This window comes from Manis pentadactyla, chromosome 1 (genome assembly GCF_030020395.1).
Source record: "Manis pentadactyla isolate mManPen7 chromosome 1, mManPen7.hap1, whole genome shotgun sequence".
Lineage (NCBI taxonomy): Eukaryota > Metazoa > Chordata > Mammalia > Pholidota > Manidae > Manis > Manis pentadactyla.
The window spans coordinates 168,949,125-169,021,213 of record NC_080019.1 but is presented as its reverse complement, the minus strand read 5'-3'; the positions used below and the strand labels follow the sequence as shown (position 1 = coordinate 169,021,213).

At 39.1% G+C, this 72,089-nt stretch overlaps 2 protein-coding genes across 6 annotated transcripts; one reads left to right on the top strand and one right to left on the bottom strand.

The window, feature by feature from the left end:
• Positions 1-20,546: 20,546 nt before the first annotated feature.
• Positions 20,547-65,395, bottom strand: GTPBP8 (GTP binding protein 8 (putative)). Of its 3 annotated transcripts, none has more exons than XM_036929563.2 (6): positions 65,022-65,395; positions 63,513-63,611; positions 61,739-61,869; positions 60,644-60,743; positions 58,677-58,795; positions 20,547-21,029 (listed from the first exon to the last, which is right to left on the bottom strand). In XM_036929563.2, exons 1-6 carry the CDS (start codon positions 65,355-65,357, stop codon positions 20,918-20,920), a joined length of 897 nt encoding a protein of 298 aa, XP_036785458.1. In that variant the 5' UTR covers positions 65,358-65,395; the 3' UTR covers positions 20,547-20,917. The 3 variants fall into 3 exon arrangements, with proteins under 3 accessions (XP_036785458.1, XP_036785459.1, XP_057358609.1); XM_036929564.2 differs by lacking the exon at positions 20,547-21,029 and adding an exon at positions 53,684-54,219 and having other exon boundaries at positions 65,022-65,391; XM_057502626.1 differs by lacking the exon at positions 20,547-21,029 and adding an exon at positions 54,235-55,025 and having other exon boundaries at positions 65,022-65,393.
• On the top strand, positions 37,985-58,670 carry NEPRO (nucleolus and neural progenitor protein). 3 transcript variants are annotated; one of them, XM_057502613.1, is made up of 10 exons: positions 37,985-38,186; positions 39,644-39,798; positions 40,835-40,911; positions 41,290-41,421; positions 41,831-41,908; positions 42,805-43,166; positions 43,466-43,527; positions 47,470-47,726; positions 58,052-58,155; positions 58,428-58,670. In XM_057502613.1, the coding sequence occupies exons 1-10, from the start codon at positions 38,084-38,086 to the stop codon at positions 58,436-58,438; spliced, it is 1,341 nt and encodes a 446-aa protein (XP_057358596.1). In that variant the 5' UTR covers positions 37,985-38,083; the 3' UTR covers positions 58,439-58,670. The 3 variants fall into 3 exon arrangements, with proteins under 3 accessions (XP_057358596.1, XP_036785457.2, XP_057358598.1); XM_036929562.2 differs by lacking the exons at positions 58,052-58,155; positions 58,428-58,670 and adding an exon at positions 49,899-51,079 and having other exon boundaries at positions 37,991-38,186; XM_057502615.1 differs by lacking the exons at positions 37,985-38,186; positions 40,835-40,911; positions 58,052-58,155; positions 58,428-58,670 and adding an exon at positions 49,899-51,079 and having other exon boundaries at positions 39,660-39,798.
• Positions 65,396-72,089: the final 6,694 nt, after the last annotated feature.

Here is a 72,089-nt window from a genome sequence, read left to right as displayed (position 1 = left end):
CCTGGACCTAAAGAATTCTGGGGACATTTAGCTCATTCCAGTGCTTAGCTATGGGATTATTCTTTGAGACAGACCCTCACTCTTGACTATTTGTAGACATATCCAGTCACTACAGGAACTGGATTAGTATAATAAACCATATTTGATATTTATAATCTGATGTTCAGAACATAGAGTTATGTGTGATAGACTCTGATTAAGATGGTGTTAGGCAGGAAAATAGATCTGAGCAGGGTGGAAAGAGAATAAAGCCAGGAAAGCCCATTAAAAAGACCCAGAGTTAATGAGTTAATCAGTTAAAGCTCAAGAAGCCAGGATTAACTTGGTCTGGAAAGTTTGAATATCCCCCAGATAAAGGAGGGTACTTCCATATAGCCCATGTCTTTATTGTGTTAATCATGCAGGCCCCACTTATTTTTTAACTTTACCTATATGCTGTTTTTTTTCCTCCTTCAGCCCTAATCAAGTAATTTGCAATATGGGCAGCTAATTTAGCATTCAGGCCCAGCCATAAACAACATAGTAAAAGGCAGGAAGGATTCCATCTCAAAGATAAAATTGCATTTTAAAAAATGCAAGAAGTTAAGAAGTAAGATTCTTAACACAATCTTTAGCAAACAGACAATAACTCAGCCCACCTTGGAGGAAGGGCAGGCAGTCTTGATTGATATTCTCCCAGACCAGGAAGCTGCTATCCTGGGAGGGAACCAGAGCAGTAAATTTCTTGGGTTAAGCTTATTTTACAGAATTACCTGGAGGACTGAGACCACTTAACAAGTCCACACCCCTAGCCCTTTGTCACATTCCTGAAAAATCCTTAAAAGGGGGCACCCCCAACCTTTCAGTGTGCTCCTGTCTCTGAGGTTGCTGCTCTTTCTAAGTGTGTAAACCTTTTAATCTTAAACTTCCTCTCGCCAACCTTTCAGGGTGCCTCTCCTCACTGAGGTGGCCTGTACTTTTTCTCTCTTAAAGTAACTTTAAATAAAACTTTTACTTTCCTTCACTACTGTGTCTTTGCCCTTCAATTCTTTGTCGTAGTGGGGATGAGAACTGAGGAAAATACACAACACTCCCCCAACAAAGGCAGTGGAGATACATAACATTTTCATTTGCTACATAAAAATACATTTCCTTTAACATATTTATTAAATATATATAATGAATTAAATACATAATGAATTAAACATGTAATTGTAATTATACATTTATATACACCCCATGAAAATATGAAACATATATGAAAATTAATATATCTATTATCTGTAGTTTCAAAATGGTTTGGTGAAATAGTTGATCCCTAAAGGGATACATCCTCAGCTACATAGAAAACTCACAGAAGACTTGTACTGAGGGCCTCAGTGGGTGGGGGCTGAGTAAAATTTCAGTTTACTGTCATTACATAAGTTGAGGCTGATAAAGGCATGATGTGGATGGTCTGGATACCTTGCCTGCATCTTCTCAATCCCCAATACAGAAGACTCCTTCTCATCTGGGACAGACCTGCCACTGACAGCTAACAGACAAAGACATTGAGGGCAGAGGTAAGTTGAAAGAGAAGACTGAGAAAATGAAGCAGAGAGATGTGGGGGAGAGGAAGCAGAGACAGTGTGAGGTTTGCTCATGGAGACAGGGTCAGCCCAGTTAGAGTCTTGCGGACCCTGGGCCCACACTGTGGGATCCAGCATTTGTAGGGCTTTGTGTTCCCTTTCTTGGCCTGAGTGGGGCCTTGCAGCACTAGGCAATAAGCTAGACTGGAATGATTAGGATGGAAAAACAATGGCTAATTAGGACAGTTTCAAGCCCTGGAGAGTTGGGGATTAAGCCTCAGCAGGAAGGGGAGTCGAGTAATATGATTTACAATATACATTTTTGACTTTGTAAAGAGGATTTCCTCAAGAAGACTCAGCCGCCTCTTCACTGAAGGGACTTCTGGGTCTGGGAGCTGGCTCAAGTCTAGCAACTGACTGAAGGGTCATGAGTCTCTGTTGTGGTAATTCAGTCTAGAGTTATCCTGAGTGAATTCGGAGCTCTTCTGATTTACGAACCAAGTAAGATTTTAGCAGACCTTCCATCTATTCAGTTCTAGGGACACCAAGATTGACTAGCCAGCTAATACCAGTGACCTCTGAGGTTCAAACCATTCTGCTTATTGTTCTGACTCCGTTGTCCATGATGGCAACCATATCCACTTTGTTTTTTTGTGGTTATCTGCCACTTAGACCCTTTCATTCCTGGATTCCATCATCCCTATTCAACTCAGGGGGACCAGTTAGATGGTAGCACAGAGCAGATCAGGAATCGTAGAGTTCCCTTCATAAACAAATTTTTACAGACTGGGAAAAATGAGTGCCCTCTGGACTCTCTTGGAGGACATAGTGGATGGGGCAAATCTTACAAGATAAATCCACTCTAGTATTCATATCTCAATATGCTGTTGGATACCTTCCTCTTTGGTGGTCTATCTCAAACTTTTGGGTCTCAGACTCCCTGCCATTCTTACAAATTACTGAGAGCTCTGTAGAGTTTTTATTTATTTGAGTTATATCTGTTGTTGCTTACCATATTAGAAATTAAAACTCAGCAGTTTAAAAAATATTCCTTTGATTACCACACCAAGACTTGACAAGTGGTACTACCTTAAAGATTAATGATAGTATGAAATTTGTATCAATGAAAATGTTTTTATTCTGTAAAATCTACTATTCTGTATTAAACCTTGAATGGATCCTTTGAAAAATATTGGTTCACTGAGTTATTCAGCTCTTCCTAATGTTGACCCATTTTATTCTACAATATTAAAAAGAACACGTGTAACTGGCAGAAATTAAAAAGCTGTTGTGCATGTAGTGGCAGATACAAGTTTTCCATAACTCTCATTTTCACTGGAAAGTTCAAATGATTAATCATCAACAAATGCTGCCAGTTGTTTTCATTGAAGGGACATGGAAATGTCAAGACAATGTCTACAGTTTGTCAGTCAGTCATTTTTTCCAAGTAAAATAAGGTATTACACACACACACACACACACACACACAAATTGGCTAGTTCAGCTCACAAGTCAACTAGCCCTACAAGTGCTTTTTCTCAGGACAACCATCATATTTCAGTCTGCAGCAGAAGAGCTTCATATGTGCTTCCCATTTCATCACACAGAATATTAAACAGAGGGGTGTTCAATTTAATACAATTAATATTTTTACTTCTTCATCAAGGATACTACTCTTAAGTACAACTGACATTTTCCTTCTTATTGTGAGTGCATGGCAGTGAATGAAGACTACAGTGACCAATACAGTGTGCAGATCATGCTTTGTCCTTGCTAACACACTAGCAGCCTCACCCCTTATTGCTTTTGCACCATCAGTGGAACTATCAATACAGTGAAAAAAATGGAAAATAACATCTTAGTATTTAGAATTATTACAAAGATAGTTTCAATCTTATGAACCTTGTGGAAGGGTGCTGGGAACTCCCAGAGCCCGGTGGACTGCATCTTAAGAGCTGCTGCTCTACAGTGTATCAAAAAAGTTCTGGCATTTTATTTAGGATAGGCTGCCTCTGCATCCAGCATTCAATTAACCAACTCATGACAGAGCCATTCTCAGCTGCTTTTGGCTGCTCGAGCTAGAACTTTGAATCCAGAATCTCTGTTTAGTGCACCCATATCAATGAGTTAGGCCATGTCCCACATTGTATTCCCTCCACTCTGATCCATCACCCTTAGGATCCATTCCCATACATTTCCCCAGGATTCTGTCAGTGAAAATGGGCAAAATTGTGCAATTTGTTTTGTATTTATCACATCTTCTTGTGGATCATCAACTCTGTACATTACCATTTGAGCCTGTTAGGACTTGAGTCTGGCTGTAGGTCTAGAGACAATGAGCACAAGTGTGGCCAAGTCTGGGATAAGATCAGCAGCTTCCTAGAAGAAACTACCTCAGGATTAGCCATTTCAGGCTCTTCAGGTGAGGGCAGACTAACCGCCCCCAGACAGGAAAGGAAGGAATGCTCCTTCTAGCAAAGGAGACTCCCCAGAATTTAGAGGTTTATGGTCAGGATTTGCCCATATGTCCCCATTAAAATGTGAGCTGGGAATTTAAAGCCCTAAACCCACCATTTTCTTTTTGTCAAGTTCTTCAGCATACTAAGAAGCAGCCAACTAGCTCCATTATTATTTTTCTAAAATGTTCTATGACAACAACTGCTTTGTGATAAAGAAGTCTTGGGTTCTGTGGCAACTGGTTACTTGTGTGCAGGTAATGGGTGATAATATAAATACATTTCATCTCAGCATGCCATAGGCTACCAGTGTACCCATTACCACTGGAAATAGGTAATTAATGCCTTTAAATCTAATCAGACCAAAGCAACAATTCCAGAAAACCCCAAGCCAATTTGGAGAACCCATCCTTGAGGCTCTGCTTCTTTGATACCACTTCCAGTACTAATTTCTGTATCAGTTGGGATTCGATCAGAGGAGCAGGGCCATGAGTGACACAGAGTAAGGGACATTTTAATAGGCATTAGGTACTGCACAGCCATGGAAGCTGGTTAAGAAGTTTATTTAAGGCTGTGCTTTTATATCTGATGTTGGACCTGAGGTCACCAGGGCCAAGGTTCAGCAAAGCAAATTAGACATAAACTGGGGAGAGCTCATACTCTCCATAAGTGCCCACTGTTACGTATTCTCAGCTCTCCTGGGCCCCACAGCGATGTCTTTTGTCAACCTGGTCACTGTTGGCTGTGCTGGCATTCGGGCTAATGTCAATGGCTTGCATAAGGCTTACTTACACCCTTTTGGCTCCCTTGGAGATAGTAACCATCCCTGGGAGGCTTGTTTCCCTCTGTGGACCCCTCTGGAACTGAGCTAAGACCTATATTTGACCTTGGTCTAGGTAGTCTCCCAAGGCTGAGTATTAATCACCCCATCCCAGGTTGATAGGCCCCCTTTGGCAAGTTCTCCAGATGAGTCCCAGCCAAATTTGAGTTCTACATGCCATGGGTCACTGATGGTGGCTTATAAAATCTAAATTTATATTCCTTTCTCTGTTCAACTAGACTGTATGCCTTGGTTTGCATTAAAGTAATGCATCCCCAGTAATCAAGAGTAGCATAGGAAGTGATCTTCCAGAGCCCCAAGTGAGGAGCCAGAATAGAATCCTCTCTTCAGAACTCACTTGACTTATCTGGGTGCTCCTGAAGTATCCCTGCCATTTCACTTCATGGTCTGTGTACGTATGAGCAAATGAGCAAGTGAGAGAATGAATGAATGAATGACTGAAAGGGTTCTCTGGAGCCAGCAGTATGCTGATTATCTGGATCCATGAGGAATAGAAAAAGGCTCTGGTTTGTAGTGTTTATTGATTTCTTTGGTATAAATACTACCACCATGATTAATTTCAAGCTATGAATGATTTAACAACCTGTTCTGAACATTTGTAAATATTTTTAAAGTGACCTTGCTAGCAGATTCGCAGAACCCAAGAATGGACTAGCAGTTACCAAAGGGAAAGGGACTGGGGAGAGTGGGTGGGAAGGGAGGGATAAGGGGATTAAGGGGCATTATGATTAGCACACATAATATAGGGGAGTCACGAGGAAGGCAGTATAGCATAGAGAAGACAAGTAATGACTCTATAGCATCTTACTATGCTGATGGACAGTGACTGTAATGGGGTATGTAGTGGGGACTTGTTAATAGGGCGGAATGTAGTAACCACAATGTTGCTCATGCGAAACCTTCCTAAAATTGTATATCAATGATACCTTAATAAAAAAAAAAGTGACCTTGCTAGACAGCATAAGCTGACTCCAGCTTCAGCTGCCTGGAGCCTTCCTTTAACTACCTTTGTTTCCTTCCCATTTGTCTCTTGTCTCTTCTCACAACTGCTAATCCAGAAAGAGTAGGCTTTCTTTTCTTTGCAATATATTACACCCTGCTTCTGTTGTGGAGGGGTAAGCCTCTTGGCTAAGAGAACCATACAATTTATCATCTGAACCAGGACTTTTCTGAGAGTGAAAGGAAGCATCCTTAATTATTCATCAGGACAAAAGGAGTAAAGCAGAACGGTCCCTGAAAGCTGGAATGTGTAGTTCCCCTACTCATGACCTATTCTTCATAATCAGAGATCGTATCTTCCATAGAATATGGGAGATACTCCATGATTTGAATTCTCCCTGCTTCTATCCCAAAGAAATTTAGAAAATCATCCTTCTCATCCAAGTCCAGTTTTAAGCCTGATATCTTGTTAAATAGGCCTCCACTGTGGACTGTAATGGGGTATGTGGAGGGCTATAAGGAAACATACATCTGTTTAATATTTTCATACCTTTCTCTGTCAATAAATATAAATCTCCTTAGAGGCCTTTGAAGAGAAATTCTTGTCTTTAAAGTTAGACTTTACAATTTTCAGGATACAAATTCCAGGTTCTGCCATCAAGCAGTTTGTGATCTTGAGCAAGTTTCTTAATTTCTTGGAGTATCAATTTCATAAGTCAGTGAAATGGGGGACAGGCTGAACTGGAGTTTAATGGTATTGCCAGCACTTCCTGGTTCACCTGAGGCTATTTTAAAACTAAAATTCTGTATCCCAGGAACCCTCTCAGTCCTGGGCAAACTGGAATAGTTGGTCATTGAACCACCCAGCAGAACTGTTACGACGCTCACAGATCATGTAATAGTGTGTCTCATCTAGACGGAGCTGCTGTCCTTAGCGTAGGGAGAGTGAGTGATCAGATCACAACTACCTAGTAAATGTTTTCAGTTTTGCTTTACTCTTGTCTCCATGGTTCCTTTTTATTCCCAGCTATGGAGTTGTCACCATCTGTTTGGTGGGCTTATCTGTGGATAATGAGTTGGTCTTTTAAGTCATCTCAGTAACACGATTAAGAATTTTGAAGATAATCTAATATAATCCTTCTTCTCCCAGTCTAGCCCCTCAAATGACTCCTTAAAAAAAAAAATCTCTGTAATTCTCTTGCCAAGCGAAGTCCACATAGCAAAGATGGACTTGATTCTCCTGCTATTTCTGTTGCAAGGAGCACTGCAATCAGAGATGCAAAGGATCGGTCAAGCTGTGCATTCCATCCACCTCCTGGGGGCCAGCGTGGAATTGTTCTCTCACAAAGGCTCTGTTTAGACGGCTTAATAAGAGCCCATCTTTTTAAAATATAATGTGAGTTTAATGCTGATGATGGAGGTTGGAAGGCCAGTGCAGAACCCAGTCTTCTATCCCCTGAGAGGGTCTGGCTGCTGTAGCTGCAGCACAGGCTTCTCTCCCCAAGTTTGAGAGGTGCAACCCCAACAGGTGGAAAACCGCTCTAGAGGGGCCTGTTTGGGCTCAGGGACTCATTTCAGCTCCAGCACATCTGCCTCAGCTGCCCCACTAGGCCGGGCAGAATAAATGACTCTTGCAGAGCCAAGGCTCAGGATGACATCCATCTTTTCCATCTGGAAAGAATTAAAATCATCAGCTCATTTTTTGGTAGTTTCCTAGGGAATAAAGGTTGTGATTTAAGAAATTATGACTTGGAACTCAATTTAGGACAAAAGACACTTTTTTCCAACCACACCAGATGGCACATACACAGCACCTTCATTATCAGCAATTCAAGCACACATCTCTTTCCTAAGTTGGCAGACCTTTCATAAACCTAATTCTTCTTGAAACAGTACAGGTCCCATGTGCTGGCTGGGAGGCAAGGATTAATGAGCTTCAGTTCTTCCTTTAATTCTATCCTGCCTCCCCCTGCTTGTAAGTCATACTGGAGGTAACAGTATGAAAGAGCAAGGATCAGGGGTGATCACAGTACTTGGCACACAGTAGGGATAATGGATAAGACCTAGTTTTGGGCCCTGGCTATGTTAACTAGTTATATGACTTAGGTATCATTTTACCACTTGGCCTCTATCTCCACTGTTGTAGGTGAGGGGTTAGGCTGGGCAATCTTCAGGAATCCTTCCATCTCTAAAAGCCAATGAATTGTATGCTTTAGTGACTTTTCTGTTTTCTCCTTCTTTTCTTTATGCTCCTCTCTGTCTCTCCTAGAAACTAAGGAGGCCAATGGGATGGCTCTGGTTGGGGATGAGGTGGGGATGGTAATTAAGATGGGCTAGGAAAAAACACTGTGTTTCTTTCCCCCCCAACACTCGACTCCTGCTTTCAATAGGAGACTCTCCTCAACATCAGATTGCCCTCTTCTGGAAACTGGCTTTCCAGGAGTCACCTAATCCTTTCTCATATCAACCCTCATATTCCTTCTAACTCTAAATCAATCATCTCCAACTTGGGAAAGTGTCCCTGTATGGTTACTGGCAGTGGTGTTGGTGGTAAACTGGGTCTCTGAAAACAAAGTCCTAATTTGTAGCATTTGTCCATATTCAAGGTGTAAAGATTACTTTTGTGGGCTATTTCAGGTTAACAATGGTTTAACAATCCACTGGAGAATTTCCTAAATGTTTAACACTGTTTCCATGAGCCACTATGAGCCCATGCCAGTACACCACTGGTCTGGTGTGCAGTGTAAATTGGAACCAGATTTCTACTTCTTTCATCAGTCCATGGTGACAACAAAATGCAGTGCACATAGTAGGAACACAATGTGTTCCTACTATGCAGCCCTTGACTGACTGAGCCTCTTAATGCCTTAATTAATACAATCTTCCTCACCACCTGCTACAGATTGGAGATTTGTATCCTCTCAAAACTTGCATGTTAAAACTAATGCCCACTATTATGGTATTAGGAGGTGGGGCCTTTGGGAGGTGATGAGGCCATAAGTATGGAGCCCTCATGACTGGGATTAGTGCCCCTTATAAAAGAGACTCCAGAGTGCTTCCTCACCTTTTTCCACCATGTGAAGACACAGTGAGAAGATGACCATCTGTGAACCAGGAAGGGGACCCTCACCACACATCAAATCCACTAGTGCTTTGATCTGGGACTTCCCAACCTCTGGAATTGTGAGCAATACATTTCTGTTGCTGTAGAGAAAATGAAAGTTCCTATGGCCAGGATTATTACCGAACCTTGCTCGGCTTGCTCACTACACACGTGCGGGCAACACATTATTCATAAAGAGCTCTGCCCAGTGTTCTGGGCTGCATGGCTGCAGGAGAGCAGAGAAAGGCCTGGTGGCAGTGCCAAGGACAGAGACTGGGATGGCTGTGGGGGCAGAGAGGCCCAGAGGCAGGAACCTGCTTGCTGCGTGCAGACTTGCTCTGCAGTGGACCGGATTCTAGTGATTGACCTGCCACCGTGGGAATAAAGTTGGGTATAAACCCTTTCACTCCAAGAACATTCCATTGTCATTTTTCAGTCTCACTGAATCCATAGTGAACTTGCCTGGGGCTGAAACCCATTGGCAAGACAGTTGTTTATAAGCCATCTACTCTATGGTGTTCTGTTAGAGCAGCTTGAACAAACTAAGACACCTTTACAATCTTTCTTATGGGAAGTCACTTTTTTATATTTTCCTGTACTGGCCCTAATTCATTCTGCTTATGGTGGTGCTCTTTCCAGGTTACACATTTGTCTGGTTTGTGTTTATTTCTATTCCTTTCCTTTTCTGGTACTTTGATTTTTAATGCACACATACACATCTGAGAAAACAAAATCACCTGTAAGCTTCCCTGTTTGTATCTTAGAAGAGAGAAGTTTCCCCTAGAGCTAAACTTTAGGCAGCATGAACTCCACCTCACACTGGAGTTTCCTTGTGGTCCTATCAGTCCATGGCTCATGCAAGGGTTCCTTCTCGAAATGCCTTTCATGACAATCTCTGGGAATTGACCCTCAGGTCAGAGGATACCAATTTATTACTAACAAATCAGATACTGACCACACAAAGCTTTAATAAGCTAAAGAACCTCCTCTATTGGGCTCTTTCCCCTTTAAATTCTTCTCTTGTTTAACTTTTGTCCTAACTTTGCTGTGCAAGCTTGCTCTTCAAGGCTGTGTCAGTTGTGGCTCTAGGACAAAGTGTTCTTTTTCCAGGCAGCCTTTACTTTTCTTTCAGTCATAATGTAAGTGTGAAAATATGAAAATGAACAGCACAAATAAGGTTTTATGGCTTTCTCCAGCAACATAGGAAGCCAGGAAAGGCAGTAACAGAATTCAGTCATTCATGCTCCTTTCCTATTAACTTGATTTCATTTCTCTTCCAGAATAAATATTTGACAAATTTCTTCATTAGTGCGGAGCTGGAGAAAGTGCAATAACTTTGGCTCAGGTAGGTTAATATTGCTCTCCCCTGGCAGAATGGGCTTGTCAATTTCGGTGCTGGATTTACAATTCCTAGCAGGCTATACAGAAAATACTAAATAAAGAAGGTGATGAGGTTGCTGAATAGGGGTCCAAGGTTGGACTGGCCAAGAACAGACATCATAGGTCAAGACTGAGATGTCTTGGCAGAGATGTGCTCACGACACTGGCTATATGCATTCCCAGGAGTACAATCCATTACCCAAAGTGGAAAAATACAAGAAGACCACTAGAAATAGCGAAGCCTTCAATAAATTAGAAGCAGTCACATTCTTCAGAGACTTCAGGAGTCAAAGTATTAGAGGTCAATTTTGAGTTAGATTGGAAAGTATGACATATATGCACATTCCAAAGGAGGTACACAGTTTTGAGAGGGTACTGTCAGGTCAAGCCTGAAGCAAAATTAAGTGATTTCTCTTGGCATCCTCTACTTTTGCCCTCTTACCATCTTATCTTGCTTCTAAAGTCTTAAGACTTCCTACCCTTTCCAGGGGCTTTCCAACTCTACCCATTCAGTGAGACTCTGAATTCTTGCTAATGAAAGGGATGCTTCCAAAAGAATGTCATATAGTGAGTTTGATAACTGAGGACTGAAGTTTACATGTAAATATTGCCTTTCTATTTTCCTCTTGTCCAATGCTGCACAAACCTGCATGCACACTTAGGATCACTTGGGAAGCCTTTAGAAATGTCAATCCATTCCTTTCCCTTCTCATCTTCATCCAAAGGAAGAAGGGCAGTGAGGGGCAGGGGGTGCTATGATGATGTGGTGGTGAGAGGCAGCCTGATAGCTGAGGAATAAAAAGGAGAAGATGCAGAGGTGACAGGTAGAGGAGGCAGCTGGAGGGTTGGGGGATTGGTTACCTTCCGGAAATAAATTAGTTGACTGAGCAAATAGGTAAATATATTGAGGATAGTCAGAGCCACATTTCTCACCATCTGAGACAAGACTTTCAAACATAGAAATCAGGAAAGCTAGAAAGATCCTGAGATGTTGGATTGAAGTTGGAAGTTTTGGTATGAGCCCATATATTTAAAAATATTTACACATAGATACAGAGATAGTTATAGATATATGTAGCAATGGGCATACCAAGTCCCTCAACCCTGGCTTCTAAATACCTCCTCCTTTAAAAGGGGCCAGTGCTCTTTAGAGAAATGACTGATTTCAAGGCTAGGGGAAGGAAAGAACAAGATGAGCCTGAAAGTAAAAATGTGCTCAAAGAATGTCAATAGCACATACAAGTCAGCTGGAAGGAGTCCTCACTGGCCAAATCTAGGACAACTAAAACATTAAAGTAAATAATGAAAATATTGGATCACAACTCAATGAATAAAATAAGAATCTATAAGTTCACACGGATAAAAATAAATGAGTGTATAAAGGAACAAATGGAGGAGAAGAGTACTTCTTAACAGTAGAATTCCAACTATTAAATGTGGAGGTTTGATGAACAGTATATTGGTATAATTTTGGAATATCTCCCCATAAAATATAATCAAATACAAAGGAAAAATGGAGACATTACAGTGGAAACCTTGGAAGACTGAAATTTGTCCAGATGATCAAGGTTAATTAGCATCACCAGTAGTGGGACAGGTTGGTATGGTGTAACATTCTAATGTGACACATTGAGAAAAGTACAGCATTATTTCTCCAATTCTTCTGCCAGGACTACACAGCTTGACTCTGAGAAATATGTTACTGATCCAAGTTGAGGGTCATCCTAGTGAATAAAAAGTCTGCGCTCTTTAAGACTGTCAAGGACACAGAGGCGGGAAGGAAGGAGACACCACTCCAGACCGAAGAACAATGAGATGGGCAGTGTTCCTGGGGAGGGACGAAGCAAAGAGACGGGGGGACAGTTGGAGAGATTTGAGCGGGGTCAGTGGATTGGAAGTTGCTATTGTGTGGATACTGATTTTCAGGTGATGGTGCCACAGGAGAGTGATCTTTTGTGGAAGTAGACACTGAGCATTTAGGAGTCAGGGGCCATGCTTCTCTCTCCCTCTCCCTCTCTCTTTCTCTCTTCTACATATTTACACACACACACGTATATAAATATATATACATATAAGCAAATGAAAAAATATTTCTCTATAAATCTACTTATAAACATACTTAAATGTGCATAAAAATACACACATATTTATATATATGTGTGTATACATGTATGTGCGCTAGAGTTACTAAACTTGGCCTAAATACATAGGGCCCTAGGGGGATAATGAGAAACGAAAGGGTAACCTTTATTATTTTTCCCACTTATACTTGTCGTCACTTAGATCAAACCCACACAAGACATCAGGGACCCCCAGTTGTTGCCATCTCCCTAAACTGGGACCGCACCACAGAGGTGCGAGACATTCTGTGTTCATTCTGACTGAAAATAGCAACTGTTCTTTCTAAGCTGAGAGGCAAACTTTCCACAACACTTGGAAAAGTACAGAAGCTCTTTCATGACATAACCAAGTGTCTCTGGTGATCTGCCTGGGCCACACCTCTACTCAGTCAGGCTGCCACCCATGTGATCTTCCAAACAGGTAAATACCTCTCAGCACCAGCTCTCCACTAAGCTGAGCACATGCTCTGGCGTGTCTGAGGCAGGCATGGTTTCTGGGCTGGAAATCAGAACACATCATCATTATTATAACTTCCAAAAATGTGGGCATGGAAGAGGTGAGCACAAGCCCTTACGAAAGCTGGGCTGCCTCTGTTTTACCGGAGGGTGCCTCTGACAGGCCCAGCTCACAGGGCTTCATGTGCCGCCAGCTGAGAAGCAGAACATATGTGCCTTGGGCCCAGGAGGGAGGCTGGCATTGCCAGAATGCGCCCTCTTCTCTGGGCCAGCTGTGGTAGGAGCTCTGGCCTTCCCATGGCTGCCCTGGCAATGACCCTGCCCTGACCTGGTTGAGCCAGCCCCACTCTGTGTAAGAAAAGCATTTCTAGAGCTGAGAGCTCGAGAAAGGGAGGCTGGCGCAGGGGTGAGTGGTGTCAGGTGAGAGACTCAGCTCAAGGTTTCTTTTACCACAGTGTAGACATTGTGGTTTTGTAGGAATCACATTCAAGTTTATGTGCATTTGGTTTTATGCAAAACCCAAAGCCCTTTGCCCAGGAGTGAAGTGAGTTGACCCAGTTCAGCCACAAATGGTATTTTGGCTGGAGATAAGCTTCTGCAGGGAAAGGGAGAAACCTCCCTTCTCTGACTTTAAAGGTTCTCATGGGGACAGTGTGGCGAGAGAGGAAGAGCGCTGGAGACCCGGGCCCCACTGCCTCCAGTTAGCTGCCGCTGAAGGCAGGCGGGTTCGCCTCTCTGTGCTGCAGCTTCCTCATCTCTGAATGGGTGGGGTGGGACTGGTGACCTCGCAAAGCCCCTCCAGCCTGAACATTCCATGATTCTACGCAGGACTGTCTGCATATTTTGCAAGGCCCAGTACCCCTTCTTTAAAAAGTATTAAGAATTTCAAGACAGTAACAGAACACTAAACCAAACAGAGGGCCCTTCTCATCATGGGACGCTGTGCCTTTACCAAGCAGCATGCCCTGGAAGCTGGCCTTGGACGTCCCTTCACTGCCCTTTACTGGTTTCATTTGATGGAGCATCTGCTTAATACAGTGGGAGGAGTATAGGCTTGGTAGTCTAGTGTATGATCTTGGTCACTTACCTAATTGCTTGGTACTAGTGTATGATCTTGGTCACTTACCTAATTGCTTCTTGCCTCAGTTTCCTTTGTGTAAAATAGACAATCACACCCACCTAGCAGGACAGTTGTGAGGGATAAAGACAGACATACAGGGTACGCGGTGGAATTCAGTAAACAGCACCACCAGGGGTGCAAGTTTACGTGGATTCACATTAAACTGAATTCCATCTGACCGAGGGTTTCATGGCACTGTTACTTTTTTTTTTTTAAGGTATCATTGATATACATTCTTATGAACGTTTCACAAGAAAAACAATGTGGTTACTACATTCACCCTTATTATCAAGTCCCCCCCATACCCCATTGCAGTCACTGTCCATTAGTGTAGTAAGATGCCACAGAGTTGCTATTTGTCTTCTCTGAGCTACACTGTCTTTCCTGTGACCCCACACACACTATGTGCACCAATCATGATACCCCATGTGCAGTTACTTTTTAAGGCAAGGTTATGTGCTACTAGAGAGATAGATTCAAAACAGACTTCTTTTGCCAAAAAAGTCACCCATGGTTTTTTTTTACAGTAACTGCATCTGCTGCACTCTGCTTTCTGGACCACACACTCTGCAGTTTAGGAAGTCCCTCCTTTCCCAACTGCAATTCTTTCCTGGGCCTGTTACTTCTTTGACTCAGTTCCCCATCCTCCCACTCTTTTCCCTGCTGTTCAGGACTGCGTATGGCTTTTGAGAAAACCTTTTCAGTTTCACATTTACTTCATGGCTCTTACTGTTCTCATTTGCTTTTACTTCACATGTACCACATGTGCAGTTTTTCCCTACTCTCGTGTAGCCAGAGAAGAGGACCAGACTCTCCCCCGGAGGCTCTCAGCTCTAGTGAGCACACTGAGCAGTGGTCCACTGTCACGAGAGGAAAGGCTGTGCCTTCATTCACTCACTCATCATTTTTTGAGCGCTTACTATTTGCTGGCCATGTTGACAGACATTGGGAATATGGACATGAATTATGACCTTTGAGAAGCTCCAGAGCTAATGGGAGAGACCCATGAGTGAACATGAAACTTGAAATACAAGGAGGTAAATACTTTTATAAAGATTGCAGAGGTTGAATCTCCATGAGTTCAGTTTCCACCTGTATGCATCAGAAGAGGGAACATTTGAGCTGAGTCTTGGATGGCAAGTAGGAGTTTTCCTGGAAAAGATCTGCCCATCTCAAAGGAACCCTGGGCCCCACTGCTCCTTTTGCCACCCTTTTAATAGTCTCTTGTCATTTCCCTCAAACATGTGTCTTCTCAGGATCATCCTGGTGTGACTCCAGCTTCCCAAACTGGGCAGGTCTTCCCTTGATCTGCCCTCTCGCTCTAGCAGATGAAGTGTCTGGGAGGGGAGGCCCCTGCACCCTTCTCTTTCATTAGCTATGCGGTTCTCACTCCTCCCCCTTTGTGCCCTTCTCTCTGAGAGGCAGGGGTCCCTACTCCTTCCAAAGCCAGCCCTTCTTCAGCGAGTCCAGTTCCATCCTACCTCCTGCAAGACTGCTCATTATGGTTTCTCTCAGAGCTTCACAGTCTCCCACTTACCACTTCCTTTCCTTCTGTCAACAAACAAGTTCCAGTCCCCTGCGACCTAAAAACAAACAACCCCTTTGAACTCTGCTGTCCCTTCAGCTACTGCAGCGCTGAGGCCTTCCTTTTGCTCACACACCCGTTGGGAAATCACCTTCTTCTGTCTCAGCCGTGACAGTCTCAGCGGTCCCTCACTCCTTACCTGCTAGCAGCCTGCTTCCAGCCCCCTGACCCACAGGAGCTCATCTCTCAAAAGCAGCAGATCCCCAGACCAATGAGTCCACTGGCCTGCCTGCAGCCCCCGTTCTCACCCAGCTCTGTGTCCCTCAGACCCCTGGAATATTCCTCCCTCTTGGCCTCCACAGCACTGTGGTCCCTGCCTCCCCTCCTCCCCTGCCTGCCTCCATACCCGCCCCTCTCCTCTCCCGTCACAGATCCCACCCGTGTGGCCCCTGGCCTCAGTGACACGACTGGCCCCGAACCCTGCCGCTGGGTTCCCATCCTCTCCAAGCTTCCCTCTCACCTCTCCAGCTGTCTCTGTGATATCTTTGGGGGTGGCTCACTGACACCTCAACTGCTGAGCTCCTTATCTTCTCTCCTTCAGACCTCAATGTGCTGGTGAGTGATTCTGTCATCGTCCCAGTACCCAGAATCAGGATCTGAACAATACTGGTTATCCCTGCTCCTCCCTCCCCCTTGCCCCAATTCCATTGGAGCACCAAATCCCTACCTTGTCATTTTGAAGGGCTCCTGCGTCCTTGCTATTGACAGCAGCTGGTTTTACCTCGCCCTGGGGCTTCTGTGGTTGCCTGACAAGCCGCCCTCATTTCTTTCTGACCCAGAAGAATTAATCTTTCTAGAGGTTCACTCTGATGGTGTCCCCATCCCTTTTCTTGGTCAATTTACTCACATTTGTCTCTGGATGGTAACTGAGTGTTTTTAAAACAACCAATGATTTTTCTATTCAGTTCAACAGATTCTTGTTCAGTGCCTCGTATGTGCAAGTCACTCATGAGGAGCAGCAGAAGTAAAAGGAGGAAGACGGACTGACTGTTTGCCAACTCCAGAAGAGGACCATTGGGGAGAAGACAGAGCTGAGGGGAGCTAGAAACAGGCAATGCTGTTTTCAAAGGACGAGTGTGTGTGCATGCATGTGCACACACCTGTGTGTGTCTAGGGATGTGAAAAGGAGAGGTGGTGTTTGCAGAGAATTTTGACAGGGAGAAATGAGAACAGAGTGTCCCAGGTGAAGAAAACAGTTTTAACCACTGTGTAACCATGGGAAAGTGCTAACATGTTTGGAAAATAACAAGTAATGCAGATTCGCTGAGGCATAAAAGTCTAGTGGAGTCTGGTTTAGTTTGATCTACTTGATGAGTATGAAAAACTACATATTCCTTTAGGAAATATATAGTAGATGGTGTAACTTGGGACTTTGGTTTATGCTTTAACAGAAACACTTTGAGAGAGCTGTGGATATTTGCTGGGACACACGCATGCACACATGCACAGACAAGACCAGGCTGGGAAGTGTGGATACACAGACTTTGCTCTTGCGGAACTCTCAAGTCTCTTGGGAGGAGAGATAATTGTAGCTCCATATGTTAAATGCTGTTAGTACTAGTAAAGATGTGTGCAGTGCCTCTGACAGCCAGAAGACGGAAAGGAAATTAAGTTGGCATGGACTGTAAGGAAAAGTGTATAGGTAGTTGGCATTTGATTTAGGCCTTCAAGAATAAGTATGACAGTGAGCAAAACCAAAAGTTTCTGTGATGACTGCCCTTGTACTGTTCACCAGGTAACTTATTCACTATGTAAGAATTTGTTCTCCATGTAAGAACTTGTTCGTTATGCTTCAGAAGATTGGATACTGACGAAAATTAGGCTTGGGGTGGATTAATGACTGTGCATTGAGCATTGACTCCCCTATACAGAATTTTATTGTTGTTAACAACCATTTGATCAATAAATATGAGAGATGCCCTCAACAACAACAACAAAAAAAAGTACACACTTCCAATTGTAAAATAAATAAGTAACCGGGATGTAATGTATAGCATAAGGAATATCGTCAAAATATTGTAACAACCTGGTATGGTGATAGCTGGTACCTAGAATGATCATGTATATAAATGTTGAATCACTGTGTTGTACACCTGAAACTAATGTAATGTAATACTGTGTGTCAACTACCCTTCAATAAAAAATAATTATCTAAAAAAAAAAAAAAAGAATAAGTATGACAGCCTGCCAATGAAAAGGGGATAGTAGGGTGTTGTGGGTAAAGAGGACAAGGAGGAAGGTGTGTGTGGGGGTGGTGGGTGGGAGGGTGTGTAAAATGTGCTCCTGGGAGGGTAAGTGGTCTCATGTGCTAGATCAGTGGTTCTCAATGCTGGGGACAGGGGTGGGAGGTGCTATCCTCCAGTGGTTCTTAAATGGGGTGATTTTGTCTTTAAGAGGACATTTGGCAATGTCTCTGGACATTTTTTTATTATCATGACCTGGGGGATAGAGGTGCTACTGGCATCTAGTGGGAAGAAGCCAGGGGTGATGCTCAATGTTCCACAGTGCACAGGATAGCCCCTTACAAACGTCCATAGTGCTGTGGTTCAGAAACCCTGGGGTAGAGTGTGGCAGTCCTAGAAAGAAGTAGCAGGAGATGAGGTTGGAAAGATAGACTGGTATTAACTTATGAAAGTTCTTAAATGCTATATAGTATAATGGAAGTTTCTAGAAAGGTAAGAGCTTTATTTTTATTCATCTAATTGGTCTCATTTTACTCAACAGTACCCATTTGTAGTATAGTTCAGTAGGAAGTGATAATACTTACAAGTGACAAAAGTGCCTTTTCTTTACAAAATTCTCTAACTCAAGCTTTGAGGTTGTTTGAGCAAACATCTTCCTATGGAAGTGTCCATTCACATCCTCTCCCTGGTTACTAGCTAGATTCCTCTGCCTCCTTCCACTCCTCCCACGCCCACCCCACCTCCTCCTAAGGTGTCCAGGGTCATCCACTGAGACTACTGGTTAAGCTGACCCATGAAGTACAAGGGCTGAGCTCAGGGTAGAGGTGGGCCCACTCCCTTTGAGACTAGGTGAACTTATCACTTGGTTAGAATTATAGCTAGGTATGGGTTCTCAGCAACCCCAGGCTCTGGTCCAGGACTAATATGGGATGTTGGTGAACAGAAGCCTGGGAGTAGTATTTACATTGGAAAAGCTGAGTTCATATTATCATTACTTAATTCAGTACTTTTCCCCCACACTCTCTTGCATTATGAATTCCTATCCCACCCCCAGAATTGAGTGTTAGATCCATTCCATAATTAGCAAGTTGACAATTGGCTGGAAATTACTTAAGAAACACAGGACCTCCTAAGCCTAGTTTTAATCTTCTAAAAAGAGCTATCTGCCCAGAAAGTACTTCCCAAAGTATGGGGCATGAAAAAGGTTATGGGGCAGACCCTTCATGCAGGTCAAAGACTGGTTACTAAAAGATATATACATACTAGTGGTTCTGAAAACTTTGAATTCAGAGAATATTTTCAAATACTGGAATTTTTGATGGCACACTTATATTATCATCATACTACAATGGCATTCATACATTGACGTTAGAAGGATACACCTGTGAGCCCAGAGAGAAAGAAAGATCATAATTTAAAAAGTTGGACAATTCTCCCACCTTTCTGCTCAGAAAATATAACCCCAGAGTAGGGTTGCCAGATAAAATACAGAAGGCCCAGTTAATTTTGAATTTTGGATAAACAATGAATATTATTATAGCATAAATATGTGCCATGCTAAATTCATCTATCTGAAATTCAAATTGAACTGAGCACCCTGTATTTTTATTTGCTAAATCTGGCAATCCTTACCCAGAGAGAGTGTAAGACAGGAATCCCCCATTCCTTCAGTCAGTACGTGTGCCCACATGCTTCTCTGGGCTGAGCCCCTTGCCTCTCTGGATGTGGTGGTTGTTAAAGATGCAGACCGCACGGCCCCTTGAAGCAAGGCAACCACTTAATGCTAGTGTCCGACTGAAGAAACCACAATCTGCTTTAATGCTGGGGGGTGGCGGTGAAGATGGTCTGAAATGGACTTTCTGATGTGGTACATTTCTGAAGTGTGTTATTCCTTTGACAAATATTAATTGAACATACTCAGGAGAGATACTTAGAAGGAACTAACTCATTTATCATTAGAACAAGGGACTAAATATTCCTTTTCTCATGACACATACCTGCTTGTGGGAGGATATTTTCAGTGCTCATTTTAATATCCTTAATTTTTATATTAAAGTTGACCTGAGTTAGATGTGACTCTGTGTGTTGACTTTATCATACTTAAGTACCTTGTCACTATTTGAATTCTGCTTATTTGGAAGCCCTGCTCACGGGATACACACTTTTATGTTCTCCTGAGGCAAAATTCTTGCTATGTCCGCATCTCCCATAGTAGATTTTAGAGAATAGATAGCAATGAATACTGGGCAAAAGAGAGAGCTTATAGGAGCATGACTGTCTAATTGAGAGCTTTGTTTCCTGGCATGTGTGCAGGTATGTATGTGTGTTTTTGTGGGTCTGTCTGGGTGCATAGATGAAGGGTGTCTTGGAAATGTTGGGAGGTAGAAAGGCTATCTTCTTTTCAAGTGAGCCCATTTTAAAAAACATTTTCTTGACCAGTTTAGTTGCAAAGACAAACACTTGACAGACTCCAGTAACAACTTCTTGGGCAGAAAAGATGGCCCTTGCTTGGGGCTTGGTTGAGCAGCAGACACTGAAATGTGGCTTGGTTCCATCCCCTGGCATAGAACTGGGGTGTACTGTTCCACTGGAGGCCCTGGTACCTTTTTAGACACTCGCCAAATCAGGCACAGACGTGCTGGCAGCGGAGGAGGGATCTTACTGATCCATGCCCAGCTCTCAGGAGGTAACTGGCAAGAGAGAAGAAAGCAAAACAAGCAGCTGAATCCTCGTACACCTTAGAAAGCTGACTTGGAAATTTTGCCTCAGGGCTGTCAAAGAGTAGAAATAATGATTTCATTTTCTGCAAGGCCAGTTCTTGGGCATTTAGTCTTTAATGTAGGAAAAAAACACAGCCAATTATCTGATTATCAACTTTCTGTTTTTTTTAAATCTAGCCATTCCCAGGGTCAGGAGATTCTGCTCCTTGAAAATAAAACTGGTATGCCATTCCTGGCCAAAGTCAGGTCTTTAGGTCATGTGACTTTCCACTTCATGGGCCACGCCTTGAAATCCTGTGTATCTGCTTTGCCTGTGAAACGTTTCTTTGATTATCTGGATCTCCTCTGCCAGAGATAACTCGGTGTGTCTCCATTCTGTCTGAGCTTATGAAGCTAGGATTCCATTGGTGGGAGGTAATGTAGATTAGGTTTCCTCTGGCTTCTTAACTGCCGCCAGAAAGAGCAATTTAGAATGAGTAATCCGGTACAGCCTCTTGCTGCCCTCTGGTGGAAAACGCGGGTGTTGAACGAGCCATAATAGAGGACTGATGTCCTGAGCAAATATTTGGTAAGGTGCCCCTGCAAAGGTCCACAGGGAATAATTACACTTAAAGCTATTAAGTTAGACAAAAATATGAATCTAAGTATCATGACAGAAAGATATATTAAATGAAAGGAATTTGAAAGATTGCTCCAAAAGTCTGATTTCTCAGGAATGTTTTAATTCCACACCGCCTTTGTTTCTGAGAACTCATTTCTCGTTTTTGTCTCTAAACTTTCCTTCTTTTTCAACCATCATTTAGTGTTTCTTGAGATAATTAAAAGATTTTTATATGGGGTTATCTTTAAACCTGCATTTATTTGACTCAGGAAAATTATAATACAGTCCGGATTTTAAACTGCAATTTATACCTATACATTTAGATCAAAATCCAAACCAAAATTCACTTCAGGAATTCAAATGAAATATGTTAGTCTTATACTTTCGCAGAGTCCCTCAATGAAAGTAAGAAGCTGTCTCTTGAAGACTTTTGAATGAAAATTACACTTTGAAAGAAAATATATTTTTATTTTTAAAGCCCTAAAAATGCCAAAATTCTAAAAAATATATAGTCACGTAGATGTATGTATTTTTTTTAAATGGCTTTTATTTCTCTTTTTGCTTTGGCTAGAACTTCTGTACTGTGCTGAGTAGCAGTGGTAAAAATGGGCATCCTTGTCTTGTGATTTCTCTTAGTGGAAAAGCTTTCAGTCTTTCATCATTGAGTATATGTTAGCTGTGGGTTTTTCATATGTGGTTTTTATTATGTTGAAGTAGTTTCCTTCTATTCATAGTTTGTTGAGTGTTTTTTATTATTAGAGGGTGTTGAATATGTCAAATGTTTTTTTCTGCATCAATTAAAATCATCATATATTTTCTGCCTTTATTTCTGTTAATGTGATGTATTGTATTAATTGATTTTTGTATGTTAAATCAAGAAGTATGCATTTAAATTCAAATCTATGACAGGATATGTCTTAGAATCAAGGAAAATTTTTAGAGGCTTAATGTATAGGATATTAACACATTACTCATGTAAGCGTATAGCTGACCTGGCAAATGTGTTCCAGTAACTTCTAGAGTTATCAAAGTTTTTGAATTAAGAAACTCTTAATGTGAGGTTAGTACTTGGTTCTTATTGGAAGGTGTTTTTATTCACTATAAATTCATTCAGTAGTTATCCAACACGAATTTCTAAGCACCTGTGTGCCAGCAGGATGAAGGATATAAATCTCCTGCATGAAGGTGTTCACAGCACTGAGCATAGATGTCAAGGACAAGGCAGACTGTAACCAGTATCATAAGAGAGGTATAGATAAAGTGAGACAGAGATCAGAGACAGAAGAGATGAGTTTTAGCTTTTGGGGTAGGTGAAATGAGTCTAAGAATTAAAGGACAAATAGGATTTGGACATAAAATGATTCTACATGTCAGAAATTTAGAAATTCTTCTAAAGGAACAACTTTTTCCTAAGGAAAATAAATTATAGACAGAAAATAAATTATAAACAAAATAAATTATAAATGCATGGAAATGACTTTCACCCATTCAAGTGACTTTTGAAATGTGAGAATTAATTAACAATTCAAATAATGTCAATTATTGACTTCTGTCCTTTATATATGAGATTTCTGCTTTCCTCCTAAAATACTCTTTTCTCTCCTGAGCAAAAGCAATAAAACAAGAAGGAATAACCATTTAATCCTTTTCTATGTCCATTTCTTTTCCTTAAGTCACCAATGCTACTCATTTGATATTTATTGTGCACTTATTATATGCCAGATACTCTGCCAGGTACAAGAAAGCAATGGTTAATAAGCACACATGATCCTTTATTCTGAAAAAGATTTACTGAATAGAGATACCCAATTAAGCAATAGAATAAAACTCTTAATATGCAATAAGACAAGCTGTATACCACAGAGGTCAGAAACTGGCCTTCTGGCATAAGGCAGTCTGGGTACAAATCTGGGCTCCTTCGAATACTTGTCATGTGATCTTGGGCTAGCTACTTAACCTTTTTGCATTTTAATTTTTGAAAGAAGTTTCTGGTGTGTAGTGGCTTTCCTCCTTGTGGCTTATGATTTCACCTTGTGGCTTTGCCATCCTCTAGGGCTTCATCCTAACTGCTGAAGAGGGAAAGAGAGAGTGTGAAAGAAGCAGCTATTTCTTAAAAATCCTGGGCTGGAAATGCTATCCACTGGCTAGAACTCAGTCATATGGTCACCCTGAATTCAAGACTTGCTGGAAAGAATGCACCCAGGAATAAAAGAACATGAACCTTGCAGTGAGGCTTAAAGATGGCGGTGTGAGAGGTGAGACAGAAACCTCCTCCCCAAAGAACATACAATATTAAAATACAGCAAATACATCTAATTCTGAAAGAGCAACAGGAAAGGAGGCTGCAGCAGACTGCCTACACCTGGGGCAAACAGCAGACCTCAAGGAAAAGGGTAAAGTACCAAAGCCATGGTCCGGAGGGACCTAAGACCTTCCTCCACCATAGCTCACTGGAGGGAGGAAGAGAAATGGAGCAGATGCCTAGGATTGCTGAACACCCAGCCCTGGAGATCTACTCTGGGAGCATGGACCTACATTACATGGTGCTCTGGAGATTAGTGGGGTTGGAAAGCTAAGAAAGGCGGAATACTTGGAGAGACTGATATTCCAGCCACTTGTGGAAAACATATATCCACAACTGGCCATTCTGGGACAAAAGAAAGGCAGGCAGTCAGAGAGACTTCCTGACAGTGAGAGGGCTGCTAAAGTGGGAAGGACTGCACAGAGCTTGCTGCTCAAAAGAAAGGACAGGTGGACAAAATTTTCCAGGTGTACTCTGCCCTGCAGGTTGGGAACTTTCAGGAGCTTCAGGCACACCATTCCCTTGGCTGACTACACAGCTACGAGACCCCCACTGCGATACACAGCCTGCTGTGCCTTCCTCCCAGTGGGCAACAGCTTGCAAACCCGCTGCTCCCACCATTGCACCAGGCCAGCTAGAGGGCAGCCTTAACTATGGCAGCTACAAGCACAAACCATAGAGGCTTCTCCCTGCATGCAAGGCCCACTGGCCCTGGCAGTGGAGACAAACACTGCAGCCAGGAAGCAGGAAAGAGCTTTTTCCTTCCAACAGGCACCAGCACCGCATGCCTGCAACCCCTGACATTGCTGCAGAGGCTGAGCAGCTCCAGACAGTAGAGCTTCTGGGCACTAAAGGACATCACCTACAAATATGAAATGTCAAAGAAACCTTGTTCAACCAAAAATCCAACAAACACCAGAAAGAGGGCCAAGTGAAACTGAACTCATCCATCTTCCTGAAAGAGATTTCAAAGTAAAAATCACAAACATTTTCATGGAGCTACAGAGAAATATTCAAGAACTTAGGGAGGAATTAAAAAATGAGATACAAATGTTGAAGAATTCAGTATCTGAAATGAAACAGAATGGAAGGATTTAAAAGCAGATTAGATGAAATAGAGGAGACAGTAAGTGAAAAAGAAACTAGAGAACAGGAATGCAAAGAAGCTGAGGCATAGAGAGATAAAAGGATCTCTAGGAATGAAAGAATATTGAGAGAACTGTGTGGCCAATTCAAATGGAACAGTATTCATACTATAGGAGTACCAGAAGAAGAAGAGAGAAAAAGGGATAGAAAGTGTCATTGAGGAGGTAATTGCTGAAAACTTTCCCAATCTGGGGAATAAGATAGTCTCTCAGGCCACAGAGGTGCACAGATCTCCCTATACAAGGGACCCAAGGAAGACAACAGCAAGACATATAATAATTAAAATGGCAAAGATCAAGGATAGGGACAGAATATTGAAAGCAGCCAGAGAGACAAAAAAGATCACATACAAAGGAAAACCTATCAGGCTATCATCAGACTTCTCAACAGAAACCTTATAGACCAGAAGGGAGTGGCATGACATAATGAATGCAATGAAACAGAAGGGCCTAAAACCACAAATACTCTACTCAGCAAGATTACCATTTAAATTTGAAGAAGGGATTAAACAATTTTCAGAAAATCAAAAGCTGAGAGAATTTACCTCCCACAAACCACCTCTACAGTGTATTTTGAATGGACTGTTCTAGATGGAAGTGTTCCTAAGGCTCAATAGCAGTCATCAGAGGAAACAAAACCACAGTAAAGAAAGTAGACCAATTAATTACTAAGCAGATGCAAAATCAAATCAACTACCCCCAAAGTCAGTCAAGGGATAGACAAAGACTATCGATAATTACCCTAAATGTAAATGGTCTGAATGCACCAACCAAAAGACATAGAGTCAAGTGAATGGATAAAAAAACAAGACTCAGCTATATGCTGCCTATAAGAGACTCACTTAAAACCCAAAGACATACATAGACTAAAAGTGAAGGCATGGTAAAAGATATTTAATGCACTAATAGGGAGAAAAAAGCAGGAGTAGAAGTATTTGTATCAGACAAAATAGACTTCAAAACAAAGAAAGTCATAAGAGACAAAGAAGGGCATTATATAATGATAAAGGGGTTAGTCCAACAAGAGGATATAACCATTATAAATATCTATGCACCCAATATAGGAGGACCTATATATGTGAGACAGATACTAACAGAATTAAAGGGGGAAATAGAATGCAATACATTCATTTTAGGAGACTTCAACATACCACTCACTTCAAAGGACAGATCAACCAGACAAAATAAGTAAGGAGGCAGAGGCACTGAACAACATATTAGAACAGGTGGATATAACAGACATCTACAGAACACTCCACCCAAAAGCAGTAGGATACACATTCTTCTCAGGTGCATGTGGAACATTTTCAAGAATAGATCATATAGTAGGCCACAAAAAGAGCCTCAGTAAATTCAAAAAGACTGAAATTGTACCAAGGAGCTTCTCAGACCACAAAGGTATGAAACTAGAAATAAATTACAGAAAGAAAAAAAAAAAGCCCACAAACACATGGAGCCTTAACAACATGTTCCAAAATAATCAATGGATTATTGACTGAATAAAAACAGAGATCAAGCAATATATGGAGACAAATGACAACAATAACTAAACACAGCAAAATGTTTGGGATGCAGCGAAGGCTGTGCTAAAAGGGAAGTATATTACAACACAGGCTTAACTCAGGAAGAACAATCCTATATGAACAGTCTAAACTCACAATTAATGAAACTAGAAAAAGAAGAATAAATGAGGCCCAAAGTCAGTAGAAGGAGGGACATAATAAAAATTAGAGCAGAAATAAATAAAATTGAGAAGAGTAAAACAAAAGAAAGAATCAATGAAAGCAGGAGTGGTTCTTCAAGTAAGTAAACAAAATTGATAAACCCCTAGCCAGACTTACCAAGAAAAAGAGTCTACACACATAAACAGAATCAGAAATGAGAAAGGAAAAATCACTACAGACATCACAGAAATACAAAGAATTATTGGGGAATACTATGAAAAATTACATGCTAACAAACTGGATAACCTAGAAGAAATGGACAACTTTCTAGAAAAGTACAACCTTCCAAGGCTAACCCAGGAAAAAACAGAAAATCTGAACAGACCAATTCCCAGCAAGGAAACTGAGTTGGTAATCAAAAAACTACCTAAGAAAAAAAGCACTGGACTATATGGCTTCACCATAGAATTTTATCAAACATTTAGTGAGGACCTAAGACCCATCCTTCTTAAAGTTTTCAAAAAGTCCCAACTCATTCTATGAGGCCAGCATCACTCTAATACTAAAACCAGACAAAGATATCACAAAAAAAGCTGATTACAGACCAATATCCCTGATGAACATAGATGTAAAAATACTCAACTAAATATTAGTAAACAGAATTCAAAAATACATTAAAAAATACATCATCCATCATGACCAAGTAGGATTAATTCCAGGGATTCAAGGATGGCACAATATTCGAAAATCCATCAACATTATACACCACATCAACAAAAAGAAGGACAAAAACCACATGATCATCTCCATAGATGCTGAAAAAGCATTTGACAAAACTCAACATCCATTCATGATAAAAACTCTCAACAAAATGGGTATAGAGGGCAAGTACCTCAATATAATAAAGGTCATATATGACAAACCCACAGCCGACATCATACTTAACAGCGACAAGTTGAAAGCTTTTCCTTTAAGATCAGGAACACGACAAGGATGCCCACTCTCCCTACTTTTTATTCAATGTAGTTGTGGAGGTCCTAGTCATGCAAACAGACAACACAAAGAAATAAAAGGCATCCAGATTGGTAAGGAAGAAGTCAAACTGTCACTGTTTGCAGATGACATGATATTGTATACAACAAACCCTAAAGAATCCACTTCAAAACTACTAGAACTAATATCTGAATTCAGCAAAGTTGCAGGTTACAAAATTAATACACAGAAATCTGTTGCATTCCTATACACTAATGATGAACTAGCAGAAAAAGAAATCAGGATAACAATTTCATTCACAATTGCATCAAAAAGAATAAAATACCTAGGAATAAACCTAACCAAGAAAGTGAAAGAACTATACCCTGAAAACTACAAGAAACTCATGAGGGAAATTAAAGAAGATACCAATAAATGGGAATACATCCCATATTCATGGATAGGAAGAATTAGTATTTTCATGGCCATCTTGCTAAAGCAATCTGCACATTCAATGCAATTCCTATCAAAATATCAATGGCATTCTTCAACAAACTGGAACAAATAGTTCTAAAATTCATATGGAACCACAAAAGACCCTGAATAGCCAAAGCAATCCTGAGAAGGAAGAATAAAGCTGGGGGATTACACTCCCCAACTTCAAGCTCTACTAAAAAGCCACAGTAATCAAGACTATTTGGTACTGGCACAAGAACAGAACCATAGACCAATGGAACAGAGTAGAGAGCCCAGATATAAAACCAAGCATATATGGTCAATTAATATATGATAAAGGAACCATGGACATACAATGGGGAAATGACAGCCTCTTCAACAACTGGTATTGGCAAAACTGGACAGCTACATGCAAGAGAATGAAACTGGATTACTATTTAACCCCATACACAAGTAAACTCGAAAGGGATCAAAGACCTGAATGTAAGTCATGAAACCATAAAACTCTTAGAAGAAAACAGGCAAAAATGTCTTGAATATAAACATGAGCAACTTTTCCTGAATGCATCTCCTTGAGCAAGGAAAACAAAAGCAAAAATGAACAAATGGGACTACATCAAACTAAAAAGCTTCTGCAGAGCAAAGGATACCATCAGTAGAACAAAAAGTCATTCTACAGTATGGGAGAATATATTTGTAAATGATATATCTGACAGGGGGCTACCATCCAAAATATATAAAGAACTCACACACCTCAACACCCAAAAAGCAAATAACCCGATTAAAAAATGGGTGCAGGATATGAAGAGAAATTTCTCCAAAGAAGAAATTCAGATGACTGATGGACACATGAAAAGATGCTCCAGATCAGTAATCATCAAGGAAATGCAAATTAAAACCATAATGAGATATCACCTCGCACCAGTAAGGATGGCCAGCATCGAAAAGACTAAGAACAACAAATGCTGGTAAGGATGTGGTGAAAGGGGAAGCCTCTTACACTGCTGGTGGGAATGTTAGCTAGTTCAACCATTGTGGAAAGCAATATGGAGGTTCCTCAAAAAACTAAAAATAGAAATACCATTTGACCCAGGAATTCCACTCCTAGGAACTTACCCAAAGGAAACAAGATCTCAGATTCAAAAAGGCATATGCAGCCCTATGTTTATCATAGCACTATTTACAATAATGAAGATATGGAGGCAACCTAAGTGTCCATCAGTAGATGAATGGATAAAGATGTGGTACATGTACACGATGGAATACTGTTCAGTCATAAGAGGAAAAGAGATCCTACCATTTGCAACAACATGGATGGAGCTAGAGGGTATTATGCTCAGTGAAATAAGCCAGGTGGAGAAAGACAAGTACCATATGATTTCCCCCATTTGTGGAGTATAACAACAAAGCAAAACTGAAGGAACAACACAGCAGCATACTCACAGACTCCAAGAGGGACTAGCAGTTACCAAAGGGGAGGGATGGGGAAGAGTGGGTGGGGAGGGAGGGAGAATGGGATTGAGGGGTATTATGATTGGCACACATGGTGTGGGGGGGGCGGTCCTGGGGAAGACAGTGTAGCACAGAGAAGGCAATTAGTGACTCTGTGGTATCTTACTACACCGATGGACAGTGACTGCAATGGGGTATGGGGGGATCTTGATAATATGGGTGAATGTAACCACAATGGTTTTCATGTGAAACCTTCATAAGAGTGTATATCAGTGATACCTTAATAAGAAAATAAAACATAATAAATAAAAAGTGAAAATAAAAAGAGACTAGGACACAGACACACAAACTGATGGACAAACATGTGAGGATACAAATTGAGAAGGCAGCTGTCTGCAAGTCAAGGACAGGCCTCAGGAGAAACCAGCCCTACTGACACTTTGATCTTGGATTCCAGCCTCTGGAACTGTGAGACAATAAACTTCTGTTGCTTAAGCCACCTGCCATCCTCCACCCCGCCCCCAAAAATGTTCATGGACCTTGGTGAACAGCTAGCATGGACCATGGAGAGCTAGAAATCTTTGACACAAGCTTTGTAAGCCACATTAAGAACTTTAGACTTTATCATGGACTTAATATGCCATTGACAGCAAAGGAGTAAATTGATTGTATTTTTCATTTTAGAAAAGTCATTCTATCAGAATCAAAGAGAATGGCTTGGATGATTGATTGGACAACTGGGTAGACAGAAATCTTATGCAGTGAGACAAAGGAAGATGTGCAAGTTTTCAGGGAGGAGGGTGAGAGGTGAGTTCAATTTGGGACAGGTTGAGTATGAGGTGCTCTGGCATCATCAGGTGAAGGGGCAGGTAAATGTTCTAGTTATCTACTCTGAAGTCTAAAGCTCAGGAAAGAAATCTGAGCCAGAGAAAGAGATTTGTCAGTTTTCAATTTATGAGTGTAGCCATGGGAGTACGTAGAGAACCCTAATATACAAGGAATGGGCAGAAGAAGAGCAACTGGCAAAGGAGACTGAGCGGGAGCATCTGAGAGAGAAGGAAAAGCAGCAAAATGTCTGCCACCCCAAGATGATAGTTCAAAGAGGCAGTGCTCAACAGTGTCAAAGCAAGACATTGGATTTCATGAAACAGAGTCTGTGAGCAACTGTTTTGGTGTCCTCTTCTCTGTGCCCAAGAGGCTGAGCTCTGTGGACTTTATCACTTGGGCTCTCTTACCCTCCGACCTCCACTTGGGTTTGGCCAATGTGAGGCAACAGCAGATGACAAAGCAGATAAAGCGGGCAAGATTCCCTTCCTGCTTTGGTGTCTGGTCTCTGGATGCAGGTGCATCCCACCTCCCTTCAGTTCCCACCAGGTGTCCTCTTCTCCCTGGTTCCAGTCCTCACTATTCTAGTTCCTTCTGTCTCCTCAGCCCTAGGAATGATAACAGCTTCTCATTGTCCCTGCTCTCTGAGTGTGTCACCATCATATGTCTGTGGCCTATATTTCTGTAAGTAACCCCTTCTTTTGAACCATCTGCGATGGATTCCGCTTCCTGCTGGAACACTGTAAAAAAGTTAGAAACCCAACTGCAGTGGGTTGAAGATTGAGTAGGTGGTGAAGAGGGAGTTGAAGGAGTTTAGCTGTGGAATTAATCTCTCTCTCCTTTCCCTGTGGGTCAAGGTCAGCCCTGAAGCTATAAGAAATAAGTGATTCTTTTAGGACCACTACAGCAGCTTTCTGATTCTCTGACTTGAACTAAGATAAAGATTTGAGCTCATCATTTTTTGTAGGCACTCCTGTGAAAGAGAAGGAAAGGAAAATAGGACAGCAAATAGAAAAACCCTGAAACGGAGGGAGGAATGCATTCTTTCCAAGATAGAAGAGACTTGTTTATGTTAGATGCTGATGGGAAAGGGCCAGTACAGAAGATTATACTGGGGATGTTTGAGAATAGGGGATTCATTTATTGCCTGATATGTATCAGAAGGCAGAAGGATTTAGCACACAGAACACAGTTGAAGTGGTTCACATTAGGTGAGGGGAGGATTGCCTTATCTATTTGTCAACTGGAAACAAGAAGACAGCCTACTCCAAGATTCTCAGCTTTTCCCAAGTCAAACAAGATGATTCCTATGCAAAGTCTCAGGTCCTTATCAATCAGTGCTAACTTTCTCATGTATGACTTTTGAGTCTGTGAATTCAATTTAAGTTGGAATTCTGCAACCAACAGAATTAAATTTGGGGTCAAGGTCACCCTTGCATCTGTTAGAAATAAGTGATTCTGTTCGGGTCATCACAGAAGCTCCCTGATCTCGTCATGTTTTATAGGCAACCAGTGCACTGAGCAGCATTATTGCCACCATAATGGTCATCTGGTCCCCTTAGGGCTTTAGATGGCATTTCATCACAATTATCGCCAGGTGATTAAACATGAAGCTACAGCATAGCATCGATTTCTCATATTCCATTTCCTCCTGGTAAGGAGATCACTACTGTGTTCAAAGCTAAGGACATGGCCAAACCACCCTCATTAAAAAAAATTTTTTTATTAAGGTATTATTGATATACACTCTTATGAAGGTTCCACATGAAAAAAACAATGTGGTCACTACATTTACTCATATCATCAAGTCCCCACCCATACCTCAATGCAGTCACTGTCTATCAGTGTAGTAAGATGCCACAGATTCACTATTTGCCTTCTCTGTGCTACACTGTTTTCCCCATGATCCCTCACACCATATGTACTAAACATAATACCCCTCAATCCCCTTCTCCCTCCCTCCCCACCCGCCCTCCTACACCCCTCCCCTTTGGTAACTGCTAGTCCCTTCTTGGAATCTGTGAGTCTGCTGCTGTGTTGTTCCTTCAGTTTTGCTTTGTTGTTATACTCCACAAATGGGGGAAATCATATGGTACTTGTCTTTCTCCACCTGGCTTATTTCACTGAGCATAATACCCTCTAGCTCCATCCATGTTGTTGCAAATGGTAGGATCTCTTTTCCTCTTATGACTGAACAGTATTCCATCGTGTACATGTACCACATCTTTATCCATTCATCTACTGATGGACACTTAGGTTGCCTCCATATCTTCATTATTGTAAATAGTGCTATGATAAACATAGGGCTGCATATGCCTTTTTGAATCTGAGATCTTGTTTCCTTTGGGTAAGTTCCTAGGAGTGGAATTCCTGGGTCAAATGGTATTTCTATTTTTAGTTTTTTGAGGAACCTCCATATTGCTTTCCACAATGGTTGAACTAGCTAACATTCCCACCAGCAGTGTAAGAGGCTTCCCCTTTCACCACATCCTTACCAGCATTTGTTGTTCTTAGTCTTTTCGATGCTGGCCATCCTTACTGGTGCGAGGTGATATCTCATTGTGGTTTTAATTTGCATTTCCTTGATGATTACTGATCTGGAGCATCTTTTCATGTGTCCATCGGTCATCTGAATTTCTTCTTTGGAGAATTATCTCTTCATATCCTGCACCCATTTTTTAATCGGGTTATTTGTTTTTTGGGTGTTGAGGCATGTGAGTTCTTTATATATTTTGGATGCTAACCCCTTGTCAGATATGTCATTTACAGATATATTCTCCCATACTGTAGGATGCCTTTTTGTTGTTGATGGTGTCCTTTGCTCTGCAGAAGCTTTTTAGTTTGATGTAGTCCCATTTGTTCATTTTTGCTTTTGTTTCCCTTGCTTGAGGAGATGTGTTCAGGAAAAAGTTGCTCATGTTTATATTCAAGACATTTTTGCCTATGTTTTCTTCTAAGAGTTTTATGGTTTCATGATTTACATTCAGGTCTTGGATCCATTTCGAGTTTGCTTTTGTGTATGGGGTTAAATAGTAATCCAGTTTCATTCTCTTGCATGTAGCTTCCAGTTTTGCCAACACCATTGTTGAAGAGGCTGTCATTTTCCCATTATGTCCATGGCTCCTTTATCATATATTAATTGACCATATATGCTTGGTTTTATATCTGGGCTCTCTACTCTGTTCCATTGGTCTATGGTTCTGTTCTTGTGCCAGTACCAAATAGTCTTGATTACTGTGGCTTTGTAGTAGAGCTTGAAGTTGGGGAGCATAATCCCCCCAGCTTTGTTCATCCTTCTCAGGATTGCTTTGGCTATTCGGGGTCTTTTGTGGTTCCATATGAATTTTAGAACTATTTGCTCTAATTCATTGAAGAATGCTATTGGTATTTTGATAGGAATTGCATTGAATCTGTAGATTACTTTAGGCAGGATGGCCATTTTGACAATATTAATTCTTCCTATCCATGAGCACGGGATGTGTTTCCATTTATTGGTATCTTCTTCAATTTCTCTCATGAATGCCTTGTAGTTTTCAGAGTATAGGTCTTTCACTCCTTGGTTAGGTCAAAACAACCTCATTTTGAGAGCCTGTTTCCTGGGACTCCTTCTCAATTCAAGTATCATATCAGTCAGAGTCCACTGGTGAAACAGAATCAGTTACATATTCCACCGAGAGAATTCACTATAATGAATCGGTTAACTAGGTGTTTAAGAGCTGAGAACACACTTGCAACCCTGAGGTAACACAGAAATAACTGCTGAAAGCAATTACAGCCCCTGGATCTGGGGACACAAGGAGAAGATTTGGAGTCATCAGAATTAAGACGTTTTGAGAAAGGGATCTGTAGAATTGGGACCGAGATCATTGAGGAGAGAACACCATCCAGGTACCACCAGTACCTCTGAGAGGGCAACCAGTTCTGTGTGTCAAAATGAGTCAGGGCCAAGAACCAACTGCTATGACCTGGGATGAAGAGCAGTTTCCAGGCAATATTGTTGGGGAAAGGGAGCAAAGAGGAAGGAACAAGTCCCCTTTCTTCACCTCCTGCCTTCCAACCTCCCTTTAGTGGTTTATATTTCTATAATGGGCAAACACATGGTTGTGCAGAGTCCTAGCCACAACATCACAAAGTATAGAAGGATGGGATTGAAGTTGAGTGACCAGAGCTGGATGGGCCTAAAAGTATGTCTCTGAATACATTGGTGCACACATGTAAGTGTGCATGCACATACACACAAGCACACATCCTAAGATTTTAGGTCACACTATTTTGGCATTAAAAAAATATATTTTTTCTCATTACAATAGCAACACATATTTCTTTCCTTTAAATAGAAAATACAAACAAGCTCACAGAAGAAAAAAATACCCATAGTACTGCTGGAAAGATAATCATTGTTAACTTCTTTATTTAGACCCCTTCAGACCTTTTTCTCAATGCATGTATGTATTTTTTCCCATGGAATCACATTATACAGTTTCTACAATTTAAAAAAACAACTTAGTGTATCATCAAGAATGGCTCACATAAACACATATTTATTTATTTATAGCAGTGGGTTCCAAATTCTCCCTAGGAAGTGTCTGATGCGCCACCTCCAGGGACCAGGGCAGGAGGCATTAATGGGAGGATCCTGCATTCTACCATATACTCGTAACCACTGCAATTCTGCTTTTGTTTTATGTATTTGATTTCTGCATAAGATTTTGTGAGTGGGGTGGGGGAAAAATTCCACTGCCACAATATTAGAAAACAACTGTTTCATTATATAAATATAGTATAGTTTTCCATTTTTATGATTAAAAAAACAAAAGAAACCTAAACTTTTGTCCAAAGCTCCAGTAACATGGGTCATCATGCTTTTCACTCTTGGTCTCTTTGACAGTGCTTGAAAATTATTTTAATCTGAATTTCTTGGAGTACTGATGAGATGGACAAGGTTTTATGTATTTATTTAATGATCATTTGTGTCTGTGGTAGTCTTTCTCTGCAGACTTGAAATTCATAAAGCATGGTCCTAAAATCTTATTTTCTCTCTAATGTACAAAACCCATGACTCTTGCATGTCTCTTGCTCAAGGAAGCTCTGCTTTCCAATATCCACTGCTCCCCCAGAATCCCATCTCTCTGCCCTTCACGCCTGGTAATGACAGCAAAACCTCCTCCACTGACCACTCAGATGCTCTCATCCAGGGGCTACTCCCACTCTAAACATGTCCATATCTGAAGTCTCATTATTTTTGCCCTGAATCAGAGTAAAGGCTTTTTGGGTTTTAAGTCAGCCTCTCTAGCTTGATCCCATCTGTTTGTCTCGTCTGGGACCTAGTATGGTACCTGGCAAACAGCTGATGCTCAAAAACTATTGAATAAATGTGTGTTGCTCCATCAGTACTCCTCTCTTCATCTCTTTAGCACGTACAGCTTCTCTAACTCTTTTGGCTCTTTCCCCTTAGTCCATACTTGTGAGAAAATCAATCCTATCTGTAATGGTCAGGTTTATGTATCAGTTTGGCTAGGCTCTATCCCCAGTTATTCAATCAAACATTAGTTTAGGAGTTGTTGTGAAGGTATTCTGTAAATGGAATTATAAGCCACAATCAGTTGACTCTATGTAAAAGAGATTATCCTGAGTAATCTGGGTAAGCCTGATCCAATTAGTTTTAAAAGTCTTAAAACCAGAACTGAGGTTTTCCTGAAGACAGGAAGTAAAAATTCCACCTGTAGACTGCAGCTTCAGCTCCTGCCTGCAAGTTGTCAGCCTGCTCTTCCTTGACCTACCCTATCCAACCCCCACAACTGTGTAAGATAATTTCTTTCAATAAGTCACTTAATATACATATCCTATTGGTTCTGAGTGACTGGTGGAACCCTGACTATACATTATCCTTAAAATCAGAACAAAACAATCTTTCTTGATCCTACCTCTCTGTTACCACATAAACTGTCTTCCTTTCTTATCTGAGCCTCTAAAAACATCCTATATTCACCATCTCTACTTCCTTTGCAATCACCCTTTGAGCTATACACCCATTTATTCAACTGGTGAGTTAGACAGCCTATGGGCAATCTCAAACTCAGTACATCAAAAGTTATCTCATTATCCAGGCCACTTACTTAAATCTCTTCTACATTTGAATTCCATTATCTCAAACTGAAAGTGAAAATCTGGAAATCATTTTGGTGCTAGACATCTAAATAAGTCATTCTGTCCATGTCCAGTACCAGTGTTGGTATTCTGGCCTTCATCATGTCTTGCCTCAGCTTTTGTAATAGATTCCTTTACCTCCTTACCTCTTGCCTCTTCTCCTTCAGATCTGCTCTCGGAGCAGATCTTGCTCTTCCTTTGAAGCAAGGTGACTTAAAATTGCCCTGCCTAAGACTCAGTGACTCCTTTTATCACCTACAATAAGGGCTCCCCAATCCAACCTACCATCACAAGGAACTCTTAAAAAACAGATTAGAGCCTGACTCAGGCCTAATGAATAAGAATTTCCAGAGTGGGGCCTGAAATTTTCCATGTTTAAAAGCTATCCAGGTAATTATGATCAGCCAGTTTTGGTAATCTCTAGCCTTCAGGGTAAATCCAGATTCTGCCCATAATCTGACACTATCACTCCCAACTTCATCTCTTAGCACACATCATGCTCTAGCAATACTGACCCAGGACTAGTGATTCTTCCAACTGAAGTTGTTTTAACATGCCTGTCAGGAATGTCCTTCTTTCTTCCCTTATCTGCCTGGGAAGTTCCTATTCATCCTTCAGAAACTATTCAAGCATCCTCTACTCTCTTATTTAGCCAGCAAACAATGACAAACTCATGAAATTGTACACATCAAACAAATGCAGTTCTTTGTACAGCAATTATACCTCAATCAATCTGAAAAATTTATTACGGTCCTGCTACATGCAAGGCTCTGAGCTAAGCATGAGATATAAAGATCAGCAGCTATACACGTAGTACCTGCCTTCAGTAGGATCACAGGCCATTGGAGAAGGAGATATGCAAATACATTAACACAATACAGTAAGGTAAATTCTGTTGAGAAAATCTATGGTAGGTTGAATAATGCCCACCCCCCAAAGACGTTCACATTCTAATCCCCAGAATCGTGACTATGTTACTTTACAGTGCAAAACAAATTTTGTAGATGTGACTGAGTTAAAGATTCTGAGATGGTGAGATTATCCTGGGTTATTTTGTTGAGCCCAATATAATCACAAGGATCCTTTTAAAACAAAGCAGGCAAGAGGGTTAGAAAGAGAAAGAGGCTGTGCTGGGAGATTGGAGAATGCTGTTACTGACTTTGAAAATGGAGGATGGAGACATGAGCTGAAGAATGCAGGTGGCCTCTAGAAGCTGGGAAAAGGCAACGAATTCTCCACTACAGCCTCCAAAGGATCCAGTTTCACCAACTTTAGCTCAGTGTGATTCATTTTGGATTTCTGACCTCCAGAAATGTAGTATAACAACTGTTGTTTTAAGTGACTAAGTTTGTATTAATTATTACAGCAGCTATAGGAAGCTAATACAGGAGCAAACACAGTAGTAGTAGTACATAAAAGGGTCTCCGTATCAAGTTACAAAGCCGGGATAGGTAGGATGTTCTGGAAGAATTGCCCAGAGGTGATGACACCAGAGCTGAGGGGGATTGTGTTTCAGTGGGTGGTCCAGATAGAGGAAGGAGTATGGGCAAGGGCACCCACAGAAAGCATCAAAGTTTCCATGAGCAATGCTGTTTTAAACAGCAGAAATAAAACCAGCAATACTAATTCTGGTAAGAGTAAATACCTGTGTGCCAGGCACAGTTCTAAATCACTGTACAACTCTGTGATGTAGACGCTATTATCATTTTCATTTTACCCACAGGGATACAAAGGTTTGAAGAAATTAAGTAACATTCCTGAGATCACAGAGCTAGCAAAAGGCAGGGCTAGAATTAGAACCTTGGCAGCCTGCTTCCAAAATCCACTAACTGCCCAATACGTAACAGTACACCCCTCTCCGAAGGGGCAGGTTTGGGGGCCCGGGTCTGGACGGTCACTGGAGGCCCTCGCCGGCCGCGGCGCTCGGCCCCAGAACCCGTGAAGGCCCCGGCCCGCCCCGGCTCCGCCCCTTCCTCGCCACCGCCTCCTCCCCGTTTCTATCCCCTTCTCGGTCGCTCCACTTGCGCTCGCCCAGCTCCGCCTTTCCAGTCCTCCCCCCGCCTCCCAAGATGGCTGCGGGGCTGCCGGGCCAGGAGCCGTGGAACCGCGTGAGGATCCCGAAGGCGGGGAGCCGCAGCGCCCTGACGGTCCAGGACCCCGGCGCAGCCCTGGGTGAGCGAGGCGGCGGCCATGCGGCGGGTGCTTCCGGCGGGGCTCTAGCCCGTGCGGGGCCGGCCCGCGGGGCGGGACTTCCTGGGACTCCCGGGGCCCCGGGGTTTGCTGCCGCGTCTTCGCGGTGTCTCGTTGACCCCACTGTGGGTGGCTCAGGGGAAAGTGCTGCCTGGGAACCCTGAGCTCACTCGGCCCTGGCAGCCCTGTTACCCTTCAGTCTGCCCCCGACCTTTGCCTCCACGAAACTGGAGGGCGTCCCTTAAAACACTGGCTTAAATCGCAATCTTCCCGGTATCTGTAAAACGGGGTCAGGCCTACTCATCAGCGGTTGTTGGGAGAATCTAATGATGTCATTTAGGGGAGAGTGCTCTTTAAGCGTTTTACCATGGTATTGCCATTTTTAGGCAGTAGGGAGTAGTAATTAGGAGTTTGGCGCAGGAGCCAGATTGCCTGGGTTTGACTCCTGGGCTGGGGGTGTCGTTATTTAACCTTGTTGTGCCTCAGCTCATTTTCAAATGGGGATAAAAATAGTACCTGCCTCATAGGGCTGTTTGGGGGAATGAAAGAGTTAATGTTATAGGTAAAGCATTTAGAACAGAGCCTGATTAAGTAAACACTCAAATGCTAGTTACTATTACTTACAACCTATCTAATCATGACTTCCTCCTCCCCATCCATCCATTCAACAAAGTTTACAGATAATCATCCCTCTGCCTTTATTAAACATTACTTAACAGAATTCCTACTAGGTATGGAAATTCACCAACTCCTCAACTCGAAGGCAGCCTATTCTGGTTTCAGATGGTTGGGACAAAGGAAAAGTTCTCCATGTTATGTAGAAATCTGCCTTTGTTTTACTTCTATCTAGGATGCTAGTGTTATCCTTCGAGCCACAGAGAACACATTAACTCCATCTTCTTAACAGCTTTTCAGATTATAGAGCTGTTTTTTGAGCACACCCTGCTGAGTCAGGCATTCGTTAAATAATGTAATTTACAGTTGTCATGGTGTTTTTTTTCTGAACATAAAGTGGTACCCAACACATTACCTTTGCTTTCAAGAGTATGAGTTTATCCATTCCCCTTATGTGCATAACAAAATGGGGGATTTAGAAGTAAGAATTAACTATCACTTGCCTCACCTTCAAGACACTTACGGTGTTAGTGTCTACCAAATGAGGACAAAGCATTCATGTGAAAGACTATTAAATCATGAAATGGGATGTAAAGATACACATTATTGTTTAAGAGATGTTCTTTTAATGATTTCTGTCACCATTTGTATTATCTGTCACCATTTTCGCACTTGCTTAAAATCATTATGTTGCTAATGGTTGAGGCTAATTGTTAATTTGCTCTGATTCCTTTAAGACAAACAAGGAAAGATGTTTTTGTATTTTTATTTAATATACTTAAAGTAGAAACACTATTAAGTCTTATTAAACATCTCTGCTTTAGATCTTTGTATTGCAGTTGTAATTAAGGAGTGCTGTCTTCTTACACTGTCACTGAAGAGCCAAATCTTAGATACAGAAACAGACGTGTTATGTGCAGTTCTTTACAGCAATCACAACAGAATGGGCCGCCACAAACCCCATTTGGCCCTTAAACAGGTAAGGAGGGTATGGTTAGGACTCAACACGTTTACTCGATGAAGATGGGAGATCACACTGCCACTTAATATTTTTTTATGGAAATTTAGTAAATTAGTTTTTAAGACAAAACTGGTCCCTCCAGCTTAGGGACTACACAGTACAGGAGAGTCTCCTAAGCTGGGTTCCTTATATACTCATTCATTTACTTTATTAATTCTACAAGTACTTTTTATGTGCCAGGCACCACAGAATTCTTACCACAGAAAGGCTTTTACCTTTTTTTGATAAAAAAAAAATGCTCCTGAGTGCCTATTGAATACTGTGCCTAAGTGGAGTTATAGTGGTGGATGAAGCAGACAAACTATATTGCCCTAATGCCATTATAGTTGAGAGGAGAAAGGCAGGCAAGCAGTCAGTCAAAGGTCACATGGTGAGAAGGACTATAGAGAAAAATAAAGCAGGGAAGCAGGGAGTGCTGAGGGGGTGGCAGTTTTCAACTGGGCATATTTTTTTATTTTAATATTTAAGTATTTTATATATCTTATTTTTACCACTAAATTTTTAGCAACTAGAGATTGGGAAGTGTCTTAAACCATTTCTTGTCCCAGCATGTTTTCCACGTACATGTTCAAAACCCATTTGTAAAGTAAGTCGATCACTTTCCTCATTTCTGTGGCACAGACTGTTGAAATTTAGTAGTTAATTTACCATCTTATTAATTGTTTCACTATTAGAAATAATATTGCTGCAGAAAAAGTGAATCTTTAGAATAATCTTATACTTAATTTGGTCCCTTTTATAGCATCAGCCATATACTGGCATATAGTAAATTCTTACTCATAACTTAATTAAAGAAATTTGTTTGGCTCGATAAGTTTAAATTTTTAACCAGAAGCAACTGCTTTGGGCTATCGATTTCTTTACCCTTAAAAAGGTATTTTGCAGTATTCACATATTTCCATACTATGACATTTTGGATCTCTCTGCTTTCTTGGTCACATCAGTGGCCTTGTCTGAATATATATGTGAATTTGAGCTGTTCTCCCCCTTTCAGGTTGAACAGTGCTTAAAACGCTTGAAAAACATGAATTTGGAGGCTTCAATTCAAGATCTGTCTGAGTTTTTTCCCAAGTAAGGATCCAGTTGCTTCGTGATGGCCTCTGTGGTGGGCCGGGAGCTCAGTGTCTTGTTGTGATCTCCCTTTGGACTTAGCACTCCTTGGTGTTGAAATATAACTAGCTATATCTTGGCTATACAGATTTTGTTTTAATAAGAGGCACCTGGTATTTGTGATAATCTTCTTGGCCTGTGGGAGGGACTGGAGTGACACTGAAATCTGGATCCTGAGAGATTTTATTGAAATATTAGTGTCAGTCAACTTCAGTGAGTCATTATTGAGCATAACTACCTCAAACTGAGCTTAAAGCAAGTCTGCACTTGAAAACTGCTGTGTAAATAAATGCCTTGTATTTAAGAATGAAAGTAATGTACTTCTCTATTTTTGTGAAGTGAAAATCAGCCTATATCTACCAAAGCACGTGTCATCCCCAGCCAACCAGTGGTGGAATTGATGCTGATGAAGATTTTGGGAGCCAGCAAGTTGTTACTTCGCTTGTTGGACTGTTGCTGCAAGACATTTCTGTATCCTGAATCGGCTGCTTCTGAGTTGGAACTGTTCTGATATATTTAATAATATTTCTGAAAGCTAGGAGCTCCATAGGAGTTCTAACCTATGGGAGTTATTAAAATTTTGCTTCTTGGCCTCCTTTTCCCAGGCACTGCCTGCTATACTCATTAGTAGAGACTGCCTGTGCATCTAAGCATGTAATGTTCTTAAGGGCACTGCAGTTAGAAATCCTTATTCTTAGAAACTAATTTAATAATGAGATGTCTAACAGAGTGTTTAATTACTTTAAGTTTCTGTGACTTAATAGAATCTTTTCAGGCTTTAATTCCTTCAAGAAAGTTCTACTTCTAATTTGTTTTTCTTATAAATGTAACTTACAGAATCCAAATTCCTTTGTTTTTGAACTTTAACTTGATTGTCCAGCTTGACTGTGAAACATTTAGGTTTGCAAGAATTCATTATTTTAAACCTTGTGATGGTTGGGCTCGTGAGCAGGTTATGGTATGTAGTACATAACTTTGAAATCCTTCATTCCTTTTTCATCTAAGTCAGCCTAGGTTTCTCATTAGTAGTTTTCATATTTGTTTTCCCATGGAATGCTGAAGGTACTGGAGTTCCATTTCTTGACTTGGTCAGAGTTTATCTTGGGTGGATTTGGAAGCTAAGTGTTGATGGTTATGTCAAAAGACCAGGCTTTTAACCTGAAGCTGTATCACCTCAGTACTAACAGCTAAGCAAATGAATTCCTAGGATTAGCAACTAGAATAATAATAAAGTGGTTGCTGTAATCATACAGCATCCAGCCATTTAAAATGAAGGTGTTCCTGGGCAAACTGTATTCTTTCTGCTAGTAGATTTCTAATTTTAATGGTGTAACCTTCCTTGTGCTCCAGATTATTTTCTTCCACCTGAACCACCACTGCTTTTTGAGGCATAGTTGATATAAAGAACACTGGTAATAGTTGCAAACCAAAGAGACTTTGTCTCTCAGTATATATTATGAACTAATTTGGTGGATAATTGGAGTTGGAATCTGTTCATATTTGTAAGGAGACCTGTTTTGGGCCATTTTAAACAACTGGGTGGGATGCCACCGATTTGAAATGAAACTGGAGAAAAAAATTTTCTGTCTTTGGAGATTAAAAACCTTGCTTTGATGTATTAATGTGGATATCTCAGGTACTATTTCCAATCATTTTTTTTATTATGCTTATTCTCAGAGGTAATAGTGTTAGAAATACGTATTTTAAAATACCAAACTTTCATTCTTTTTTATAATGAAAATAGTTTTTTCTTTTGCTGACTACAGCAATAATACATGCTTATTTTAAATAAGAAAATTAAAAAAACAAACTGTAATTACTGGCTAATTCATGAGCTCCTATTTCTTTCTCTAGGGTTCTCTATAAAGGTGTTTTAAAAAGGCTGATTTCTTTATATAAGCCATTGTTTGGATTGCTTCAAGAGGTCTCTAGGATTCAACCACTGCCTTACTTCAAAGATTTTACCTTTCCTTCTGATATTGCTGAATTTTTAGGACAGCCCTATTTTGAGCTTTTTAAGAAAAAATTGCCTACAGCTTTTGCCGCTAAAGGAGTAACCAAATTGCTGAATAAACTGTTTTTAACAAAAGAGCAATCATCAAGGTCCAGTGAAGAAACTTCACTCAGAATTTCTAAAAAAGCTAAACAAATGAAGATCAATACACAGAATAATGTGGATCTTGGAAAGCCAGTAAAGAATAAGAAAATCTCCAGAGGTAATTTGTTTTGATATAGCACAGACTCTCACAAAAGAAAAAGTTGAAATTTACAATATAATTAAGCATTTTGTTAGAAAGAAATTGAGCATCTCTCTCAATTTTAACTCATATTCAGAGAGGTTTATATATATGCAAGTTTCCTAAGCTTGAATATTTAAAAGTGTTGCTTCATAGTTCTTTAATTCCTTTTACTTCTTTTGTCATAGGCAGAAAATGTTGGCCACTTGCTTAAAAATTTCTTGATATGAAAATAGTATGCCTAAGTTTTTGTATTCATGTTATTTCCATCTCCACAGAAAACTCATCAGAATTTGATGTAAGGGCTTTCTGCAAACAGCTGAAACACAAAGCTATGCAGGTTTGTGTTATTTTAATACAACTTATGATTTTTGCTAGTTTTTTTATAAGCAAAAGTATATTTACTGGATTTCCATGACCCATATTTACTTTAAATCCAATCTAGAAATAAGAGCATGGTTTACATTAGGCAACATATTTTAAAGATTTTTCTAACAGGCAATCACATGAGCGTATCCACACTGCAAAACCTTTCTTGGCATCCTGAGATGCTTTCAAACACTACACCGGGGAAGGCAAGACTTGCTTCCAGGGCACTCTCCTTCCCATCATGCACCACAGAATGTTTTTCCACAAAAACCATGTTACTACAAGCCTGTGAACATGTCTGGTAAGGTAAGGAAGGAAATATGGAACTCCTACTAAGTAACAAGTGTTTACTTACACTAGGAGATAACAATTTGCTGTGGACTGCTCTGTGAGTCTAAATAGTTAATATATTGCTTCTACAAGAAAATGCCTATTTAAATTTTCTGATATGATTATAAAGTTTCTCATCAACATAAATTGAAGATAAAAAAAATTAAGGCTAGGAAACAAAGTTTTTCTCATTTTCTTTTCCACTTTTATGCTTTGAAAATTCAAAATGGATATGTCATGTAAAAGAAAATGTGAGGTACAAATTATTTCACATTTACATATTGGTAAACAAGAAAACTAAGAGTATCAGGACTTTCAAGCTAAAGTAAAACGTGCTACCACTATCCAGTCATGGCTAAATGTAAGACTACATACAGCACAGCTGGATCAGCACACTGCAAATATCCAGGAAGGTGAGGGAGATAAAATCCTAGGAGTTTTATGTGTGGAGTCAGTTTTCCAACATGAAAGCCATTCCAACATTCTGGTAAATTCGTCATGACTGGGAATTATTTTGGACTGAAATGTAAAGCAAAGTTGATACTGTTATGTAACATCAATTTCTAGCAGATCTATGAAGACTTTTATCCGAAGTATAGTGAACCTGGCTTTCATTTGACTGTTTCTTTCACCTTAGATTTCAAAGTAAGTCTCAAGGAATTTTTCTTTCCAATATGATAATTCAATCAACTTTAAAATGGAAAAACAACAAAAAACAGAGATGCTGCTTTGTAGAAATCAATGTCATGGAATAAAATATTCCCTAAAGTGGGAGTTTTACCTTAAGAACTAGAATGCTTGTTTCTGGTAAAGGATATCATGGGAACCCCTTGGGGGAGAAATTCTCAACAAACACTGACTTCATTTTCAACATTTCTTATTGTCTTTCTTTGATCACATCATTGCTCAAAAGCCAAAGAATTATGTATTCCAACTGTTCTCTCCTTTGGTATACAGTACTATCTCTGAAACTTTGTATCATTTCTAATATTGTAAATGGTGAAGAGGTGACCATGCAACAAGCTGTAGGCCAAGTGACTAACTTGCTTTTGTTCAAGACCCAGCTTTGTGAGACTATAAATATGGTTTCTTTGTTACGAGTAGTCTCATTAATGTCTTATCAGACACTCAATCTTATCAGCCCCGGAAAAATGGCTACTGATCCAAAACTCCAAAGAGTTATAAGGTGAATGGATAACAAAAATACTTCAAAATGACGAATTTAAATGGCACAGTTACAACAGGGTGTTTAGTGGTTGAACTGCTAGAAAATGGGAAGGCAGATGGGCTTCAACTATAATACCTAGCAAGAACTGATCTGTGCAGCCTTATATGTAGAGACAGATAGGGTTAGGCACTTAAATGTGGTTGATGAAAACCCTGGGAAGGAGCATGGGCCTATAATAATTTATACATTTTATATAAAAATGTGTATGTTTATATAATTTTATATATTAATATATAATATAATAGTAACTTACATGAAGAAATGTCGTAATTCTGAAAATGAGATTTTTGCTAATCTTTAGAGTAGATGCCACTTACAAAAAGGACAGAAAATGAATCTGACTTCTGTTTTTATCCTCAGCTCTAAGCTTAGAGCCATCTTAGTTCTCAGTCAATGCTTCTGAATGACAGAGCACTCCCAAGGGATTAGAGTACATTCAGTTCATTCAGTTAATAGAATTTACTGGATTCTATTTCAGAATTTCTGTTTCTGTTCAAAATATTTCACTCAGAGTTCTGCTAGAATTTTAAAGAGACTCTAGGATCCAATGTAGGTGTGGATTATTCTGTAGCTTAAGAATATAGGCTTTGTAGTCAGACAGAAACTGTTTTGAGTCCTGGCTGTTAAGTTTATTAAGTTTCTTGATCTATCCATACCTCAGTTTTCTAATAGTATGCATCTCATAGGGTTATGCCAGTTTTAATGCCTGTAAAGTGTTGTTTGCCTGTAAAGCAAAGTATGGTATAGTAAGCACTTAATGAGTGTGAGATGTCATTAGCTACTTTCATCATTGTTAGTGTCCTACTCATCCTTTACCTTTACTCTTCTATTTCTGTCTGTCAGGCGTCCAGCTTTAACACGACTCCCTGCCTTAGTGCCTATGAATTCTGTTCGTTCTGTAGCTAACAAAAGATAAGTACATCAGTGTGACCCTCTTTCATATGGTAACTACTTGATTTCTGATACCCTTTGTCTTCTGAGAATTGTATTCTTCTGGTTTCCTTCATGGGTTACTTCTCCCATTCTATTTAAGAATTCTTAATCATTTCCAGTAAGTAAGAGTACTTGGACATTTACAGGATTTCAGCTTGCCTTTATATTCTGTCCAATTCCTGAGTCCAAGGGAGGAATAATAAAGTAATAATAGCTCATAAGAATATTGGATTTACTTTTTGCCAAGCACTGTTCAAATGCTTTACATGTATTAATTCACATAATCTTTGCAAAAGCCCTGTGAGGTTAAGTGCTATTATTGTTGTTTCCATATTTCAGATGAGAAAATTGAGGTATAGAAATGACAAGAAACTTGCTCAGGCCACACAGCACATATGGGGCAGGGCTAGGATTTGAACATAGGCAGCTTGGTTTCATAGTCTTTGTATTTTTATCAATACACCAGTCCCCCAAATAGGTTTTTGGCAACTTTGTCTCAAGAATTACAGACTCTGTGACCCTTGAAACTTCTGTAGTCCATCTCCCTGTTCTAGGTGAGCTAGTTTTGAAGCTGGATGGTCAGAATCCTTCTTAGTCATGACTAATCAATACCACATTTTTAACAGTTAAAATGTGTTAATATTATGCTCAGCTTGTGTTTACATCAAACTTATCACCAACAAAGTATTGATAGGTCTCTACTTTTATATTTTCTTTTTTTTACATTCATGAGGGTAAGAAATTGGAAGAAAGTAGGCTTTGAATGAAGGATGAAAGCACACCTGGTAGGTGGCCTCTTTTCATAAACCATAGAAGCTGGTATAATTCCAACTGGATGCAGAAAGATGGGGTCAAAGAGACAAAGGTGCCACATCAAAATATGGTTCAGTTGGAATTAGAAGTGTTGCTCAGTTAAGCATTTTTAACATGTTTAGCAATCATCCTTGTGTTCAGCAGTTGCAGTAACATTTATGACCAGTCACTGAGGAGAGTGACTCAGCATAAGGGAAGAAGTGGAAAACAGGTTGTGGTAGTCCACTAGCATAGAGGAAAAGGGATTTTCGTCATCTTTTTCCCCACCAGATAGGCTTTGGCTAATATTTGATTATATAGTTTTATTCTTATGTGTAGGTTAAACAGATATAGATATGTGTTAGAATATTTATGTTAAGTACAACTGAATTCAGCCACTGATGTGATCTATTGTAGCACAGAGGGAAAAAAATCTTTTTTGTTAGGAGCAGCAGATAAAGAAATTGTTTTAAGTCAAAAGAAAAGTACAGTGAGCTAAAAAAAAAGTTTCCTCCTTTAAAAAAGACAGATTTTCTAATTTTGATAGTCTGAGTCAATTCTCTGTTTCTCTGACTTTTTTACAAGTCAGAAACAAATCCAGTATATTTTTCCCATTTTTCCATATTTCAGGAGACCAGCTTTGAATTCAAATGTTCTCAATCCAAACTAAAGGCAACGAAATCTTCTCAGAAAGTGATAGGAACTCACTGTGCCAAACGTTTTATGCAAAGGATCCGAGAGGCTGAGACTTTCACTCAACTTTCTGAAGAAATCCAAATGCTGATTCTGTGGTGCAGGAGCAAAAAACTCAAGGCTCAGGCCACTTACCTGGGTAACAAACTTCTTAAAAGTAACCGGCTTAAACATGTGGAAGCTCAAGGCTATAGGTAGGTATATTAAGACACTTCTTTGTTCTGTTGTCATTTAGGGTGAAACTTCATATGTTCAAGTTAGCTTTCTTTAAAATGGGCTGTCCAGTAGCCCTAGGGGGTGCTGAACATGGGCTCTAGTCAAACTGTTTTGTTTGCTGCTTTTGCTGGGCAAACTTTATCATTGGGAGGAAGAAAGTAAACTTGGTTAATTGGATTTATTAATTTATACTCTTCACCATTCCATCTGGTCATTCAGAAAGCATTAGGATGTCTGTGGCATGCTAATCCTGGGGATACAGTCATACGCAAGACAGACTTAACCCTCACGGAGCTCTAGCTGTAGTAGGAGAGACAGCCATCCTGCCCACAGCTTCAGTGCAGTGGGGTGAGGGTGTGAGAGTAGAAGCAGGAGGCGCCTGCCTTCTCCGAGGGCACACACTGGACCAGGGTCAGGCAGTGTTCACTCACAGGCTCTCCATGTAATTTCTTCCTTTTCCTGTGGTTCTTATATTCACAGAACTACGTAAGGATGGTTAGTGAGCCAGTCCTGCTTGAAGCAATACATGGAGTTAGACACTTGAGGGTTTTATATTTTTATTGAAAAAACAGATGCCCATGGTAACAACTTCAGACACAAATGGCTATAGAATCCTTATTCCTTCTTCACAGAAGTAATCATTGTGAATGGTTTTTTATGTACCTTCAATAAATATTCTGCATCTACCATAATTATCTACAGTTACAGACATGTATCTATTAAGGGCTTTCTAATGGTTCCCATGAATGAATCCCTTGAGCTGTCCTAACATTTGCTACATTTTCTTCTAAAATTTATGGAAAAGATAATCCTATTTTAATTATAAAATTGATATATAGTGAGGGTTTTGCAACAGCTCTATGGGAGAATTTGCTAAGTAATACTAAGAAATACATTGCTGGAAGGGATTTTTATATTGGGGTTTCCTAAAGGCTGGTAGCCATCAAAAAGGGTTCTATTCTAGAGTGGAAATTCAGCCTGAGATAGAGCTGTTCTGTTCAAGCTTGGGTTTAAAGTCAAGGGTAGGTGAGGCAGAGAGGCAGAGATGAAGATAATTAAAAGTTAATGAGAAGGGTAACAAACTGATGTTTATTTGGTTAAACCATTATTCTGTACCCCACAAAAATAGGCTCTTTCAATAGTACCCTGTTTTGCTGTTTCAGCAATAAGTTATATTTGTAATACATTTTAAATGTACTTAATATCCACAGTAACTTTAAGGTAGGCAGTTATTTTTCCCATTTTATAGATGAGGGAATAGAGGATTTTGCTCAGGGTGTTCCTAGAGATCTAGAACTCAGTTCAGATCCTCTGATTGTTTTCATTCTTTCTGTTTCCATTTCAATTGGGGGAGCGGGGTACACCTATCTTCTCTCCACTTAAAATCACACAGAGGAAGATAAGAAAATGGTTTGGAAAAAGAGATCATGAATTACTATATTATAATGGAACCTCAAAGTTCTATGTTTGTTTAAAAAGGAAGAGGAGTGGTTGGGGAATAGTAATTATAGACCCATAGTAATCTTTTGAAATCTGTCGTAAACATTGAGGCAGTTAGGAAGGCACTGATGGACCCTGCGGCATTGGCATTGTACCCTATTCAGAAGAGGCACCTAAAATCATCAGCTGAGTTCTGTATTCCCAAACTTGAAGATGACATATGAATCACAATTAGAAGAGCTCAAAGCTGTCAGTCTATGTCAGAAGCCCTCTCTTCTCATCCTTATATAAACTCCCTCTTCAGTTTTATTCCTATTTCCTGCTACAACACGAAGTTGTTATCCAGACATGGATTAATGCATACTGGCAGATTTTTCTAATTTGTGATACATCCTTTCCCCAGTTTCACTACTACATTATGAACAGATGAGCAGATTAGCAGGGAAAAGTTGTGATGCTAAAATATGGAGTCGTTTCACCATTCTGCTACTTTACTGGAAGTGTAGGATGACACATTTGCCTACAACCTGAATCAAGGAAGTTGTGCTCAGAAAACATTTGGGTCGAAGCTTCTGTTTCCTTATTTTTTGTTATGGTTCTGGGGTTGAACATAGGTATAGGACTTGTAGAGAAATTGTATACATTTCTGTTAGAAGTTGCTTCTCGTGCATCTTAACAATCTCTGATTTTTTCCTCTCTCTGTCCTTTAGTTTGCCAAAGAAACTAGAGAGCATAAAAACATCAATTTGCAACTACCTTCTTCGTGGCTCAGGTATCAAAACTTCAAAGCATCATATGAGACAAAGAAGATCACAGAAAAAATTTTTACTGAGAAAGAGGAAATCACAGAGAAAGTTGCAGTCAGGTCTTTTAAAGGAAATTCAGCAGTCCCCTCAAGGGACTCTGAGTGCTATAGATAAACCACACCATATGGTTCATAGACCTGATTGCTACCCTAACAGTAAGGAACTCTTGAGTAGCAGTATTTCAAAACCTGTCATACAAACTAAGGAGAAACAAATTCATGAACGTCATACAGAAGGCAAAGGAAATGAAACTGATTCATCGACAATGCAAACAAACACACACAACACATCAGGAATCATTAGGGAAACAGATGACATTGATGATATTTTTGCTTTAATAGGGGTTTAGATGCTCATATGTGAGACTTCTAAGTATTTAACAAACTGGTCCAGTGTTCTGCTGTTGGAATTACTGAGATCTGGACAGATCTGGAAATACTTCTTGAACTCAGGAGCTGCTTTAGTGCAATATTATCTAGGATTTCATTTCAGTTCAATAAATGTTTGTAATAGCTTTGTGTCACTTAATTGACAAGTATTTGACTATTAGTCAAATTCTGATTTGACTCTTTGCCAGGTGTTAAGAAGGAAAGTCTGTATTTTGAGAAAGAGATGTAATTCCTTGATTGAGGCTGTAATTCCTTGATTGAGGCTGGTAGGTCCTCGAACTGAATACCAGGGAATTAAGACCTGAATAATGAGGTTTGCCAAAACCAACTCTGTGTCCTACGGTAAATCTGGAGCAGGGATGGGGAGTCACAAATATGCACCTAAAAGGTCACTTTGGCCTTATTGGCTCAATTGTGGGTAAGACCACCTCTGAACACCAAAGTTTGTAGCTTGTAATGGTTGTGCTCTCTTGCTTACATACTGGAATTGGTCATCAAAGGGACTTACATTTTGCCACTAATTCTGTTACCAGGGCCTGGTTACAACCATTATTTCACTTCATTTGTTTACGTTATCTCACGGGGTCATATTAAAATGTGTTCGGAGTTCAGAAATTTGTGGGTTTCTTTTTTATTTATTTTGGTTTATTTATTTGGGTGCTGATTGATTCCAAATAAACTTTTCTTCAAAAAGGATATACAGTGACTTATGGTTATACATAAAATAAATAGGGTAACAAAGTAGAAACAGATGAGAAACTTATGTGAAAAAATAAAGCTTGGAGGTGCAAATAGACTCAGGAATGAGACTGAATATAAATTTTAATTTGGTGTTGATACTATCATCTAATACTTGTATGTTGCTTGTATAACTGTTCCAAGAGGGTAGTCATTTATTTTCAAATAATGATGTGAAGTTTGAAGTCTCTTTCAGATGTTCTAGCTAATGAATCAGGTTAATGAGGTTTTGTTAACTAGGATGTAGCCTTAACTTTTATGCTATAGACAGATTTATAGGAAAATAAAACAGTGCATTAGTATATCATTTTCTTCAGCCATCCTATCATTTTATTTCCTTTCTGTTATCTGATCTTGTTCTTTCCCTCTGTACTTTCTGCACATTTTCCCACTTATCTATACCAGTAGCTTTCAAACTTTAGGCTATTTTTAGAATCAACTGGTGGGTTTAAAATGCAGATTCCCAGACCCTTCAGAGGAGACTGATAAACACAACCAGGGGATGGGGACAGAAGCCTCACTTTTAACAAGAAGCCCAGGTGGTATGATGCAAGCAGCCCCCAGTGCAGAGTTAGATACACTGGTTTAGCTTTCTTTCCTGAAGCTTCGCTAATCATTCTGATTTAGCTAACTGTTAATATATTGTTATTAATATAACTATAATAAATATAACATTTATAATTAATTTTATTTCCCCAAGCTTCCAAGTGATAGTAGCTACTTAGTGCCTTAATACATGGATAATACCAAGGAGGTCTCATTCATGACAAGTCTAGAAATATCCATTAACTAAGATTTAAGGTCCAGACTTGCTTCTGCTTTTATTTGCACATGACTCCACTGAACTAGTCAATTTCCCTGGGCTTAGGTTCCTTTCTCTGAAGTGGCATATGTTTAAGAATCAGAATAAACTTTTACAGTTGAAAGAGACTTTGTGGAGATTATTCCTCATTCAGAAAAACCAGAGTGGTTCAGTGAGTTTTCTAAGAAGGTAAAATTTTAAAGGTTGGATTGGACTAAGCCCATCATTTGTTTTTCTACTGGAGTTAGAGTTAGTTTCTTGATCTCCTTTTCCCATCTCCTGTTCCCTACAACTCTGGGAAAAACAGTAAATATCTTTTTACATTGTATGTCCACAAATAATTTTTACATATTTATAAGAAATATAGTATTCTATATTATTTTTCCAAATTTTAATGTTTTAAATTTTAAAAGTGAAATCTAAAATATAACTTACCTAGTAAATTAGAAACTACTGTGTCATTCTAGTGAATACCAATTTCATCATTTCTGGTGGATTAGAACACTTGTCATTTAGAAGAGCAGTGTGGTGAGATGTCCCATGTGTCACTTCAAATCCTTTGGCCTTCTTACTCCAGCTGCTAATGTGGCATCTGGACAACTACACTTCCCTTCTGCTCCAGGGACCTCTCATGTCCTGCCTCCTGGTTTCTGACACACTGCAGGAACTGCTTAGCACCAGGGCATGTACAACTTGGAGGAATATGGGGCAGCCCTCTCCCCTTTTCAAAGACAAGTCAGAGGCACATTTCATAATACTCCTCAGAAGGTCCCTCAAGCACTAGTAGTGCCTGTGTGGTGTCTCAATGCATCCTTGATTGACTTTCCTTCTTTGTTTCATTACTCCTGTTGCCTGGGATCACTCCCCAAATCAACCACCACATGCAAGCTTTTGTCTCAGGCTTTGCTTTTAAGAGAACCAATACTAAGATAAGCAGTAAAGTAACACTAGGAGGAAGATGACTTCCAAGATAATTCTACTGTCACCATATATTTTGTGAAAGCCTATGTAAAAAATCTTTAGCTGTAAAACTGCTGGTTAAAATAGACCAGTGTTATTAAATATAAAACAACTGAAAATAAATTAAAAATAGAATTTTCTAAAAAACCACATAGGTTTTTTTAATAAAGCCTTTATTTTTTCTCCAGTGCAACTGCTATAACCTTTTTAACATTTAGCTTCACTTTGAAAAGCTAAGCCACTTACATCAATAGCTTAGCATCTTCTTAACAATCTTTTCTTGAACTTTAATTCAAAGTAACGCTTTATCTTTCCATTCTGAATCTTCATGTATCAATTCTAAACTGTCCCATCAACTTTTTTCTCTTGCCCTTTGTAGATCTGTTTTCTCACTTAATACTAGTTTTTGTTTTTTTATCTTTCACTAAAGAAAATGTCATTTCTTCCATGACAGGATGTTGTCTGTGATTAATCTGTGAGTTTTGCTGCATTCTTGGGTTGGCTTCACTCTACAAGTATGCAGATCACGCTCTGGTCCTTTCCACATATAATACCATATATTTCACAGCTTGTGAGGTTGGAGTTACAAATGAAGTGCAGAGAAATCAATTTGCCCAAGGTCCAACATACAGTAAATATTAGAACTGGAACTTGAATTCTGGTCTTCTGAATTCTGAATCCTGTGTTGACCTGAAGATGACTGGCCCAGCCTGAAATGACTCGTGTTTCCAGCATGGACTGAATAGAATTTCATTGAGAATAATTTTTGTTTATTCAAATAAGGACTCAGAAAAAAGATAAATGATAGGCATACAAAGGGGCATTTATATTTATCTTCAGCCTCCCTATCAGTGCTTAACAGAAGAGTAAGCCCATTTTACCTGGTCTGTTTTAATATGTGGAGAAAAATACACAATAGACATTTTCTTTAAAAGACAGAAGTCCAATAAATAATATGGCAAACTCTTCTCTACCCAGTAGTAAATAGGTTCTCATTTTATGGACTTCAATATGCTTTTGTTTGTTAAAACAGGAAAAACTGCTGGTAGCGGTTCTAAAAAAAACAGCATAATTAAATCATTTATAAACCATTTTCCCCCCAGGCACAAATTCATTCTTGTCTCAGGAAAATCCAGGTTTTACAACTGAAGTGATCCTTCTACAAGTTGCAGCTACACAATACTTAAAAAATGTTGAAAAAGTTCTAGGTGTTTAAACCTAGTTAACAAAAAGAATTTTGAATGTTTAGCTAACTTGGAAGTCATTAATCTTAAGGTTTCCGGTTATATTTGCTATAAAGCATCTCAACAGATGGATTCCAGAATAGGTCACAGCACTGTGAAAAGAAAAGAAAAATAATTTTCTTCCTTACATCAGAGGTAGTAACATCTGAATTCATCTAACTTAAAAACTGTTCATAAACTTGTGAGTTTCATGTTTTAATATGTCTTACCTTTCTTTTCTTCCCCCAGCCTCTTGTAGTATTAAATCTGATGATTGGCATTATCTAGTCTATTCTAAAGCCTTCTAAAAATTTCACCATATCTACTATTCTTATTTCTCAAACTTTGAAGTTTTTTTAATAATTGAGTTATCTACATACATTAGTTTCAAGTATACAACATAATGATTTGATATTTGTATATATTGTGAAAAGATCACCACTGTAAGTTTAGTTACTATCCTTCACCATACATAGTTGCAGTATTTTTTTCTTGCAATGAGGACTTTTAAGATCTACTCTTAGCAACTTTCAAGTATGCCATACTTATTAACTATAGTCACCATGCTATATTATCTCCATGACTTAATTACTTTCTAACTGGAAATTTCTATCTTTTGATCCCCTTCACCCACTTCTATTCACCCCCTTACCCCCTGTCTCCCAGGAAACCACTGATCTCTTATCTATGAGCTTGGTTTTTTGTTTGTAAAATTCTACATGTAAGTGAGATCTTACATTATTATCTTTCTCTGTTTGACTTAAGTTCACTTAGCATAATACCCATCCAAGTTGTCATAAATGGCCAAGATTTCATTTTTTTTTTCTTTATGGTTGAATAGCATTCCATTATATGTATATATACCACTACTTAATTATTTATCCATGACTGGACCAGTTAGGTTATTTCCATATCTTGGCTATTGAAAATAATGAAATGAACATGGCAGTGCACATATCTTTTCAAATTAGTATTTTTACTTCCTTCAGATAAACACCCATAGCAGAATTGCTGGATCATATGGTAGTTCTGTTTTTAATTTTTTGAGGACCCTTCATACTGTTTTCCATAGTGGCTATAGCAATTTACATTCCTAACAACAGAGCACGTGGGATCCCTTTTCTCCACAAGGTTGCCAACACTTGTTATTTCTTGTCTTTTTGATAATAACCATTCTAACAGGTGGGGTTTTAATTTGCATTTCCCTGATGAGAAGTGATGTTGAGCATCTTTTTCACATATCCATTGACTTATCTGTATATCTTCTTGGGAAAAATGTCTATTCAGATCCTCCGTTCATTTTTTAATCAGACTATTACTTTGCTGTTGAGTTTATGAATTCTTCATGTATTTTGAATATTAAGTGGTTATCAGATATATAATTTGATAATATTTTCTTCCATTCAGTAGGTTACCTTTTCATTTTGTTGATGGTTTCTGTGCTGAAGCTTTTTAGTCCCACCTACCCATTCTTGCTTTTGTTGCCTTTGATCATCACCAAGAATCATCACCAAGACCAATGTCAAGGAGCTTACTGCCTGTTTTCCTCTAGGAGTTTTATAGTTCAAGGTATTACATTCAAGTCTTTAATACATTTTTAGTTAACTTTTTGTGTATGGTGCAAAATAATGCTCTCGTTCATTCTTTTGCATGTGGTGTCCTGTTTTCCCAGCACCATTTATTGAAGAGACTGTCCTTTCCCCATAATATATTCCTGGCTCTTTTGTCATAATTAATTGACAGTATGGCAGAAAATATCTTTGGTGGCTTTATTTCTGGGCTGTCTGTTCTGGTCGATTAATCTTTGTGTCTGTTTTTATGCAATACTATACTGTTTTGATCCTATAACTTTGTAATATAGTTTATAATCAAGGCGTGTGATGCCTCCAGCTTTGTTGTTCTTTCTCAAGATTGCTTTGGCTATTCAGGATGTTCTGTGGTTCTATACAAATTTTAGGACTGTTTGTTTCACTTTTGTGAACAGTGCCATTGGAATACCTTCTATTTTGCTTTTTATTTCCAGACTGAAAGTTCTGTTATCTTTTAGTTCTTTTTGTTACTAAACTCAATTACCTTAACAATTTAGACCTTTTCATGAGTCTTTTAAATCATTGTCACCATTATTGTACCTATTATTTATCTGTCTTACTATAGCCATATTTATCCAGTCATCCTTTTGTCAGCATAGGAGTGACCACATGGTTTCTCAGGATACACGGACTTTTATGGATATGCTATGACTTGTATGGTTACAGGTATGGTGTACACCTGTATATAAAACAGGTAAAATATCTTCTGTTGTATTGCCAATTCCCTTGATAAAGACTTGTGGACCAAAGTGCTTGCTTGAGAATAGCCTGTGATTCTTGGGTTACTGAAGTTATACATTTATAGTTTGAAGGAGAGATCCAAATGGATAGGCCACATGCTCTGACACCTTGAACTATTTCTGTTAACTCATACGATTTTCTTTGTCCTTAGAGTCAGTGCTCTTTTTGCTTGCAATTTCACTACATAGAAAACCATAGAAGCAATTACACTGTGCTTACTTATATATTTCTTCCATGCCATTTATAAAAAACAGACTGACCCCAGCAGCTATCTTCAGGGGACTTTCAACATTTATACTTCTCTACTCAGCTAGGGCAGAGTTCAGACATGAAGGTTAGCACTTAACTTTTGCTTTCTATAGACTTAAAGGCCAAACTTTGCTGGATTACACTTCTGCCTTTCTCCATACAGGAAGAGAAGGAAATAAAACCTGACTTATTTTATAATAATTATTCTTTGAATAGGTCAGTCTCCTTTCTGGAAGGATGGACTGGGAAATGGTCATGTAAGTCAAAGCAAGGAATATATATATAAATACTTTCTAAATTGGGTTTTGAGAACTACTGAGGACAGCCTGCCAACTTCCTCTTATGTGGTCACAGTGGGATAGTGAACTTCCAAGTTCTTGAAAGCCAGCAGGATGCTGTGTCCCAGTTCTTTGACTATGAGTGCTCTGTGGCTTCTGCAGTGCCTGGTCACCTACAGTGAGTACAGTGGCAGCAGCAGTTCCAGGGTCATCAGTAGAGAATGCTGGCGTATCTAAGAAGGGAATGCCTCTAAAAAGGACTAGAAACATGGCAGTCTGGGTTATTCACCTGACCTTGCCATTTACTGACTATTTCACCTTTGGCAAGGAAGGAAACTAACATTTATTATGTAGCTAATGTGAGTATGTCAGTCACAATATATTTTATTTAATCCTTCTAGCAATCACATTTTTTACTAGAGAGAAAAACAGACTCAGAAAATGGAATTAGTTGATTTAAAATCCACAGCCAACAAGTTGAAGAACCATGCAAAACTACGGCTGTCTGACCCTAAGGCCCTGCAGGCTCTTGCTGTTCCAGAAATACCTCTCTGCAATTCACTTCACTACTCTGACTTGTAACCACATCTGTGAGATGGGGTATGTTTACTGCGAAGATCAATTAAGTGTTTTGAATGATGTATGACATTACCTTCTCCAAAGCCATCTGTTTTCAGATGGCTCTAGTTCTAAATGTCAAGCCACAGTCTAACTTGATTGGTCTGATGCAGATGGCTCATAGTAGTGTGGGACTATTGCTGGATCATTCACTTTTTTTGAACATTCTAATCCTATTCATGTAGCTCAAGAAAAATACTCAGTTTTTCCCCAACCCCATTATATTGTCAATTCAAATTCAGCTTATAGTCAACTGAAACTTAAAATTTCAAATGAATAGCATAAGTACTTGAATGTAAGTTGAAGGAGAAGAGCATTTTTGTAGGAGTGAATGAAGAGGGATTTTGACAGGCATCTTCATTATTACAAACAACTTAAATGTGATCTGGACTGGTATGACCTGGAATGACTGCCTATGGGACAGTTTCATATACAACTAAGTGTGACTTAGTAATATTATTCTCTCATAGCAACCACTATGGTACCTTCCGCAAAGAAATTAAAGAAAATCAGAAGGGAGTGGCACTGTATCTCTGCTACAGTACAGGTTACTTACTGTACCTAGCTATACACTGTAAGTACAAACTCGTGTTTTGTTTCCAAACCCATCTAATGTCTCAAAACTTGCTAGTTCAGGAAATAAGCATTCTGTGTGCAACCAGTGCTTAATTCTAATGTATATGAAGTATTTCTTTACACCTGGTCCTTTTAAAAGGAAAATTTTTATCTCTTACAGCCTGAATGTATTTTCTACCATAAGCTGGTTTTCTTTCAAAGTGAGAAAGGGATGGCTGTTGTTCAGCTGATTTTAAAAAGTAAAAAGTTTTTACTTCTGTTGTGGTCTAGGGTTGAGCTAGGCTGAGCTGAAAAAAGAATGAAAATAGCTACATGGAAGAGCCACTAAGAATATGCAGAAAGAAGACAGAATAGAGAGAAGAAAAAATAAAAAGTGCTGATGGGTGTGACAATAAATCACAGCTAAGTGAACAGTCTTCCAAACTCCTCTAATTTTAAATGACACCTCAATTTAAGAAACATGGACTTAATACTAAAGGTTGTTAGTACATAAAGATACAGAAACAATTCATCCCTTACCTTACAGGAAACAACTGAGGAAAACATCCTTGGGTTTTAGTGTCAACAAATTTCTGGATCTGAAGCACCTGTTTCAAAAGATGTCCCTTGGAAGATCTGTCAATTTTTGTTAATACCATCTGTAAGAAAATAAATACTTAAGCATTATAAATATATTTACACATTTTAGCTACAAAGGTTCAAAAACAACTAGGTGACCCATGCAAATTTCTTCATCTCTCAAATTTCTCATCTATAAAATAAAAGCAATATACCCTGAAGGAGTTACTGTGAAGATTAAATGAGTTATTGTTCACAATGTATAAAGCATATAATAAGTGTGTGCTGTTTCATGGTGCTCTAATGATAACAGGGCCACAATATCTTGGATTTGAGATAGATGAAAAGGACCCTGGAGCTCTATTTGCAATTGCCATTTAAGCCAAATGTTCCATATGACTATTGCATATCTTCTGGTCTAAGTTGTATGAATTAGTATTATCAAGCTGATCCATATTGTCAAAACTTGTAATCATGTTTGATCTACAAAATGGTTCTACCTTATATGTAACAACCTGAAGGAAAAATTATAAATCAAGCTATTTGATATAGGCTGTATCCACTATAGTTATATTCCAAGTTACATACAGTTATATTCCAAGCAAGCCTAGAATTTACTAGGCTTACTAGTAAAGAATTACTTTGAATAATTTATTTATTCAAAGACAATGATAAACTAGAAAAAGTTCAAGTCAGGGATAGGTACAAAATCAATTAAAAAATAAAACTTTGATCTGTCAGGTATTCCTGGGGGATGTCTATAAAATTAAATTCCTGACTAATCATTTATGCTTTTGTTATCAAAAATGTTAATGGCAAAAGGAGAAGCACAAAGTGTGTGGTTTCCAGTGACATGTGAATCCCTTCAAATGGGAGTCTTTCCTTATAAAGCAAATATGCTGACATTTAAAGAGACATAATTCCTCTATCACAACCTCTTTTTCAAAGAAAAAATTGTATTTCTTTAAAGTTTAAACTGTGCAAAATATATGATTTCACGAACTGGTACCTGTGATACCAAATCAAAAATTACCCCTTAATAAAACCAGTTTGGCACTACTTGGGCATTTTTTACTATGTAGACTATGTTTAGCAATCCTTTGGCTCCTCATAACTAACTGAAAGGTTATCTCTAATGCCTCACAGGGCTTTTGCAAACCCTAGGAATTCCATGACACCAAGAACACAAAAAAGTTGCTGACTAGTAACATGGTTTGATTTGCATTAAACTTACATTTTAGTGGTGTTCTGATATTTTTTGAAACCAAATTATAGTCGATGAGTTGTTCACTTGCCCTTAGAAAGTAACTATTTTATCTGGAAAACTCACAAAGCAAAATAAATGTGGACACCAACGTACTAATCTGTATTCTATTCTAGGACAAATTAACAGAAAGAATACTGGTAAGATATTCCTGGAAGAAATTCTGTTTGCTTTAGGAATATAAAAATCCTGTTTGTGTGGGCTGAAGCCTGCTATGTCAGTATAATGGCTCTTAAATTCCAAATTAGTTTAGCAAATTTTTCAGTTGCCATTTTATTTACATTCTGACAAGTACTATCTGTCAAGCTGCATTTCAAGAGCTACTAATGTGTTGTAGACCAATACATTGCCATTAACAAAAACAACATGAAAAAGAAAAGCATTTAGGAACACTAAAGGAACAGCTTCAAAAAACTTTGATTATAATTTTGAAAACTTAAAGCTCAGAGAAGGAAAAGAGAATGAAAGTACTACAGAACTTATTTTAATATTAATGGCTGATAATTGACAAGATAATTCAAAAGCTACTCCTTTATATCTTGAGGAGGCAAGACCTGCTCACTCACTAAGACGCACATGCGCGCGCGCACACGCGCCTCCCCGCACCACCCCACCCCGCCCCCGGTATTTCTAACTGCAGCCATGATTTAAGAGAAATACTTACCACATAAGGTAATGCAAATTCTTCACACATTTCTATAGCAATATTGTCTGTTTTTTGAATTCCAACAACACTATCCACTAATAAAAATGTTCTCATCAAACTACAAGAAAGCAGAAATGAAGATGAATGGCAATATAAAATACACTCATTCATTTCTCCCCTCAACCCTCACTATACTAAGAAAATCTTCCTTTAAATAATTCTCAATCCAGAATTTTAAAATGTCTTTCAGCAAAAGGAATTCTCAATTCACCAGGAAGTCCAACCTACAGTATAACAGGTCTCAATGCTCTTTACTTTCAATAACTAAATTCACTAAAAATTATATTCTATTCATGTACTGAATATAAGACACTGCCTGGGACTGGATACAAATATGAGTAAGCCCCTTCCTCAACTTTAGAGTTGAGCAGAGCTTCGACTCTGGTGGGAGAGATAGGAGAACCAATCAACTACAAGTTATCATAAAAATGTCTACATTTTCAAAAATTACTTTAGGACTAAAAGATAAATCAATTTTATATTTTCTTGTGTGAATATTTCATTTTGGTTTCTATGTAAAGCCACAACAAGATACTTGTAAACACTTTTTACACTTCAAAAGTTTACTATTAATTTTTCTATACATCGTGCAATGCTTAAGAACATAGACCTGCCACTCAAGTACCTATAAAAGACAAAAAAGGTAACATTTACAGAGGATGTGATGTCAGAAGTATTTTAGGAATTTCTGAAGTTTATTGAAATCTGGTAAATACCATATTAACTGACATATATCCTAGCAAATTTTCATTTTCAAAATTAGTCAGCTAAGGCTTTGGTATGGAAAACTAATAAACTCTGCTTATGTACTACTTATAGTCTCAATTTAGGAAAATACTTGAATTTAAAGCTAACCCACAGGAAAAAACTAGGCAAACAGTACATACCTTGGTTCTAAACATTGTGTTGTAGAATATTATGAGAATAAAACAGACTTTCTAAAATAAGTCATTTGATAAAATTGAATTATTCATCATGTATAGAATGCTTTATTGATGAAAACACACTTTTGGAATAAACATGTTAACTACTGTAAGAAAATTTTTTCCTTACTTCCTTCGTTCTTTTAAATAGGTCTCTACCATGTCAACAAAATCTTCAGGTGCTCTATAGCCATAGCCTGGCATGTCCACCAATGTAAAGTATTTTCCAACTTTGAAAAAATTCATTTTCTTTGTATGCCCCTGATAAAGTAAATGGAAAAAACTTTCTTAAAATTGCCCTTTATATATTTCATGGCTCAAAATATTTTCTATTCAATTAACAAATACTTACTAAAAGCCTAAGTACTTGGCATATAATCCTAGTTATGATGATGATGATACAAGAAAAGACAGAAAGGAAGTGGCTAGAGATAAGCTCAGATACTACTGCTTCCTTGCATTAAAAAAAAAAATCTATATGATTTAAGAACTTTAGATTCTGTATTAGAAATATGTAGGCAGAATATTTTGGAGTTTTTACTGTTTCATTAGCTCTCTCAGTGAAAAAACCACGCTGCATTAGTCAATACTCTCTGATGAATAATATAGCTCTTTTTTAAAGAAAAATAAATTTTGGCACAAATAAATTAAATGTTTACTCACAGTCATATAGGTTTTCATAAAACCTAGATGCAAAGACTGATAGTTTATTACACCTACACAACTGCTTCCCTAAAATCAAGATTTTTGCAGGTTTCAAAAGATAGGGTTTAGTGCTTCCATTAAATCACTTTTCAAAAGGCATGCACAACACTATAAAATAATCTGTGCAACTAAAATTGATATAAAGATAATAAAAAAGTGGTTTCTCCATGGTTTTGTGTCCACAGACATTCATAAATCAGAAAAGGAAAGATTAATATAAACAATTTAAAAACTCAATTGTTTGGAACGTAGAAAAAAGTAATTCAAAGGAAAGATTTTATAAATGGTGCTTAGGTTACCAATCAGGTTATATGTCTACCTATAGGCAAGTGATTTTAGTTTTAGAGTTACATGTTAAGAGTTTTAAGAATACATTTATTTCATTATCCTCTCACAGTAGGAAAGGAACCACCCTACCTAGAAGTGAGAGTTTAGCTTGGTTATGGTGAGGTAGGGCTGGGGTAAAGACAGAAGGATTAACAAATGACAACAATCAAATATACTGATGGAGTCAGGGAATCATCTCTGTGAAGAGGAGGGAAGCAAGAGAAGACTAGTGAAGCCTCATGGAAGTGTTCCAACACAAAGAAAGGGGGGCAGTGAGCACTGGGTGGGTGGAAACATTTTGCTATGGACAGGTAATGTGAGGGGATTTGGGGGTGAACTTTGAAAAGAGGGCATCTTAGAAATTGGTAGAGTCTATGTCATTGAGAAGGAAGCAGAGAAAGAAGAAAACGACAGAAAGCTCCAATGGCATTTAGGCCTGAGATGATAAGCACATAAATTTGGCCCTGGGTAAACTGGGGGCCTTCTGATTGGTGTATATATATGTTAGCAAGATAAAAAAGATTATAGGAGGAAAGAAAAAACTTTAAAGTTATTTCCTCTAAAGTCGGTGTAGAACTAGATGATCATTATAGAACCAAATATAGAATGACAATAGAACACTATTTGTCAGCTCTTGGAAAAGATCTGCACAAACGTAGATTTCCCCAAGACTACTAAAATAAATCCAGACACACTTCCTTTTCTTCAGAGAAATACACAGACATTAAAGAAATGTCTTTTAAATACTTGTTTGAAAGACATCACTTTTCTAGGAACTTAGTAATTATGACTTCTTGAACTGCCTGACATTTTATTAGTCCTCTTGGTCAATTCAGACATAATTCAAAAAAATACTTTACATTTCAACATACCGGTTTTTTGGAGACTCTGACTTCAACCTCGGGGGCCAGCGAAAATAAAGCTTTTATTAAAGAGGATTTTCCAACATTGCTTCTACCTATAAAACACACCTTACAGAAGGAAAAGAAGATAATTGAGTACTAGTTTATATAATATTTATGTTGTATTAGCTGCAAATATCTGTAAAACTGTTCAGTCTTGCTTAGCCATGTGAAATTTGCTTAGCCTCAAATAACATACAGCTACTACCTACTGAATAATTTCAATGTGCCAGGTACTGTTCAAAGCACTTAATATATATTTTCCTATTTACTTTTTACAACATTCCCATGAGGTAGGTAATAGTAATATTCCCATTTTACAGATAGTAAAACTAGAGAGAGAGGCTAAAAACTGCCCCCAAAATTATTCAGCTAGAAAGTGAAGGAGTTGGAATTTGAACTCAAGATATCTGTATCTAGAACCTGTGCTTTTATTTACACTATGCTACTCAAGAATATCTGCAACATTCATTAAGCATTCTATATTTACAAAGCTTTTTGAACTTAAAAACTAGATGCATTTCAACAAAATTGACTTTAAAGAACAACTACATGTTTAGAGCCACATATCCCCACAAACTCCCAGGGTATGCTTGGAACACAACTGTTAACTAAAAGAGGAATGAAATGTTCCCAATACTAACCATTAATATACATGGCTCACTCCCGTTTTTTAATGTAGTATTGAAAAGGAAGAGGGTACAGTAACAACCTGTGGTTAAAAGTGGTACCACCCTCTAGGAGGTGTTTTGCAAAACTGCAAGGGCATTTTTGCTATCAATATGACTGGATGGCATTTAGAGGGCAGGGGCCAGGGATGCTATATATTTTGCAAGACTGGAGTCAGGTGAAACCTGCATAAATTTCAAATGTTATGCCATTTATAAATGATAATTCATAAATAATAAAACTGAACTTTTAAAAACAAATTACACAAAAGTCCAGCAATTTAGAAGTGTAAGTAGAAAAGCAATGCTATCTCAAAATTAGTAAATGATTTATATACTGAGTTCTGACTACTTAAATTATTACAGCAGTTCTCAACATACTAGAATAAAAGTTTCTACTGCAATGGTGCAGAGAATATATAAGATCCGTGCCCTTTTTTAGCAAACTTAGAACAAACTCTATGACATGCATAAAATATACCCATGAAATTTGACTGAAGTTTTTAAAAAATCTGTATTGTTGCCATCTATATATAATAATTAGTTTTGCACTTGGTAGTAAATTTAGATTGGGAGAAAATTTACATATTGAAAAGATCGCTTCATTGTAAAACGATTATACTTTTCAGGTTCTTCACTTTGTCTAATTTGGGCATGCTTTCCATACTTCATTTAAACAGGCAAAAGATGATAATAATCATATATGCGTCCACACACAACTCGAAAATTTGTCTTGTTCGATGACAAGAAAAAGGTGATAACAAGATCCCTGCCGAGGCCTCCACGACTCGCTGGCAGCTGGGGCTCGCACCTCGGGTCTGGGGAGGTCCGGGGCGTGGTCGAGACGCACGGCGGAGCTGAGGTACTCGATGCGGTTCTGAGCAGTGGCCGTGAAGATGCTCTCCGCCTTCCCGATGTCCTCCAGGCCCGGGTCGAAGATCTTCAGGTGAAGGTTGGGCCTAGAGTCCGCGACAAGCTGCCGCTCGAGCTCCTGCAGCGGGAACAAGAGTTTCGTCAGCTGCCTCCGTGGCAGCCGTAGAACCTCCGCGAAAGCCTGCGATGTGCTGTAGGCTCGGCACGCGCGCCACAGCGCCGCCGGCACATCGGGAAGCCTGCCGACAGCGAGCCGCCGCGCGGCTGCTCCCATTTCCCTCCCAGAACCCCCTTCGCGGACTAATTCCCACGGGCTGGCTGCGCGTGCGTGACCCGCTCTCGCTATGCCTGCTGGGAATTGTAGTCTTCTGGCCTCATTCGTTATCCCGAAGCTCTTCACGTTCAGTGAGCCGGAGGGAGACTTTACCCCTTGACAGGGAAAAACCCACTGGGTGCTTTTCACACTTTGGCACTGATGACTGTGCGTTTGACTTGTATGTCGTTGTGGGGAGGCTGTTTAACGGCTTCTAAAGGTGAAAAAACATACCTGGCTGAGTTTCAAACGAAGGAGAAAAGGTGTGAAGCTATGGTGGATCCCAGGCCCTAATTACTATTCGTAGTTTCTGGTTGTCTCACGGATCCTTGACGTTGACGGACACATTACTAGGAAAAACACTTCCAACGACGAAACACTGGTGAGAAATACTGAATCAGTACCTGATTTTCAGGGGAGGGACACTTCATATTTCAGCCGCCTTTATAGCTTCAGTAAATACCATTAAATTTTAGAGATTTCTCACAGAATGAAAGCAAAAGCATTTTTGTTTCATGGAAGTTACATAAGGACATATTACTTCAAAAGTTTCTTCTCAAAGCCATTCAAACGGGTCAGTGCTAGAATGGGAGTTACAAGTATCATGAGAATATGAATAACTGAAAGATGTTCCTACTTAAAAAAGGATAGGTCTTCAAAAACAGCAGCAAATAGCACAGCAACCTTAACTCATGGCTTCTTAAGTGATTCCCCAGGTTGTTCAGTGACTGATCAGGGCAATTCTTGAATGAATGTCATAGAGAAATTAACATACAGTACCAAGGACTTTGATGATAACCTGGCCCGGCAGGCTAAGCAGGCCAAAATATTTTCTTCCTTTACTGTAACACTTGGACTCCCGGGAGTTAAGAGTCTCCCTTCTACTCAGGATATTTCCTCATTCACTGGATATACATAATCTTTGGTAAAGTCAGTAATCCAGTTACATTGTGAAAATCAACAGAATTCAGGACGTGTTTGTTGTCCTCCTCCTGAGAAAAAGTGCTTTATGTTTGACAGTTTAGAAGGTAGTTCACCCCAAAGTTTACAAGGTTTTACTATTTGTTATGACTTGGGAAGGTATTGCACCCTTTATGCACAAATCTTAGAATCAGCTTTTATTGCTAAAATCTGTCTGACCTAAATGTCTTAGTTATACTCAGTCATGTTCATCTGATGAGAATGGGAGGAAATTAGGTAGAACAGTGATGGGATCTTAATATTTGGACAGGATCATCTCATTGTTCCTTCAGTGATGTCTGTGTCTGTAATGAATAGCCATGAGGTTCTGAGTGATCTCAATTTATATCCTAGTTCTATAGGTGTCAAGTTTTGTGAATCTAAGACATGAAGAAGGCAAACATTGTAGGCCTAGGTAGGTAGGCAGAACACAACATGCACATAGATTAACTCTCATCTTAAGTTAGAAGTGGTTTGCATGCTCTGAACAGAAAGAAGGACAGATATAGGAAAACTTACTTTTAGATGCAGAGAGGTAATGAGTTATGTCTCAGGGTCCAAATTAACAAGACCTTTTCCTACCACACTTCTTGCCAAGTTTTAACACCAGTAATTAACATTTATTGAGTGTTTGCAATGCCAGGAATTGATCTGGGTGTTGGGAATAAAATATGAGAAAAATGTGGTCCCAATCCAATTAGGACCTCAAACTTTTGTACTAGGAAGAAAACACTGGGGAAAAGGAAGAAGGAAGAGGCATTATATAAATGAGAGTAACGTGGGAGAACTTAACATGTGTAACTTAAATTGCTTGAATTATAATTAATGCTTTAACTTCAAAATGCATTTAATTAATTTTTCCCAAGTTTTCTGTGAAACAGCTCATTAAAAAAATTTACATTAGATATCACCTAACAGGTTGACACAAATTTATGGCACACACATGCATCATGATATATGACTTGTCCACCTCATTTTATAATTAGATTATAAATTGTTATTCTTGAAATGTAATATGTTACTATCATTCAAGAAGCAACAGAGACATATTTCTTATGATCCTCTTCTTTGGGAGTTCATCAAATCCTTTAGTTCCACTTTATAATTCATAATTCATTAATGTACCTTTAGAGGCTATCTCTAACTTCAGAGAGGTTTTCTTCTTTCAGCAAGGTTTTCAGAGAAGCTTTTGGAGCCTTCTTTTAAGGTTGTGCCTGGTGTAATAACAGATTCCTCCAAAGAGATGTGGTGATTAAATACCAGATAGGGCTTCTGTGTAGGAGGTGAGTTCTTAGAATGATTTGGAGGAGGAAGAGTATAGAGCTTCACTTTCTTCAAGGTTATTTTTCTCAATAGAGAGAAAAACAGTTGTTTTATGTAGTCAATTTTTCTCATTCACAATTGTGTATCTGAACTCTTTGCTATACTAATGCTGTTAAAATACTTTAGAACACTCTTCGACTTGTGTTTTTATATAGTTAGGGGTGTTTTTTTTTTTTTCGGTTGGAAAAACATGGATTTTGCTGTTCCCACTGATAACTTCACTAACATTTTAATTCTTATTACCTATTAGGAAAGATTATTTTGATGGGCAGGTTTACTTTGTAGTATGCCTGTAATTTATATCTTCAGTGCCTTATTTACTGGGTGCTTTCTGGCTCCTAGAATAGATTAGATGGCATTTCAGAGGCAGAGATGTTGAGATACATTCAGTAGCTATAATCTACTCATGGGACCCCCAAAACCACTCCCCAAATGTGGCGATTCACTGGGAAGGCTCACAGGACTCAGGATATGGTGGTGCTCATGGCTGTGATTTATCACAGTGAAAAGATACAGAGAAGAACTGGTAAAGGAGAAGGCATTTGAGGGGAAGTCTGGAGAAAACCAGACACAAGCTTCTACGAGTCCTCTCCCAGTGGACGGGGGATTGCATAGGATGCACTTAATTCTGCCAGCAATGAGCTATAACACAGGTGGAATGTCTACTAGGAACACTTGCCTGAGCCTAGGACTCCAGCATTTTTATCTCAGGCTGATCATATAGGCACACAGCACTGTGTGTGACTATAGTCACTGAAAATTCCAGATTCCCAGAAGGAAAGCAGGCGTTCAGCATAAAAAGCATTGTACAAACAGTATAGGAACAGTGCATCACTGTTATCTTTAGGGAAAGTTTTCTAGTCAAGGTCCCAGATACCAGCCAAGGGCCTATCTTAAAAGCAAGCCTTTCTAAAGATAGCAGTCAGAGGACTGCTATGTCATCTTTCCTGCACATAGATCAAAAGGTAAAAAATTTTTAGGTGAGAAGTTTTTCATCCATACATATTATGAGATCATATGCTTGTAGGAAAATTATATTCCAGGTTGTGCTCTAGATACAAGTGATTTCTCTGTAGATTTTTGAAAAAAGTGGGACAAACCTGCTCTAGTGTTAGAATATGGCAGAACTAGAATTCTTCATGTTGAAGATAAGAATCAAAGCTGCTGGGTCCCTACCTCTAATAAAGTACGGGGCCTCTAAGGGGGCAGCGCAGTGAATGTTAGCGATTGAATTGGTAAGACTTGGGAGATCCTAGATTGACTAGGTGAGCCCTGGGCTATTTAGCTGGAGTTGAGGGCAGCTAGGTCCTGGAACATTTTCTCCAACCTCTTTACTCACCCTCCTTCATGGGCTGGACAATAAATTACAAAAATATTTTTTGTGATTACGTTTAGGAAAGAGTAATGTGTGGGGTAGTTACTAGGCAAGTTACCTGATAGGCAGGATCTTGTGCGTGAGGGTACAGGAGCAGTGATGGGGCCCAAAATGTACAGACGGCCTTCATGCTGTGATGTACTCCCTCCACTGCCTGAAGTAGGACAAGCCTAGGCTTTCATTCTCCCTGAGTGTCTATTATTTGCCGACGTGACTAGTTTTACCTTGATCATATGAGCTCACAAACACAGTGTGAATCCAAAAGCCAAACAACAACAAGCAAAATAAATCATTCATAAATAATCAGAGGGAATGGATCTCATGGACACAGAATTTAAAATAAAAATAGTAAATATCCTCAGAGACATAGGGAAAATATGGGAAATATTAAACAGGAAGCTTCAAAGAAGAACCAAGTGGTGATAATAGATATCAGTAAATTATTTTTGAAGTGAAGATCTGGATAAGTGGGTTTGATAATTGAATAGCAGAAAGACTACAGCTGAAGAACAAAATAGTGACCTGGACAACCAAGTTGGAGAATATTCTAAGAAAGCATTAGGAAGGGGTAAATAAGATGAACAATAAAAGTTTAAGAGCCTGGGGATAGAAGAGGAAATGTTAATATCTGTACTACTGGAGTCATTGTAACATACATGGAGGGTAGTTGGTATTTGAAAAAGCAATTACAGAAAATTTCCAGAATGGAAGATGTAAGACCTGTTTGAAAGGGCTCATGCAACAGAACAGATGAGAGAAACTATATACCTAGACATATTAAATTAACACTTTAAAGAAACAAGTCCAAAATGCTAAAACTTTCCAGAGGATAAGTGCAGGTGAACCACCAAGCAATAAAAGCCAGGCTAAATTTCCTGGGTAGCAGCACTGGACACAAGAAAAAAATAAAGAAACATTTTAAAAACTTTAATAAGTATGCAAGTGGACAAAGATAAAAGCAGCCTACTCTTCACATTGTTGCCCTCACTGCTTTCTTCCAGAAATATCTCCCAAGACATTTTAATGATCAGGACATCCTTCCTCTCGATGAAGGTGTCTCCCGATCAGCCACTCTAAATACTGGAGATATCAGACAGAGACTTCTTTATATGTTCAAGGAGACAAATGACAAACAAAGGTTTTGATGGAGAACTAGAAATTAGAAAAATGGTAGCAGATTTGAAAAAAGAATCAAATAGGCATTCTAGAACAGAAGAAAAAATACAGTAACAAAAAACAAAGTGGCAGAACTGAAGTTTGAACCCAGAAGTTTCAACTTTAGGGGCCACAGCCTTTCCAGCTACTCAAAACTAGGATAAAAACTGTGACATTCTTAAACTTCTAAATTTAACTAATTAGAGTTCAATTAGAGTTCAGGGTTGCTTGTGTTCCTACTACCGTTGGTTCTGGGGTTTTCATTTTAAAGCATTTGGGTTTACAGATGAACTTGTGGTAGAAAAGCTCATCCCAGGTTCACTCTCCCCAGGGTTGATGTCACCGACAGGCGTTAAGTCGTAACTGGTTTATACACTCTTAGGACAAATTTGTTAGAAGCAAGGGCACTACTTCTTACAGGTCTGATTGCTTTATCATGCTCAGCCAAGTAAAATGGAAGCACTAAATCAAAAAAGATCTTATCTACTTCCTTTTCTCAGTACAGAGCCTCAACATCTAAACACTTTTAACAGTCTCATAACCTTTTTTCTTTTCCAAAGGTGAGATACTCATAACGGTATTCTATAGAAAATTCCCCTACACACACTTTCAAATCCTATTGAACCACTGCAAAATTATTGGCAGCATAGTAAATTAGTAAGAAGTAAAGCATATAAAAAAGAAAGGTCATTCATAGGAAGATATTCATAGAAATGTAATTTAAATAGATGAAAATGCAGCATAAATTATCTCAAGAAAAATGTCATAATGTAGTTAGGACTTTGGACTTTTAAGATTATTAAATTTGATATATGGAATATCTGAGCTTTTATGGTTCATTAACATAACCAATGCTAAAAGTGACCAAAAATTAACATTTTAATAGAACAGATTAAAGAAAGTTGTGATAAAATAGAGCAGCTTTCAAACATAACGGCTCTTCAGCTTCTGATACCTGTTTCTTTTAGCTGCTGCTCACAAGTTAAATGATATGGTGATTTATTTTTTAAAACCATGCTTTTGAATTCATAACTTAATCCTCTCTAACTTTTTCCTAATCCAATACAGTGGAGATAGGAGAAATGATTGAGTTCAGGGAATATTTAAAGAAAGAACCAAAAAGACTTTCTCATGTTGATGGAGCATGAGAAATGAGGGACTTCTCTAACAGCAGGCAGAAATTTAGACCAACTTTCCCACTGAAGACAAGTAGAATAGCTAGAAATTATTAATAACAAAATAATAGGAATAAATCTTCAGGGAAGTGTCAGGGAATTCACAAGAAAATGACGAATTACCTGGCCCAGATCCAAAAAAGGAAATTCAGATTGGTGAGGTTGGCACCTGGAACTACTTTTTACCCTGGGGATATTTGTTCATCTAGATGAGCTGGCTGAAAGGTTAAGTAGTGCTTTGACAGCTTTGGGGAGGTGGGGAGAAAGCAGAGGAATAAAACCATTTCCCACATAAACTGCAACCTAGTTTTAGAGCACCTGGTGGCCTGGAAAATCTGTCCTTTAAATTGTATTAAGATAATTCCAGACTGCTAATGTTCACAGATTCCTGGCAGAAGTAAATGAAAATCATCTCTGGAGGAAGATAAAATCATACAGAGCCTCAAATTACTCCTACAATTTGGAAAACAAAACACAATACCTGGCACATGAGGAAACCTGACTTTGCAGAAAGAACCAATAGAAAAAATAGGTAAAAGAGAAGCATGGAGCCAAGATGGTGGCATGAGTAGGACAGCGGGAATCTCCTCCCAAAAACATATACATTTTTGAAAATACAACAAATACAACTACCCCTAAAAGAGAGACCAGAAAATACAGGACAACAACCAGGCTACATCTACACCTGCGAGAACCCAGAGCCTC

What these genes read in the sequence shown, in the direction of transcription:
- GTPBP8 (XM_036929563.2), bottom strand. Translation starts at nt 65,357, where the DNA reads ATGGGAGCAGCCGCGCGGCGGCTCGCTGTCGGCAGGCTTCCCGATGTG. An exon ending in TATTTAAAAGAACGAAGGAA is followed by an intron (nt 60,744 to 61,738) that starts GTAAGGAAAAAA and finishes GCTTTCTTGTAG; the next exon opens with TTTGATGAGAACATTTTTAT. An exon ending in AATTTGCATTACCTTATGTG is followed by an intron (nt 58,796 to 60,643) that starts GTAAGTATTTCT and finishes ATTTTCTTACAG; the next exon opens with ATGGTATTAACAAAAATTGA.
- NEPRO (XM_036929562.2), top strand. Translation starts at nt 38,084, where the DNA reads ATGGCTGCGGGGCTGCCGGGCCAGGAGCCGTGGAACCGCGTGAGGATC. An exon ending in TGTTGCTGCAAGACATTTCT is followed by an intron (nt 41,422 to 41,830) that starts GTATCCTGAATC and finishes TTGATTGTCCAG; the next exon opens with CTTGACTGTGAAACATTTAG. An exon ending in GAATAAGAAAATCTCCAGAG is followed by an intron (nt 43,167 to 43,465) that starts GTAATTTGTTTT and finishes CCATCTCCACAG; the next exon opens with AAAACTCATCAGAATTTGAT.